The sequence below is a fragment of the Triticum urartu genome, chromosome 2A, assembly GCF_056163025.1.
Source record: "Triticum urartu cultivar PI428250 chromosome 2A, HENAU_Tu73, whole genome shotgun sequence".
NCBI lineage: Eukaryota > Viridiplantae > Streptophyta > Magnoliopsida > Poales > Poaceae > Triticum > Triticum urartu.
The window spans coordinates 696,499,030-696,571,118 of NC_141874.1; the positions used below are offsets into that span (position 1 = coordinate 696,499,030).

Genomic DNA, 72,089 nt, shown 5'->3' on the forward strand with positions numbered 1-72,089 from the left:
GCTTAATTTTATCATTAGTTACCTTGCTGTTTTTATATTTTCAGATTACAAAAACCTATATCTACCATCCATATTGCACTTGTATCATCATCTCTTCGCCGAACTAGTGCACCTATACAATTTACTATTGTATTGGGTGTGTTGGGGACACAAGAGGCTCTTTGCTATTTGGTTGCAGGGTTGTTTGAGAGAGACCATCTTCATCCTACGCCTCCTACGGATTGATAAACCTTAGGTCATTCACTTGAGGAAAATTTGCTACTGTCCTACTAACCTATGCACTTGGAGGCCCAACAACGTCTACAAGAAGAAGGTTGTGTAGTAGACATCAGACCTCTGACAAATACTTTGCCTACAAGATGGAGGAGAATAGCTCAGCTAGTGAGCATGTGCTCAGAATGTCTGAGTACTACAATCACTTGAATCAAGTGGGAGTTAATCTTCTAGATAAGATAGTGATTGACTGAGTTCTCCAGTCACTATCACCAAGTTACTAGAACTTCGTGATGAACTATAATATGCAAGGGATAACGGAAACGATTCCCAAGCTCTTCGCGATGCTGAAATTGGCGAAGGTAGAAATCAAGAAAAAGCATCAAGTGTTGATGGTTGACAAGACCACTAGTTTCAAGTAAAAGGGCAAGGGAAAGAAAGGGAACTTCAAGAAGAATGGCAAGCAAGTTGCCACTCCCGTGAAGAAGCCCAAAGCTAGAACTAAACCTGAAACTGAGTGCTTCTACTGCAAAGGGAATGGTCACTAGAAGCGGAACTACCCCAAATACTTGGCGGATAAAAAGGATGGCAAAGTGAACAAAAGTATATTTGATATACATGTTATTGATGTGTACTTTACTAGTGTTCATAGTAACCCCAGGGTATTTGATACCGTTTCAGTTGCTATGATTAGTAACTCGAAATAGGAGTTGCAAAATGAACAAAGACTAGTTAAGGGCAAGGTGTCAATGTGTTTTGGAAATGATTCCAAGGTTGATAAGATCACCATCGCACACTCCTTTTACCTTCGGGATTAGTGTTGAACCTAAAATAAATGTTATTTGGTGTTTGCGTTGAGCATAAATATGATTGGGTCATGTTTATTGCAATACGATTATGCATTTAAGACAAATAATTGTTGTTCTGTTTACATGAGTAAAACCTTCTATGGTCATACACTTAATATAAATGGTTTATTAAATCTCAATCGCAGTGATACACATATTTCATAATATTGATGCCAAAAGATGCAAAGTTGATAATGATAGTGCAACATACTTGTGGCACTACCGTTTAGGTCATATTGGTGTAAAGCGCATGAAGAAACTCCATGAAGATGGACTTTCGGAATCACTTGATTATGAATCATTTGATGCTTGCGAACCATGCCTCATGGGCAAGATGACTAAGACTCCGTTCTTCGGAACAATGGAGCGAGCCACTAACTTATTGGAAATAATACATACCGATGTATGTGGTCCGATGAGTGTTGAGGCTCGCGGCGGGTATCGTTATTTTCTGACCTTTATAGATGATTTGAGCAGATATGAGTATATCTACTTAATGAAACACAAGTCTGAAACATTTGAAAAGTTAAAGAATTTCAGAGTGAAGTGGAGAATCATCGTAACAAGAAAATAAAGTTTCTACGATCTGATCATGGAGACAAAATATTTGAGTTACGAGTTTGGCCTTCAGTTGAAACAATGTCGAATTGTTTCACAACTCACGCCACCTAGAACACCACCGCATAATGGTGTGTCTGAACATCATAACCGTACTTTATTAGATATGGTGCGATCTATGATGTCTCTTACCAATTTACCACTATCGTTTGGGATTATGCATTAGAGACAGCTGCATTCACGTTAAATAGGGCACCATCTAAAAATCCATTGAGATGACACCGTATGAACTGTGGTTTAGCAAGAAACCTAAGCTATCATTTCTTAAAGTTTGGGGTTGCGATGCTTATGTGAAAAAGTTTCAGCCTGATAAGCTAAAACCCAAATCGTAGAAGTGCGTCTTCATAGGGTGCCCAAAAGAAACTATTGGGTACACCTTCTATCACAGATCCGAAGGCAAGATCTTTGTTGCTAAGAGTAGATCTTTTCTAGAGAAGGAGTTTCTCTCGAAAGAAGTGAGTGGGAGGAAAGTAAAACTTGATGAGGTAATTGTACCTTCTCCCGAATTTGAAAGTAGTTCGTCACAGAAATCAGTTCCAATGATGCCTACACCAATTAGTGAGGAAGCTAATGATAATGATCATGAAATTTCAGATCAAGTTACTACCAAACCTAGTAGGTCAAGCAGAGTATGTTCCGCACCAGAGTGGTACGGTAATCCTGTTCTGGAAGTCATGTTACTAGACTATGACGAACCTACGAACTATGAGGAAGCGATGATGAGCCCAGATTCCGCGAAATGGCTTGAGGCCATGAAATCTGAGATGGGATCCACGTATGAGAACAAAGTATGGACTTTGATTGACTTGCCCGATGATCGGTGATCCATTCAGAATAAATGGATCTTCAAGAGGAAGACGGACGCTGATAGTAGTGTTACTATCTACAAAGCTCGAATTGTCGCAAAAGGTTTTCGACAAGTTCAAGGTGTTGACTACGATGAGATTTTCTCACTCGTATCGATACTTAAAAGTCTGTCCGAATCATGTTAGCAGTTGCCGCATTTTATGAAATCTGGCAAATGGATATCAAAACTACATTCTTGAATGGATTTATTAAAAAAGAGCTGTATATGATGCATCCAAAAGGTTTTGTCAATCCTAAAGGTGTTAACAAAGTGTGCAAGCTCCAGCGATCCATCTATGGACTGGTGCAAACATCTTGGAGTTGGAATATACGCTTTGATGGGTTGATCAAAGCATGTAGTTTTATATAGACTTGCGGCGAAGCCTGTATTTACAAGAAAGTGAGTGGGAGCACTACAGCCTTTCTGATAAGTATATGTGAATAACATATTGTTGATCGAAAATGATGTAGAATTTTCTGGAAAGCATAAAGGAGAATTTGAAAGGAGTTTTTTCAAAGAAAGAATTACCTGTAAAGCTACTTACATATTGGGCATCAAGATCTATAAAGATAGATCAAGACGCTTGATAAGATTTTCGATGAGTACATACCTTGATAAGATTTTGAAGGAGTTCAAAATGGATTAGTCAAAAGAAGGAGTTCTTGCCTGAGTTGTAAGGTGTGAAATTGAGTAAAGACTCAAAACCCGGCCACGGCAGAAAATAGAAGGATAATGAAAAGTCATTCCCTATGCTTAAGTCATAGGTTCTATAAAGTATGCTATGTTGTGTACCAGACCTATTGTATACCTTAGCATGATTTTGGCAAAGGAGTACAATAGTGATCTAGGAGTATATCACTGGACAACGGTCAAAATTATCCTTAGAGGACTAAGGAAATATTTCTCGGTTATGGAGATGACAAAAGAGTTCGTCGTAAAGAGTTACGTCAATGCAAGCTTTTTACACCGATCTAGATACATATTGAAAGTGGGAGCAATTAGTTAGAGTATCTCCGTGCAGAGTATTATGGACATAGAAATTTGCAAAATACATACGGATCTGAATGTTGCAGACCCGTAGACTAAACTTTTCTCACAAGCAAAACATGATCACTCTTTGGGTGTTAATCACATGGCGATGTGAACTAAATTATTAACTCTAGTAAACCCTTTGGGTATTAGTTACATGAAGATGTGAACTAATCACATAAAAGTGTGAACTATTGGTGTGAAATCACATGATGATGTGAACTAGATTATTGACTCTAGTGCAAGTGGGAGACTGAAGGAAATATGCCCTAGAGGCAATAATAAAGTTGTTATTTATGTTTCCTTATATCATGATAAATATTTATTATTCATGCTAGAATTGTATTAACCAGAAACTTAGTACATGTGTGAATACATAGACAAACAGAGTGTCACTAGTATGCCTCTACTTGACTAGCTCGTTAATCAAAGATGGTTAAGTTTCCTAACCATAGACATGAGTTGACATTTGATGAACGGGATCAAATCATTAGAGAATGATGTGATTGACTTCGCCCATCCGTTAGCATAGCACTATGATCGTTTAGTTTATTGTTATTGCTTTCTTCATGACTCATACATGTTACTATGACTATGAGATTATGCAACTCCCGAATACCGGAGGAACACTTAGTATGCTATCAAACGTCACAACGTAACTGATTGACTATAAAGATGCTCTACAGGTGTCTCCAATGGTGTTTGTTGAGTTGGCATAGATCGAGATTAGGATTTGTCACTCTATGTATCAGAGAGGTATCTCTGGGCCCTCTCGGTAATGCACATCACTATAAGCCTTGCAAGCAATGTGACTAATGAGTTAGTTGCCGGATGTTGCATTACGGAACGAGTAAAGAGACTTGCCGCTAATGAGATTGAACTAGGTATTGAGATACCGACGATCGAATCTCGGGCAAGTAACATACCGATGACAAAGGGAACAATGTATGTTGTTATGCGGTTTGACCGATAAAGATCTTCGTAGAATATGTAGGAACCAATATGAGCATCCAGGTTCAGCTATTGGTTATTAACCGGAGATGAGTCTCGGTCATGTCTACATAGTTCTCGAACCCATAGGGTCCGCATGCTTAACGTTCGATGACGATCGGTATTATGAGTTTATGTGTTTTGATGTACCGAAGGTAGTTCGGAGTCCCGGATGTGATCACGCACATGACGAGGATTCTCGAAATGATCAAGACATAAATATTGATATATTGGACGATGTTATTCGGACACCGGATGAGTTCCGGGGTCACCGATAAATATCGGAGTGCCGGGGGGTTATCGGAAACCCCAGGGGAACTAATGGGCCAACATGGGCCTTGTGTGTGTGAGAGAGAGGAGAGGGCCCTAGGGCTGGACGCCCCCCCCCCCCCTTGAGGAGTCCGAATTGGACTAGGAGGGGGCGGCGCCCCCTCCCTTTCCTTCTCCCTTTCTTCCTCTCCTTCCTTCCCCCTCTCTTCCCTTGTTGGAAACCTACTAGGAATAGGATTCCTATTCCTAGTAGGAATCCTACTCGGGGCGTGCCCCATGAGGGCCGGCCGGCCTCCCCCTTGCTTCTTTATATACAGGGGCAGGGGGCACCCTAGAACACAAAAGTTGACAGTTGTCTTAGCCGTGTGCGGTGCCTCCCTCCACAGATTTCCACCTCGGCCATATCGTTGTAGTGCTTAGGCGAAGCCCTGCGTCGGTAACTTCATCATCACCGTCATCACACCGTCGTGCTGACGAAACTCTCCCTCGGCCTCAACTGGATCAAGAGTACGAGGGACGTCACCGAGTTGAACGTGTGCAGATCGCGGAGGTGACATGCGTGCGGTACTTGATCAGTTGGATCGCGAAGACGTTCGACTACATCAACCGCGTTACTTAACGCTTCCGCTTTCGGTTTACGAGGGTATGTGGACACACTCTCTCCTCTCAGTTGCTTTGCATCTCCTAGATAGATCTTGCGTGATCGTAGGAATTTTTTTGAAATACTGCATTTCCCAACATCGATGGTCGTAAGCTCCCCGCCCTATGTTTCACGCGCATCGTTGTTATCCACAGTGACAAGGAGTGAAACATCAACAATGAGGGACGCCGCTGGATATGATAGCCTGGCTTATTAGGGATGATAGACTACTCATATCAATAAGAAATTCCTTTTTTTCCGGGAGTCCATTCAGACAGAACTCCAGACTTAAGCGTGCTCAAGTAGGAGTAGTTTCAGGATGGGTGACCGACCAGAAAGTTGCTCCCGGGTGCGCACGAGTAAGGACAAAGTGCGCAGAAAAGACTAGTATTGATCTGTGGGGACAATCTAGATCCCGCCAGGAGTAACGACCACCGGCGGGTGTGTCCGGAGCGTTACACTGGATAGCAAACATCGTCGGGTGGGAGGAGGACAAGTGCATAGCCATAGCCATAATGATGACCGGAGCTTCCACCGCCTTCTCCCTGACCTCCATCACCATTGTAGCCGCCTCCTCCAGCGCCAATGCCGGTGACAGCGACTAAGGCTAAGGCTCTTGCCACGGCAATGAGGAGGGTGCCAATGAGCAGGGCCAGGAGAGCCGTGAGAGTGGGGTGGTTGGTAAGTCAATATGACAGAAATCCACAACCAAATCCATTCATAATGAGCCCTCGCTGATGCCTTCTTTTGTCTATGTTGCTTTTGACAAATATACATACATACATTGCCTCCAACGGTCTCAACCATACACATGCACAACATTAATATATCAAGCAAACACACTTCCCTGGATTTCCCTTTTTTTTTACATTTTTTCTAGCAAGAGAGGAGGAAAGAAAGATGATTTATTGATTAGATGAGTTTTGTGGGAAGGCGGTCCCGACAAACTTGAGGAAACGCTCCGAGTAGAATTGAGGTTCAACTGCAGATATTGACAAGGGGTTATACTTATACTTGATGGACTTGTATGCATGCTCAATCTTCTTTGTCATGTTGTACTTCTGCAGAATATCAATGATCCCTATGTAGAGCACCACATCATACATGTGATGGAGTGATTTGCTGCCTTCTTCTTGTTTCTCTTCTTTCTCCGCTCTCGCCGGCATGTTGACCCCTAGCTGGATGGGGAGCCTATTCAATTTCACAACAAATTCAATCATCTCAGATCATACATTTAGCATTGGAAGAACATGAGGATGGAACAACAGAAATCAATTTGTAATGACCTTCCTGTGCCTGGAATCAGAAGATCTACTTCCTCGAAACAACCCGACGGCGCACGCAGGCGGCTCCCCCTTACGTGCGGGCCAACAGCATCTGAACCATTTTTGTCACTGCCTCGCTGCACCAAAATCAGCCCGCCTCGATAATTATAAGCGGAATCCTCCTCCGCGGCATCTGCGTTATTGATATCAGCAAGCAAAACATGCTATTGCGAAATGTGTTATTTGGAAAACATACTCAGAGAAATAAGATATAGATTGCATTCTTACCTGCTTCCGAAAGAATGGTTAGTTTATCTGGCAAAATGCTTTCAGGACATGATGATCCTATTTGTAGGTTTCGACGAGCCCGGTAATGGAAACCAAGAAGCAAACTGTAATCCATTATACTGTGGTTCCTTAGAAATTCGCTATCGATTTCAATCTGCCTACACAGAATAAGAACATAGCATGGTTGTTACAAAGATAAAATGGTCATGAGAATAAGCTGTTTTTTCTCAGTGAACATGCTTACTTAAGCAAAGCATCCCGCCAAGAAGGCTCGAGATAAAATGAATAGTTCAGATCCAAATCTTTCAGTGTCGTGTTCTCGTCAATTTTAATTTTCTCCGTAGAACGGCCCAAAGACGAACCTTTCAAATCAAATCTTCGATGAATTCTAAGTTCTGTGCAGAACATGTTGCCCATCACTACAAATCGAAACTGCATATACAACAAAAACAAAAATACACGATTAAGTTTTTACCATCATTTGAAAAGTAGCTAGAATATGAAATATCAGATCAGACAACTAATATCATTTTAAGATGAAGGAAATAAATATATGCCGTTAAAAAAAATATAAGAAGCTTTAGACAGTCTCTGCAACATTGACTATCAATTGCAACTGTGATATGTCATCGGAAGTCGTAAGATAATAATTATTCTATTTTTGAGTTGCCAAAATAATTATATTATTAAACCACTTCTCTTGAAAACCCAATAGTATTATTTTGACATGAACTAAATAAGAAGGTTTTGTAGGCAGTACAGTACTAGTCGAAGTTGTATTTTTTTGATGAATTCTAAGACTCTATTCTTTAAATGAGACAATAGGGAGTTCAAGCAAGAGTTAATAATGTCACTACCTTTTGACCGCTGGAAGGTCTCACCCTGTGGAGGCCAAAAAATTTAGTTACAAGTGTATTCTCATAGGTATGGACATGACGATAATAGTATGGAAGCATACGCAGAAGAACCTGCATGATGTCAAGTAAATATCAATGTTGTACATGTAAGAAAATGGGCAAAAAGGAAAAAATTGATTCAAGTGCAAATATGATTCATTAAGTGAACTAGGAAACTGGTTCAGATAAGCTAACAATTCTGGATCATTGAACATATCCGTTTTGGATCAAGTGTTGGGTGAGACATGCAAGCTCCAGATCATTTGAATCTTGCTATTGCTATTAAGAGCTGGAATTGGTAGAGAACCTGCACTTCTGATTTCCGAAGAGTCTTGATCATAAACTGGTCATCTTGTGATGAGAAAAAAATACTCCCGCTCTTTCCAGGAGAAGATAGCTCCCTAAGTGCATCACTTCCACTAATGGAAATCATGTAATCTGCTGTATCAATCTTGAACATCTCCCTCAAATTTCTATAATCAAATTCTACCAAGAAATTAGTCTTGTTATGTTCTGAAAAATAAAATACTGCAAGGGTGTCTCACTAGCTACTGAAACAAATAAATTTCAAATTGTGTGAGTTAATAAGCATTGAATATCGATCATTGCAGAACAATATTCAGATTGATTGCAACAGGGTAACACTTCAGCCATTGAACTACTCAAGTTACTCGATGACATCCTTATAATTTTTTTTCTTGTGTTAAGCTAAGTTATACGAATGTACTAGATCAACAGAAGAACATAATTTTTTAGATAATGAAAAGAACACATGCTGACCAACAATATACTCATGTTGAATGAAAAGTGAAGTACAAACCTGAAAACCATTGGGCAGTAGTCCTTCCACTTGAAATCTAGAGCACGATGTGAAGGAGTAAGCGGCGATCCGTTTTTGGGGAAGTTCATCCAGAAATTTGCTTTGGGGCCAAAATCAGAAGCTCGCACTTCACGCTCCTGAATCGGAGTAATCCTCCCAACTGTGTACCTGAGTAGTAGGACCAAGGTTTTTGATTCTGGATGCAGAAGAATATCTTATGGGGCACCAAGGTATCTGGTTACCGCGGTAAGCTAAAAATACCGGGCAGTTCCCAAACGATTTTTTAATGAATTTGAGTCTGAAAAAAATTCAGCCAAATTCATTCACATTTTAAAATTCGTTTTTTTCCTCGGTAAGGCAATTTCCCGTGGGGCAACGAGATGTGCGGTTACCGGGTGGTAACCGAATTTACCGCCCGGTAACCAAAACCTTGAGTACAGGCGTGCAGCCACATTCAACCTTAATTAGAGACAGTAACACTCTCATGTCGATAAAGGAAACTAAATTATCGGGTCATAGCTAGGCTTCATAGGTCACAGCAATGTATAGAAGGAAACTGTTGAAAATTTAGATTGGGATGCCTTGTACGGAGTATCAGTCTCAAAATAAGTGTCTCGAGCTTAGTACAACTACAGAATTAGTTGAGGGATAACTAATTCCGTACCGAGTTATGCATTACCTGATTCCAAGTTGCAGACAGAGCATCAGATCGTAGCTCCGGTGCCCTTTAATTATCGTCTCTCCAGGCCTTTTGGCATCCTTCACCTTCCTGCTCCGTCCAAGTCTCGGTTTCTTGGACGACGGCGAATCCGGGAGGCTCTTATCCAGCACGACCTCGCTGATCAGGACGCCCTGCGCGTACTCCCTCTCGAGTATCTGGGAGAGGGAACCAGCCGTGTCTTCACATTTCAGCGTTTTCCCAGGACCTGCAGGACCTCCGGTGACCACCCCGACGGCCACTCCGATGGCCGCGCCGATACTCCGGCGTCTCTGCAGGGACGGCCGCTTCTTCATCGGAGGCCGCCCGAGGCCTGAGTTCCTCCTGGACAAACTCGCATCCGCCTCCGCGGGCTCTGGGTCCGCGCCGGCGCCGAAGGAGACGTCGGGCAGCACGCCCCTCTTCCTCAGGTCGTCGAGGCGAGCGGCGGGAACCCTGCGGCGCTCAGGGTAGAAGGTGCCTTTCCCGTCCTTGAGCCCCCTGCTCCAGGTGCCGAGGTAGCACCCGCCGCCCTCCCAGGTGTACAGCCCGTAGCCGTGCGCCACGCCGGCGACCCAGTTCCCCTGGAACGAGTCCCCGGTGCTCCACGTGAGGACACCTTTGCCGGACATGAGGCCGTTCCTCATGGTGCCGACGTAGCTGTTGCCGTTGGCCCACGTGTACCTGCCCTGGCCTTCCATCTGGCCCTGGACCCAGGCGCCCTGGTACACGTCGCCATTGGCGTGCGCCTGGAGCCCGAGGCCGTGCTTGCGGTCCAGCTTCCACTGACCCTTGTAAGAGGACGAGGAGGAAGAGCCGGCGGCGACGTGTGTTCCTTCGCCGTCCATGAAGCCGCCGGAGTATTCGCCTTCGTAGACGGCCCCCGACGGCCACTCCGTCCTTCCAATGCCGTGTCTCATCCCCCGCCTCCACCCGCCCTCGTACACGCAGCCGCTGCCTGACCAGACGTACCGCCCCGTGCCCTCCGGTACTCCCCCCGACAGCGTGCCGGAGTAGAGGTCGCCGTTGGGTAGCGTGAGCTCCCCGGCAGAATTTGTCAACGAAGCAGCGGCATCGGGATGGCTTTGATGAGAGCGCGCTGGGGGGTTGCTGCTGGCCGCAGGGGCTGCTGTCCTGCGTTGCATGCTAATCAGGTTGTCCTGCAGAGGAATGCGAAGTTAAGAGAGAGACATATTCATACATGAATCGACAAAGAGTTAATTTGGTTTCAGGTTGAACATGCATGCAAGTTGACCTTCTTGTAGGAGGTGTAGCTATAGTGATGTTGTAACTTGTAGTGCTGGTTGATCTTGATATGTGTGCGTATGTATGAAATCAAGAGTGTTATTAATTGTCACATCATAGGGGCGTCGCGGTGGCTCTGATGAGTCCCGATTACTACGTAGAGTACCTACTACATGAGTTCCGATTACTACGTAGAGTACGTACTAGCTTAGCAGTGGATCTACATGTGAGTCGACTGGTTTTTCCTCGGCCCTTGGATTAAAATCCAACGGCTGGGCCCAACTCTTCTCCCATCCTTGCCTCACCTCCCGCCGCTCGCCACCGCTCACCGCCCCGTTCATGCTTCCGGCGAGGTTGCTACATAATCTGAGGGACAATCCAAAACTGAAAACCACCCCATCGCACCTAAGAACCCATGTCCCAGTGTGGCTACACGTGGTATAGGGTTGCTCATCCCGCCCGGTGTCGTAGAAGCTAAAATGAAACTCTCACATACACATGCTCTGCAAGGAGGCTAGCTCGCTAAATGATACTCTTTGTCCCATAACAGTAACATCTTATATTATGGGATGAAGGGAGTACATTCTTGGCTGATGAATCCACAAGTACTCAACATTCATCGGCTACCTGCTAACGTTATGGGCGTATTAGTGGTTCCTGGCCTACGCGGACGGTGCGCGGCAGGCGCATCGTCCCCGTCTCCGGGCAAGTTCACTATCTTCTAATCCGAGTCACGGTAAAAAAAAAGGCCCCACCCCGCACCTAGGAACCCCTCATCCTGGCCAACGTCGGCAACGCCGCTGCTAGCCATGTCGTCCCCGTCTCTGGCAAGGCCCTGACGAGGGCCTCGCTTCGCATGTGCCTCTGCCCTCATCTTCTTCTCTGCGAAATCGACTTAGCAAAAAAATTCAGGCAGCATGTAAATATCAAACGCGCAAATTTATGTACTCCCTTGGATCCAAATTAATTGAGGCAATATCTATACAAGTCTTTATATGATTTGTATAGAGGTTGCATCATTTAGGACCTCTTTGATTAACAGGATTTTAAAAACGCAGGAATAGATAAAAATATAGGATTGAAATGGCATGCCTATTTGAATTCGATAGGATTAGTAAGGATTGTTTGATGCCACAAGAAAACAAAGAAATTATAAAAAGAGGTATGAATGGATGTTAGATTCCTATGAATTGTAGTACAAAAGATTTGATAGAAAAAATTCCTATGGGATCCAATCCTATTAATCAAAAGACCAACATTGAAAAATATCCTAAGGATTTCAATCCTCCGAAAATTCTATAGAATTTCTTTGAATCAAATGAGCCCTTAATTCGGACGGAGTAGGAGGGATGCCCATGTAGAGCAGGCAGAACAAGGATCCATGATCCATCCGTGCAACGGTGCAAGGATATAAGGAATTGAAGAAACACGATGTGCTCTCAGCCAGGACAGGAGCGAGAGAGGATAAATCGAAGGGAATCAAGAGAAAACGTAGAGCTATGACTATGAACAGCAACGCGAGAGGAGGGAATGGATCAAGGCCCGGCGGCGAGAGATGGATGAGTGAGTTGGGTTGCTTTGCTTACCGATCGATGGATGCAGTTGCAATGCGGCGCCGCGCCACAAAGAGCAAGGAGAAGGAGAAGAAAACTCTCTGTACGCTTCTCGTCTCTTCTCTTCTCTCCTCCCCTCTCCTCTTTTTCTTGTGTGTGTATGGTATATACTGCTGCATGGGATGGGTTGCTTGGAAATGACAGTGCCTGTTCATGGCTGCCAGCTGCTGCTGCAGTTCCTGCATAGCAAACGTGACAAGACAATTCGATCTTACCAGTCTATTCACTGTAGAATTTGTTTATTTACTTACCGGTGAAGCAAGCAACTGGCCGAGCTGTTGCACATGGCGCCATGTGAGAAGATGTGACCGCTAGCCCTCTTCTCTGTCTCTCGACTTCTTCTTGCTCGCTACTGGTGAGTAGTATGAAAATGCAGTAGGTACGTACGCGCTGGCTGCTCCGTCACCTACGGCTGACAGCCTGCTCACAATTGATATACTACATCCTGCTACGTACGATCTTCACCCTTGCCGACGTGACGAAGTATTTCCATGATTGGTTTGCTGCCAATATTTGGCTAGCCTAATGTCGGTATTGTCAAAAGTTGCCAATACCAAGACTTATCAGATATTGGCATCTTTATGTGAGACAACTTGGTAACGAAGAGACTGATTGATTTGCTACTAACATTTGGCATTGCCAATATTTAGCAAAGTCAAAAAATTTGATAACCTTTTGTGAGATTGGCTTGGTATGCAATCAATCTCTAGCCAACATTTGGCAGTTGTTTTGGGACAAAATACTTCACCTCCCGCGTGTCTCCGTGCATGCAACCGTCTCCATCCACATCCCTCGAGTTGCATCGCTTGGTTCTAGCTCTAGAGAAATGATCGATCCGAGCGTTCCTTTAAGGCTAGGCCCAAAGGTGCTTTAAGATCGTGCAGGTCAAGATTACAGAGCAATTCAGGCAACCAAACAGGCCAAAACTGCATCAAACGCACTCGTTTACTTTACTTTTTACTCTTTTTTTCCTTTGAGAGTTTACTTTACTTCCCTGTATGCCACACCATGCATGTGAAAAGCAATTCTACCATGCATGGGACATCATGTGCATGAATTACCATTCGTGATTGCTTTGACTGTCATGCTATTTTCTTGCCTTTTTTTGAAATTTTCTTATTTCAAAGCATTACATTGAGTATTTCTTTCTGTTTTACTCCATCCCTTTCATAATAATTGAAGTTCTAGGGTTTTCCCAAGTTAAACATTTTCAAGTTTGACATAGTCTATAGAAAACCCGCAAAGCTCTATGGTATCAAATATATTTAATATAAATATTCATTTCATAATGACTAACGAAGTAAATTTGGTTTTACATGTGTTGATATATTTTTATATAGACTTTCTCAAACTTAATGAATTTTGGCTTGACAATCCTAAAACTTCAATTATTTTGAAACGGAAGGAGTATTGTGTACCATCATGTATCTGCAAGCCTGGTAAAAAAATATGTTTTTTATCCATATAAAATATGAAGATACATGTTGAAATAAGAAAAAATACAACCAGATATTTTGAAACGAGATAAATTTTGACAACAACCAAAAAAGTAGCATGAATCTCAAAGCAACCACGGACGATGGATCAATGCAAGGTATATCCCGTGAACGGTAGATAAACCACTCTCCGCCATGAATGACGTTCCCAAGTAAATATATATACGCCTCCTTATCAAGAAAAGAGATACCCTCTCTCCGAAAGTCCTCTTATGCTCCCGAGCTCAAATGAGCTTAGGATGAATAGTAAAATAAGAAGGAAAAAAATCAAAAAATTTCATGAAATTAAGAAGAAGAAAATGTGGCAAACTTTGAAAAATGTTTGAGTGCTTGAAAATTTTCATCAAGAAATGAAATTCATAGAAGTCAATGCTAAAACAAAATCTGTACTCCAAAACGCTTTCAAAAAATAGCATTTTTAGAGCAGCAATTTTGTTTTCCTTACCACGACTTTCACAAATATCATTTCATAATAAATTTTGCAAGCACCCAAAACATTTATCAAAGTTCGTCACAGAAAAAAATCACTTTTTTTTAATTTTACTGTTCATGAAAAGCATTTGAGCTCCGGAGCAGATAGTAGCATCCCTCTCCCTCTTTATTTATTTTTGGTTTGTATATTACTCTAGACCTGGGTTACTTGCATGGCTGGATGCATTGTTCTTGGACTGTGGGGCAACCTCCAATTAATATATCCTTGCCACACCATACGGTATGTGCGGTAAGCAACTTCATATTTGAAATTGAGCTATGATTTGATGCTTTTGGTCGTTAGATTAAAAAAAAGTATCCTTTCCAATATGCATTGGTGCGGATGGTAATACATACACCAGATAGAAAAAAACTTTTAAAATTATACATAGAGTACAAAGGAACCGAAAGGAGTATATATTGGGAGTACACGAATCAATCAATCAGAGCATACTGGGAGTTTTTATTTTATTCTCTTCCTCCTTATCAACAAGCTAGATAGGTGAATAGATCTACAGTGGTGTATCTTTTCGTGGCGGTATAAGCCCATAACTAGTCAAGTGGCTAGCTAGAAATAGAAGAAGAAACTAAACCTAAAATGCTAGTCCATACTTGTATATCTTTTCGAGGCGCCTTAAATTTAGGCTAGAAATAGTAGTAGAAGAAGAAAGCCAAAAGCTGCTACTACAATGTTTTCCCTGGTCTACAACAGCGAAAGGTAGGAGTATCGCCTGTGCACTACTTCTACTTTAATCAATCAGATTGTAGCGCCCTTTTCGACAATTAAGACTGTAAGCACAGCGCTAGATTGAGCATCAAAGGTCACATAGTACAAGGCATCTATCACATGACCGATTGAAATCATCTGTGATCTAATAGCAAGCTACTACTACTACGTGTCTAGCTAGCTAGCAGCCAGCCAGGTGCACTAATTGGGCATATTAAAACAAGGAGAAGAAGGTGTTGCCCATACGCTAAGCCTGATCAAAACCTATATATAGTATGATTGGGACTGATCGGAGAAGATTAATCAAAGTCCTTTCGTACGCCCACTAGGCGCGGCGTTCGCTCGCGCTGCCTCGAAAGTCGCGTGCATTGCCCGTGGCCACGGTCGATGTGACAACGATCTGCTACTGCGTAAGTAATAGATAGACTGATTAAACAAGGAGATGGATGATGCTGCATGCGTACACGCGTCCTGTGGGTGCGACCAAGAACATATTTTACTGTGTGCATGCATGCGTGTACGACTGAGTCAAATTACTGTTAATTTTGTCCTTGCATGTTTCGTCCCGGCTAAGTTACCCCCAGACTTGGGTTTTACCGGTTGCAAATTTGTCAGCCGCAACAGGTACGCAAAATGATACGGGATAATTTCAAATTTGTCAGGTCTGAAGGCCATCAATCTGCCGGACTATGAGAAAATGATGCAGAGAGGAGCGAGAAATTACTCACCGGACTTGGCTAAGCCTAGCGGTGGAGGAGATAAAACACGGCAGAGGGGATCAGGGAGGCTAACCCTATATGCCCCTAGTACCGCTCATATAGTGTGCGATGGGGTGCTTATCCGGTGCGTCCGATATGCAGTGGCTCTTTAGGCCAAAAAGAGGCCTAAAGTTGTATATCGGCCAGAATCTTTTGGGCCAGAGGTGTTTTAGGGAATCTGCTAAAAATGCTCTAAGATCGCCGTTGATTAACAACACGGGTGCAAACGGCGGTGTGGCCGCTAGGACTGGAGATGGGGAGCGGGGGACGGCTGGAGGCGCCTCATCTTAGCCGGTCGGTGAGGCGGTGCGTGACAGTGCCCACCCACTAGCCACGGGTAATGAGAGCCGGTAGTTCGGCTGGTGGTGTAGGGGGTAGGGGAGAAAGTGTATTTTGGGGAAGTACGGTGTTCTGGTGACCGGGCTCCATGGAGGCAGAAAAAATTGAAAAAATTAAAAAAATTTGGTTTCAAAAATATATCTAAAAAAGCATGTATATGGGGATGAGATGTATATATGTGTGTGTAAAAATTCAAGATAAAATAACTTGAATTGTGACCTGTACAAATACAAATTTATGGATTCTGAGGACGAACGTATTGCTGAAAAGCCATGGATTTGTTTTTTTTCTTCTGCACAACTCTCATTTCAGCGTATTGCATCATGAAAATTTACGCACATGTGCATTATGTCTTCATGTATATCTGTAGTTTTTTCAGATTTTTTTTTGAAACGTAAAAATATGAATTTTGACAAGTATTGATTTTTTTTAAGATGGCCTCCAAAAACAATTTTCGGCATGTGGGCAACTATTTCCTAGGTACTCACTAATTTGTCTGTTTGGTTTGGGATCCACTAGATTGATCGACTACACTAGACAGCTAAGCTTGTAGCCTTTCCCCTCCATTACCCCAATCTGTATCAGAAAGAAGGAAACAAAGAACTTTTATCAACCCGGCCATATAGCTAGGTAGTAGCTGGGCATATATTTCTTTTCCATCCAACTACACCGGCCCATACACTACACCACTTTACTTTATTGTACACTAGGTGCCAACTGAGCATACATGGAAAGTTGGAAACTACAAGGATGTGTATAGTCACATCATTGCCGAGATAAAGGATGCAGCTCGTGTGCAGGGACACATCATCTTTCGTCACGAGAGAGGGAGGCTGAGATAGGGAGGCTAACAGAGAACCTCCCAATCATTTGTTCAGGACTCCAAGGAGGCCCTTTGGCATATGATCATCATATTACTGAGATTATAACTTTAATGGTGGATAGGAAGTTTATTTCATAGAAAATTATTAGGGATCAAAATAGGGCTGGCGGCTCTGTGCTCCCAGAATTTTGATATAATTTTTATTACATTTGGGATTTTTTGTACTGTCGATGAATTTTTATAGTAGATCTGGTCCTTTTCGAAAAAAGAGAGCACACCACGGCGTTTTGGTTGCACCAAGACCACCATGTATTGATAATTTTTTACCACTCGACTGTATATCTATGATATCAAAATAAAACTCCTTTTACCCGACAAAAAATAGAGAAGATCATAATTTCGTCCGTGCTATGCGATAATGCCCTAACAAATTAACCAAATTAGATAGTCCATGTCCGACTTTCTTCTTCTTTCCACACTAGCAAACCGCATTAGCTATCTAGCTTAGAGCATATCTAGTAGATCCCCTAAAAAGTCCTCGACCCGAAAAATTTCGGCCGATATGCAGTTTTGAGAGTTTTTTTTCGCCTGAACAACCACCGCATATTAGCCGGACCCGGATAAAAATATCCGGTGCACCGGATAAGGATCCCCTCTTCCACTATATGAACGGTACCGAGGGGACATATAGGTTTAGCCTCCCTGATTCCCTCACCGCGTTTCATCTCCTTCGTCGCTTGCCTTAGCCAAGTCAGGCGAGCAATTTCTCGCTCCTCTCCGCACCATTTTGTCAAAGTCCGGCAGATCAATGGCCTTCGAATCTGGCCCTGACCGTGGGGGGGGGGGCACATCGGGGTGGGTGGGAGCCGTGGGGGTGTGCCTCCGAGCAAGCGTGCCTGGCACCCATTGCCGCCGCAGCCTCACGCGCACGATGCAGAGCCCAGAAGGTCGAGAAACACTGTGCCGTGGAGTGACGAGGACGACGAGTGCAAGGCGGCGTGGTCCAAGCAGGCACGGGACCGTGGCCGCCTCTCCTGGAGCAGTGGGAGGGGGTGCTCGGCGGCTGGGATGTGCTCGACAAGCACATTACGCCATATGTAGTGCGGACCCACGAGACCATGGCGGCCCTTTTGGAGGCCAAGAAGGCGGCGACAATCGGTGACCTAGATGCTATGCGCCTTTGGGAGGAAGCGTGGGAGGAGCACATGTTTGTGTGGGCGTAGCGCAACTCCGCTGTGCAGTTCTACCTCAACATCGAGAACACCCCGCATCGCAGCGAGTTCGATCCATGAAGCCTAGGGTTTAGGGTTTCATTTATCTAGGGTTTGGTTTGTAATTTGTATGAACTCTCTCTGTTGTTCGTCTCCGTTTGTGAACTATGTTTGATGAACTGTTGCGCGATCTCACTAAACAAATTCTCGTGAGTAGTTTTTTGAATTATCGAATACCATATTGTGTATTTGTTCCGCCTGATGAAATTGCAACCCGTAAAACCAGTTTCGCGTGATTTTAGGGGATTCGCTAAAGATGCTCTTGGGTATATTGCCCCTCCCTTCCATTCCTTCAGCATGCATGCGTCTACAAATTTTCCTTTTTCTACTATATATAACTAGCTAATCCATCAATCTTCTGCATGCATGCACCATGCACACAATGCATACGTATTAAGCCCGATCACATGCATCGATCACATGCGCGCGTGTGTTCTCTTGAAATCTAACAGTTCAGTTCAGTTCAGTTGCCCGCTAGCTATACCTAGGCTATAAGTTTCATATTGGCAATGAGCTCGCAAGATGTCCTGTTTGGACATCAAAATCCGCTATGCATATATCACTGCAACTACTACTTTTATTCACATGTCACCACATCAAAATGCTCCGTGGAAAGGGAAGCTTGTGGTGCATCGAGGCTAGGACACAACCTGCATTGGGCCCCGATTGCAAGTGGGTGGCCCATTTGTGAATGGTTGTCGGGCCCAAGTGTAGTTATGAGTGACGTGTCTATGTCCCTTTGCATCTCACGTGACGCTAGTACTACTTTGTTACCTGCTGGGAGCATAGTCATCTGCCTCTGTGGTCGACCTTGTGTGTTTGAATTTCCGGTAGCACACATGTCACATGTAACTAACACTGTATTTTCCGTCACATCTGAATTATGCCTCCAACAAAAGTGAAGGACAGCACCATTGCAAGAAACAACACCAAGCCCAGTAATAACTAAAGCCCACAGCCCAGTGGCTAGCCATGATAAGACCACCCAGAATGGTGCGGCAAAGCGCGTGATAACTTCTAGCGATTGATCGATATCAACTATAGCACTTAATACTTAAGCTACTCGTAGCTCATGTTGCCGACATGTGATTTTTTTCGAAAAGGGGGATTCCCCGGCCTCTATATCAGAACGATGCATACGGCCACATGTTGCTGACATGTGATAGGTAGAAAGATGTTAGGGCGGTGATTTTTGTGTTCTTAAATCGATCTCAAACATAGAGAGAGGAAGAAATGGAATTACTATATGAATGCCAGACATTTTGATCAATTCGTATTAAGTTGACTACTTTTCGTTCTCAAATTGTGGTTGTCTGTTAGAGATTTCTAAGACGGAAAAAAATGAGTTGGTTGTGGACTGAAGCTCCGGCAAGCTGGAGCGATCACTCCATTTCTTTTTGATAAATGATTCCATATATTAATATCGAGAAGATATCAATTACATCATGCCTCTGCATCAACATGACTCACGATCTAACATCGAGGATGCACACAACTAAATTCTTACAAAAGGGAGAGGAAAAAAGTCACCAACAAAACAGCTGCAACAAACAACAACAATAACCATCAATGATGACAACCTTAGATACTATGATAGGTGCTCCAACAATGACATCTCCAGGAATAGAACGACGCACAATTGTCTCTATCGCTGGACCGAACCACTAGCGCCTGATCAAGGATTTTAACCACGAGTGCCCGAGATCTATTGATAGATTTTCATTGGATTAGAATCCCATCAAAAAGTGAGTGGAAAAATCTACCCGGGGGACAGGATGATTAATGGAGTGCTTTTGGTGAAGAAAGTGCACTTTTGTTGCTGAATATAGAGTTGAGCCAACCTGGAAAGTAAATATCTGCAAGGGTACTAGGGCACACTTTTGTTGTGGAATAAAGAGTTGAGCAATCCCATGGCCGACGTGATCTCACGATCAGCTCAGGTGGTGCCTACTAGCTATCTAGCTAGCTGGGCCAGATGTTTGTTTCATGCTTGTTGGAAAGAAGCCATCCACTTCAAAGGTCGTAGCTTGATTGGTACGTGCTCTACTTAATTAACTACTGGTAATAAGCTACCTCCTGCTGCCGACATGTGGTACCTTCGCTTGATAGATGAGGAGTAGTGATTATTCTTTACCTTGTAGACAAACGTAGACAGAAGAAGATTTTTTTTTTCTTTTTTTCTTTTTTGAGAATCGACAGAAGAACATGTGGAGTTGCTGCACATATTGCGGCCGCAAAGCTGTCTGTCGGAGTTAGAAAAGAGAGAGCGGCTGAGCCAGCCCAGCCGAGCCCATATTCAAAGCGTGACAATACTACACCCCTCCTGAATATCACTGGGGGGCCTCTTCCTCACCCTGTTTCCAATCCCAATACTCCACATTAGCAAATACGTAAAATCCTTATAAGCTTTAGTAGGTCTAGCATTGCTCTTCAAAGCGGGTGAATGAATTCAATGCCGGGCACACCTTACTGACGGGTAGGTTCTATTTTAACCACGAATACTATATTTGACTTGTCGCGAGTATAGCTTCCGCTCGTTAAAGCGTTTTCTTCACTCATAGTAAACCGGGCCGGCCTGTTTCATGTTTTTTTTCAATCGCTGGCGACGTTCAATTTTTTGTGTTTGATGACTACTTTTTCATACACATTGTACATTTTTGGTATATACCAGGATCATTTTTATACACGTTTAGCATTTTGAAATATATAATTAACATTTTTTGATGCATTGTCAACATATTTTTAAATTTATGTCTTTATGTTCAATTTCTTTATGCAAGTTATACATTTTTCGTATACATCACACATATTTTTTTAATACATGATCAACGTTTTTTATACACATTGTATTTTTTGTATATATTACAAACATTTTTTCTATACACACTTAACACTTTTCAAATGCTTGATTAATATTTTGCAAAACTTGATTAATTTTTTTCGAATGCTAGATTAATATTTTTAGATTAGATACATGATCAAAATTTTCATACACATTTTATATATTTTTGTATACATCAGAGATATTTTCTCTATACAAATTTAACATGTTTCAAATCCTTGGTTAATATTTTTTAAATTTTATGTAATTTTTTAGAATATAAAAACAGAAATAAGAATACAAAAGGAAAAAATATCAAACAAAAATGAAAAAAATACAGAAAAATTATGCATGCCTCTCTCGCGTGCTGAAGTGGCCCAATTAGGGAGACGCCTGAAGCGAGCCAATGTTCTGTCTCGCTTGAAGTGTGGCATAGCCGCGCCCTTATTTAAGGCTAGTCATAGTGAGAGTAACTTAGGTAGTAACATAGCACACTTCGAGAAATTTTTGTTTATGTGGCATGTAGTTAATGAGAAGTGGTAACATAATATGTTATGCTTTCCAAGACAAGATGAGTCTACAAGCCATTAAATGAAGCTACATATGATACTAATAGTATGTTACTTTACACTATAAAGATAGTAACTTAGATTAGTGTTATATGCATGACACTAGTATAAGTTACTCCCCACTATGACCAGCCTAAGGCTCGTTTGCGTTGACCTTCCCGCTCAACATGAGCGAGCTGATCGGACAATTAATGCTAGGAACTGTAGCGGTTCAGTGGGGGAGCGGCTATGTATGGCCTGTTGGGCATTTCCTATACGACACTTGATGCGGCGGTTAAAGGCATCGGCGCAAACAGGTGCGCACTCTCTAACCTCTATCGATGTTGCATGGGTGGCCCATTTTTTCTGTCAAATTTTCAAATGGGGGGGGCACGGGATTCGCACCCGACACCTTTCTTCCAATGAGAACCCCACTAACCACAACGACGTCTGAACCCTTGTGCCCACTTAATTCATTTTGTCCTTTTAATCTTTCTTCAGTTCACAGCCGATTCTTCTTCTTCTTTTGATATGCTTTTTTACCAGTTTTATTTTGTTTTTTTCTTTATTTCCCTATTTATTTTATTTTTTGCATTTTATTTATTTATTTACTTTTCTTTAATTTCATTATTTTTACAAAATGCACGAACTTTTTAAAACATTAATTATTATTTTCAAATTTGAGAAAAAAAATCAAAATTGATGAACTTTTATGTAAAATCGATGAGTATTTTTTTAATTTTTGATGAACTTTTATAAAATCCATGAATTCTTTTCAAATTTGTGAATTTTTTCATAAACTATGATTTTTTTTAAAAAAATGAACTTTGTTTGAAATCCATGAAACTTAGTTTTCAATATCGATGAGCTTTGATCAAAATGTACAAACTTTGTTGAGACTCCGGATTTCTTTTCAAAATTGCGTTTTTTTTTAATTTGTGAACTTTTTTTTCCTAAAATTTTATTCAAAACTGTGAACTTTTTTGAATTTATGATTTGTTTTAGGATAGTTTTGTTTTTTCCTTGTTTTTATTCAAAACTGAATGGTTGACTGGTCAACCATCAAGCAGTTAACCGCTGCCCGATGAAGTGACTGCATCCCGAGCGAGGGATCGCGCGGAACCAGCCTCCGTTGGGCGAGGCCTAGGAACCTTCACGTGAGTGCCACAAAGCAGATCAGGCGCTAAAGGCGCCGTATAGGACCTCCCGGCGTGCTCACAGTGTCTAATTGTCGACACTTCGCACAAAGACAAGCGCATCGAGCGATTAAATGGACCAGCCCATTCTACAACTACGATAAGGTTTTGGGATTGTTCTGCAAGGTTCCTGAACTAGTTTTCCACTCCGGTTTTGGGATCCTTCTAAAAGGTTCCTGAACCGGTTTTAGTTGTTACGCTGTTTAGTGCTTAGTTTTTCTTTTATTTCTTTTTCTTTATGTTTTTTCTAATTCATTTTATTTTCAGGTTAACTTTTTAAAATGTTTGTGATTTAAAATATTTTTAATTATTTTTTCGAAAATGTTTGTTCGCTTTAAAAATGTTTGGAAATTTAAAACAATCCCATTTAAAAAAAGATGTTCAGAATTCAGTAAATTTTCCAGTTTTCAAATTTCCTTCATAAATTCAAAAGTTCTCATGCTTTTAAAAAATATTTGAGTATTTTCAGATTTCTTTTTAAAATGTTTCAGAATGTTAAGAAACATTCACATTTTCTTAAACTTGTTCAAAATTTTGAAAATGTTCTTGTTTTCAATTTTGTTCACGGATTCAAAAAAAATTGTGTTTTCAAATTACTTTCAAGAATTGATTTTTTTTTCAAAAACATCAATTCACTAAGGTAAAAAAAGATCTACAGCGCAAAAAAAAAGAACTTCTCCAAAGTGTTGCACGCTACACCTGCTAATGGGTTGGCCCGATCTGGCTTCCCTAGGAAGTCTCAACTGAAGTTTTGTTCGTATTTTGCAAGAAATATTATGAATAGCCCTTCCGAGCTCGGTCAAGCGTACCTAGCAGCAAGATTTTTTTCCATAGTTTAGTTTTCAAGAAGGTTTTTTGTTTTCAATTTAAAAACCAGAAATGTTTTAGGTGAAAACATGAACAATTTTGAAATGTTTGTAAATTTTATTTTTAAAAGCGATCTTATTTTTATTAGGAAAATAATAAATTTTAAATTTTAAATTTGTTTTAAAAAACATATTTTGAAAATTTCGAACATTTTAAAAGAAAAATAAAACTAAAAAAGAGAAAGGAAAAACATAAAGATAAACCTAAAAAACTCCTTCTAGAAGGTTCCCAAAGCAAATAAATAATGAGAGGAACCTTCCTAAAACTGCTATGCATATAGTAAGCCAGGATAGCTAAATGTGTTGGCGCAAATTGCATCAGTCCTTAGTTGCCAATGTGTTTGTGCCGCAACTTGCCATAACGAGCTTCAAATTGAGAACACTCAGCTCAGGCTTTGTCCGGTTGCATCCCCTCCTTACGGAATTGGAGGGGATTTAAGGGGTTTTGACTTGTAGGGGATTTACCCCCCCCCCCCCCCCCCCCCAATCGCTGCCAATCCCCTTCAATTCTGTGTCAATCGAACAGGCCATGGGCCATGAATGTTGCCACGAGAAGCCACCCAGTGGGTTGTCCTCATTGGAGCGGTAGCCATCATCCAAGTTTGACATGCTCATGACCCAAAGGAACCACTAGTCGCTTGCTTCCCAGTTCCAACCGGTTGGCGAGCTCACCATCTACTCTACGGTGAGTGCACTATCGTGTTTGAAGAAGATATACACCTCAGACGAATCAACAGAACAAGAAACGAAAGCAAGACAAAATGCGTGCACGGTTGTCACAATAGGTAAAACACGAAAGCCTTCAATTTGCAGCCAAGCATTTCTACAATGTAAGATAGAACCACATCCTCATGGCAAACTGGTTAGATATTATAATAGAGTTCATTACCGCTGGGCTTAGCACAAGTGACATGGACGATGATAGCATATTTTTCTCTCCTCGAGAAGGAGAGTTTACCCGGCCTCATGCACACAGTAAAAAACAACGATAACATCTAACTTAGAGATCATAATAAGACCGAAAGAAACACGTTGATCTAATTTTAAACTGCATCACCATAGATGTATGTGCAGAAATGCGCAAAATAAATCTCACGACAAGATGACGGCATGAGCCAAAGGTACCGAAGGTATACCTAAGCGTTGAGTGCTTCCTCAATCTCCAACTTGATTGTGTTAGTCGAACGTCTCAAGTGGTCAGGTTGAGGGAGGGGGTGTCAGTTGTAGTAACCAACAAAGATTTATAAGCCCGCATCTACAGGGCCGTGATCTTGTTTGGTTGGGCCTAGTATAGTCCAATCCATGCCCATCATTTTGATTATTTTTAATAAAACTAACTTTTTAACTCGGGGCAAACTAACTTGACTCAACCATTGTGGTCGTCTTCCCTCACTCCATTGCGCCCATCAAACGGAAAATAAGAAGATAACCTTCCATCCATCCATATCTCACCGACGATGATATTAAGAACGTCCTACCGACCACTTCCTCACCGTCTTCCCCCCTTCTAGTGGTGGGCGTTGCGTCTACAAGACGTAGGAAGTGTTGGGTACCACATCAAACCTCATGCACACTCCTGCTCTTGGCACCACCACCTCTTCGCCCCTCGTCCTCTTCCAAACTCCCCCCACTTACGTACATGTCTTACACAACTAATATCCACCCTTGGTCGCCTTTGCCAGACTCTTCGGCATCATGACATACATTGCTCGATTACAAGCCTTCTTGAACCGAATTAGTGATCCGCATGACGTGGTGTGTCAAAGAGATCATGCATTCCAAAGTAGGCCCTAACATTCTACCACAATTTGAGGAATAAAAATAAATCATTCTTTGAATATTGCATTGGCCATCTCCACTACCAAAACATCTTTTCATCACAGTCGCATGTTCTACTGTGCCGATGAGACTGTCGACACCTCTTCCTTGACCATGCGCTCACAATTTGGAGCCCCCCCCCCCCCCCCGGCGCGCAATTGTGCTTCGTATGTCTAGTACATCGATGCCGAGTTGTGGGCTTATCCGCTAATGGCATTACTCCCTCCTTGTCTTATGCAGAGAAGCTCAAGTCGATCGTCGCTTTCTTTTGGGAGATCTAGAAAAGCAGGAACACTAGGGTCTTCAGCAATGAGCACCCATTCGCGAGCTACGCCCGTCGCAACATTGTTGTGGACATCCTCCTCTAGCGTTGGTGTCGCTCATGCTCAATCTTCAAGTCCAATCTTGAAGCTTGGGTGCAAAGTTTCGTACCGTCGCTATAGCCGCCACACAAGTGTTATAAACCACTTCCTCCATTTTTACATGTTTGCGGTGCTTAGCGTTTCTTACCCTCGATTTGTTTCAAAACCTTTTGAGGATTTTAGAGAGGTTTTCAACCCTGGTGTAACCAGTGCAACTGAACTTTTGTTGTGGTTTTAATTTGTTTTTGAATTTTGTGACATGGTAAATCTATGTTGTGTATAACTCAGAATTTTTAAAAGGTCTTCGAGCTTTTGGTGTGCCGGCTGCCGCCTTAACCCAGCGAGTGGCCAGTGGGAGGGAGCGAGAGAACTTGTAAGACATGCCTAAAATGGGAAGGGAAAGAAATGAAACAAGTATTTTCTCCGGTCGGGATCGAATCGAAACGGGAAAGAATTGTCACGCGCGCTACCCCACCATATCCGCTCCACCCAGCTTCGGGAGGCCGACATCGTGAGAAAGCTGCACCAGTCAGCCGCGCCCACACCCGCGGCTAAACCACCGCCAAGCGAACCGGCAGCCGGCAGACGCCCCCACCCACCCAGCACGAGGCAGGCGAGAGCACCGAGCGACGTGCCGACGACATGGGCGACGTCGCCGTGGCAGCGGGCGTGCTCTCCTCCCCGCCGACCCCGCCGCCGCCGGAACTGGGCATGGTGGCGCGCGCCGTGGAGCGGCTCGTGGCGCGGAACGACGCGCTGCTGCTGCTGGACGCGCAGCAGGGCGGCGGCGAGGGGATCACCGGGATGGCGGCGTTCGAGGGCACGGGCCCGCCGCGGATCGGCGTGGCGCAGTACCTGGAGCGGGTGCACCGGTACGCGGCGCTGGAGCCCGAGTGCTACGTGGTGGCCTACGCGTACGTGGACCGGGCCGCGCACCGCCGCCCGGCCGCCGCCGTCGCGTCCAAGAACGTGCACCGGCTGCTCCTCGCATGCCTCCTCGTCGCCTCCAAGGTCCTGGACGACTTGTAAGTTTTCTTTCTCTTCTTCCTTCCATGCTACTCGACGACCGACGCAATAACAGAGTAGGAACTCTATCACCATTGCCGTCAAGCTAGACAAGAACAGCCAGAGAAGCATAACCATCACGTACTAATGATGTACTAGCTACTAAAACAGTGCCGTACGACCGAAGGGCAGAGCTAGGGATCCAGACCAACCATGACCACAACTAACTTTGGAAAAACATGGCCGCAGCAAATAGATCAAAATCCGGAGACGGCAAAGGAGAATACTAGTGGTACTTTGTATGGCAGTGAGGCACTTTCATTCAAGTGGAAGAAAGGGAAGGGGCGTGTACGATTTTGCCTGTGCTCGATCAGTTATTCCCTGTCACGTCAGTTGGTTCGGTGTTACCACACACTCAAGTATAACGACTGGTAGGTGTAGTACGTACACTGGCTATGTTTTTTACACTGGCTATGTATGTGGCGCTTCATGCATGATCCGTCCGTATTTAATTATGTCGTCGTCAAACAAAAGTTTAGACTCTTCAAAGTACAGTACATGACAGGTACCTCCATAAATAAACAACGTCTTGATCAGACAGATCACGGAGATATACTGCGTGATTGTTGCCTGACGTAGTGACGTTGATCAGGATGAATGCCCAAGTCACATTTTGCTCGATTGGCGCTTTTTCACACATTCACGCATGTTCCATGGTGAAAATTAATAAGTAAACTGATTAACTGAACCCTGTTGGATCTTGCCTGACATGCGGATACATGTGGGGTGCATGCAGCCACCACGACAACGCCTTCTTCGCGCGCGTGGGCGGAGTGAGCAACGCGGAGATGAACAAGCTGGAGCTGGAGCTCCTCGGCGTGCTCGACTTCGAGGTCATGCTCAGCCGCCGCCTCTACGACCTCTACCGCGCGCACCTCCACAAGCAGCAGGCCGACGACCACCACGACACGTACATCAAGCCGGATCAGGAGCCCTCGAGGGTCGACGGCGGCGAGGAGGACCACGACGATGACCGGATAACGCGGCTGCCGGAAGGCGTCTTGCGGTACGACTGGAGCCAGCAGGCGCCGGCGGCGAACGGCGGGCGGCGACACTCGTCGTCGCAGGCACCGTCGCGGTACTCCTAGGTAGCTTCTGCCTTCTGGGCTAGGCCACGTACAGCGATCGATGTGCACATTAACTAACTGTATACGTACTGCTCGGATTCGATGTGTATGGACGGTGAGTGGAATACAAACCTCCTCCCGTCGTTTTAATTCCAGGCAGGAATGAAGATGTCACCGGTAATCTAGACCTGTAAAATAAATATAGGTGTAAAAACTTATACCCATTCTAAAAGGGTGTTTGTTTCCAGGGACTTATTGGTTTAGGGACTTAAAAAAGTTCCTATAAGTCCCATCTAAACCAAACAAGAGGGACTTATAGGGACTTAAAGTGGGCATTTGAGATTTATGAAATAAGACTCCCAAGGAGGAACTTAAAGGGACTTATAGTTGTAATATGGTTTTTTAGTCAATGTTAAGTCCTAGAAACCAAACAGGTAGAAACTTTTTAGGGACTTGGGACTTATAAGTTGGGACAAAAAAAAGTCCTAAAACTTATAAACCAAACAGAGCCTAAGCAGGGCGTAAGATTGGAGTTAAATCTGCCGGTACTGTACCTGCTTAAACTTGAATGCCAAGAACCTTGCATGCAAGCATTGCCTCCTTTTTTGTTAAGTGCTGTCCTTTTTTCCTTTTGTATGTGTGTTTGTGTTAGTGTGTGACACATTCAGTTCAGTTCGCCCACCCTTAAAAAATTATCCAGAACACTCCAATTTTATATACATGGAACACATTACATTAGATTGTTAATTTCAAGTTTAAGTATTGTTTTGAAACAGTTTTTACTATTTGTGTATTAAATGGACTTATGGCTGGATATAATTTAGATTTGAACTACAATTATCTCAAATAAGATATTAAATTTTTTATTTGAATATGAATAATCCAAGTAAGCCTCATAAAATTTTGCAAATAATTTGAAGCAATTTTGAACAGGCAACAACTTAGATATTTTCTAAATTGAAAAAAAAGAAAGACAAAAAAGGGACGCATTTTTCGTATTTAAATTTCCATCCATAATAAAAGATACAAGAGATACATGGATGAAGGAGAATGAGGAAGGCTAATTTCCTTCCGGCAAGGGAGAACATATAGAGACACGACTAGAGGAGTGCATTCTATTAAGAGAATGATTTAAGTAGATGGCATAGATACAAGTCATCAATGTATACTCTTAGTGGAAATTTTTAAACAAATTATTTGAGAATAGATAGACATTAAGTGAATAAAAGAAAAATGCAAAAGGATGTTGGAGATAATCATGAAAGCCAAATGAATCTACAAGATGGGTTTGGGAACTCAATGCCACCGATTTTTAGTTATTACACACCAAAGTTTTTTTTATAAAACATTAGATACTTAATGCAAGGGATTCTACCAAAGTCTAAATCCTGTATTTTAGGACACATCAGTAGCTAGATTATTATCATGATATATTAAAGCTAACATAGCGACTCAAACAACAACTGGAAGCAGGAGTAAACATCTAGCCGCGCAAATGGGCGGATCACTCGGCTAGTTTTAATAAAAATAAATACAATATTAGAAATTTAACAACTTAGTTTTTCTAGTGGGGTTCTTTCTTGAATATATATGGGGCACTAGATCATTCTTCCCACACGACCAAAGTCAGAAGAAGGATAAGTCAACCTTGTCAACAAAATCGCCAGTTATACCCCACAAGTTGATCTATGTAGAACTAAAACATTTAGGAACTATGAAAATGGATACACTAGTCCTTGTGGTGGGATGAACAAAAGCATGATGCACGGTGGATTTACAAAATACTAAGGTGATTGAGAACTTACAAACTTCCACACACATAAAGTACCTACTTAAACATTATTGGGATTTACTAATTCTCATATAGATGGGAATTAGTTTTTTTTCTTGAGAATAAGATTGGAATTAGTTAAGTGTCATCTATCTAACTATAATATAGGGGAAATGATATGGTTCAGCCGGCGGATTAACAAGCTTGCGTCCACCGTCTTAGTTGCACGCCATGCGTCCCATGTGGCGTGGTGAACCAGCCCCCCATGATCTCTCCTTTCTTCAACAACGCATCTATTGAAGAAAAAAAGATTGCAACAAGACCCCTATTACAAAAACAATTAAATTGCAATAAGGCCTGTTAGACTGTATATGTATACGTAGACTTGTGTATACGTGTTGTACTTGTACTTGTACCCTTTGATACTTATATATAATGAGATAGCCGCACCTCTCAAGGATGTCGAGCAGTTGCCCCATTATCCTGGTTATAACATGGTATCAGACTAGGGTTTCCCGTCTTCCGCTGCAACCCTTGCGCCGCCGCCGATCGCTGCTGCACCGCCGCCGATCGCTGCCGCCGCCTTGCCCGATGGCCTCCGCGCACTCCGCCGCCGCCTCGGCTTCCTCCCCTGCTGGCGCGCCGGTCGCCCCCTCGTCGCCCTTCCTCGCGTCCCCCCCGCTCGCCACGGCTTGGCGGCCGCCGTCGCTGCCCGCCGAAGGCCATCTGCAGGGCGGGCAGGAGCAGGGCGGGCCGGGCCTTCCCCAGCCACCGATCGCTACTGGCGGCGCCTCGCCCTCGACCTTCGCCTTCGCGCCGCCACCTCTTCGCGGCGCCGCGCCGTCCGCCTACGGGGCGGCTCCCCAACCCTACGGAGCCCCTCCGCCCTACTATGGCGCGACCCCGACCTACGCTCCGTGGTACGGCGCCCCTGCACCAACCTACGGCGCCGCGCCACCGATGCCTTCCACCTGGCCGACGCCTCCGTCATCACAGACGGCATTGTCGCCCTATGGCGCGGCCTACGACACCGCACCCGCCGTGTCTCCGGTGGCCCCGCCTGGTCCGGTCGATGCCCCTTCCGGTCCTGGCTACGAGGCGTCCTTGGCCCTCGCTCCCCATGATGTGCAGAACATGGGTCCCCATGCGGGTTGTGCTCCGACGCCGTCGCCGTTCTACTTCTTGCATCTACTTCCGGTGAAGCTTACACCAGACAACTACCTGTCCTGGCGGGCGCAGGTGCTACCTCTCCTACGGAGTCGCTACTTGGAGGGCTATGTTGATGGCTCTATCCCGTGCCCGCCGCCGTATCACCCGGCTCATCATGTGTGGGTGGCTCAAGACCAGGCGATACTTTCGGCCATCCAGTCCTTGCTAACTCCGAGCGTGTCGTCGCTTGTCATCTTCGCCGCGACATCCCGGGAGGCTTGGTCTGCACTTCACAGCAGTTTTGCCTCTCAGTCTCAGGCGCGTGCTCACTCTATCCGCACTGAGTTGGGGGAGACCAAGCTTGGAGGCCTCACCATCACGGAGTACTTCAACAAGATGTCAGGTCTTGCAGACACGCTGGCCTCCATTGGCCAGCCCCTTGGAGATGAGGACTTCACCACTCATGTGCTCAATGGCCTCGATGATGACTATGACAATCTCATTGAGAACGTCCATGGGCGCGAGGCGCCTCTCCCGCCGCGGGAACTGTATGCGCGGCTCCTTGGTCGCGAACAGCGCATCAAAGCGCGTCGATCTACTCCGAGTTTTGCCTCTGCTAACGCCGCAACCCGTGGCAAATCGTAGAAGCCGTCGCTCCCTGCCAAGCCGGCGGGCGCATCTCAGCCCTCACGCGGCGCCGCGCCGTCCATCACAGGAGGATCACGGCCGGTGGCTTGCTGCCCCAGTTGTGGTGCTCAGCAGGCGTGCCAGCTGTGTGGGATTGAGCGCCACGTAGCTTCTCGCTGTCATCGCCGCTACAAACAAGATTTCCTTGGCCTTGGCAACAATGGCAAGGGGAATGAAAAACAGGCGGCCGCTGCGGTGGTGGGTCATGAGCACGGGCGTACTCCATCCTACTCGATTGATCCCTCGTGGTACATGGACACGGGAGCTACCAACCACCTCACCAACGACATGAGCAAGCTCTCGGTCCAGGAGCCATATCGCGGTCATGATCAGGTGCACACCGCCAACGGAGCAGGTATGTGCATCTCCCATGTTGGTCAGGCATCCCTTCTTGCACACAATTCACGAAAACTGCATTTGTCTAACATCCTTCGTATTCCCACTGCTTCGCGTAGCTTGTTGTCTGTTCCACAGCTTACTCGTGACAATAATGTCCTTGCTGAATTTCACCCTTTTCGTTTCTTTATCAAGGATCGGGACACGAGGGCCGTTCTGCTTAGCGGTCGTCTTTGCCGTGGCTTGTATGCGCTTGACGCGCCAACCGCACCTCCCATGCAGTTTTCTCCTCAGACGTTCAGTGGTGTTCGTGTCTCACCTACACATTGGCATGCGCGACTTGGTCATCCTGCCGCTCCCATAGTCCGTCATGTGTTACATCGTCATGAGCTACCAGTTGTGTCAAATAAAACTGCTGAAACTATTTGTGATGCCTGTCAGCAGGGCAAGAGTCACCAACTCCCGTTTTCAGAGTCTAGTCGTGTTGTGAAACATCCTCTTGAGCTTATTTTTTCCGATGTATGGGGTCATGCCCAAACGTCTGTTAGTGGCCATAATTATTATGTCAGTTTCATTGATGCTTACAGTCGGTTTACCTGGCTCTATCTTATTAAGAAAAAATCTGATGTGTTTGATGTGTTTATCCAGTTTCAAGCACATGTTGAGCGTCTCCTTCGCCAGAAAATTATTCATGTCCAAAGCGACTGGGGGGGGTGAATATCACAACCTCAACTCGTTCTTTAACAAGCTTGGGATTACACACCGTGTGTCTTGCCCCCATACGCATCAGCAGAGTGGGACTGCCGAACGTAAGCATCGTCACCTTGTAGAAACTGGCATCACCTTATTAGCTCATGCCTCCGTACCTTTTAGGTTCTGGAGTGATGCTTTCTCCACTGCCTGTTTTTTGATCAATAGGCTGCCTTCACGACTACTGAATATGAAAACCCCCCTTGAACTCTTGCTCAATGAAATCCCAGACTACACCTTTCTCAAAGTCTTCGGGTGTGCCTGTTGGCCTCATTTACGTCCATATAATAAACATAAGCTAGAGTTTCGGTCGAAAAAGTGCGTTTTTCTTGGGTATAGTTCCCTTCACAAAGGGTACAAATGCCTACATGTTCCCACCAATCGTGTTTACATTTCTCGTGACGTTGTTTTTGATGAGAATGTGTTTCCCTTTCGTGCACTTCTGAATACCTCTATCACTCTTATGCCAGACGCTTCTTCTACCACACCTGTGCCTGATCAATTTGTGGATGTTGCATATGCTCCTGTGTTGCTCCCTAACCATGCTGCAGGTGTTGGCCGTGGCGCTCGTCTCGAGCTCCTTGAGGAACAAGCACCGGCGCGTCCGGAGGACGATCGCGTGCATGGGGCATGCATACCGGGCGGTACTCCGCAACCCGCGAGAGCTGCGCCCGCGGCTGCCTCGCGGGCCTCGCCCGACGCCGCTCAGCGAGCGTCGCCCTCGCCCGCCTCGTGGGAGTCGCCCGAGCTGGCCTTGCATGAGGTCGCTCCTGGGCCAGCCACGCCATGCTCGCATGGGCCGGCTTCGGCTCCCGATGGGCCGGCCACCCGGCCGGCCACCCCAGGATCGCCTGCTCCTTCTGCGCCCAGCGGCTCCGGCGTGGACCTGGGTGACGTGGCCGTGTCGGGCGCCACACCGCCTGCCTCTCCGACGCCTGGTGGCTCTGGCGTGAGCCCTGGCGACTCGGGGTCGCCTCTTTCGTCGCCTGCATCATGCCCTGCGTCGCCACCACAACCTGCTGCTCCTCGACATCGCACGCGCAGTCAGACCGGTGTCTTTCAACCTAAGATTCGGACCGATGGGACTGTTGCGTGGCTCGCCGCGTGCATGGCTCATGCTGCTGCGGATACCACTGCTGAGCCTCGCCACTTTCAGGCTGCACTAGGCATTCCCCACTGGCGTGCCGCGATGGAACAGGAGTTTCAAGCATTGCTGAAGAATGACACCTGGCAGCTTGTTCCTCCAGTGTCTGGAGTCAATATCATTGACTCTAAGTGGGTGTTTAAAGTTAAACGGCATGCTGATGGCTCCATCGAGCGTTACAAGGCACGGCTAGTGGCTAAGGGCTTCAAACAGAGGTATGGTCTTGACTATGAAGACACGTTCAGTCCAGTTATCAAGCCCACTACCATTCGTCTACTACTATCCCTTGCTGTTACTCGAGGATGGTTTCTCCGTCAGCTTGATGTGCAGAACGCTTTTTTGCATGGAGTTCTGGAGGAGGAGGTTTATATGCGTCAGCCACCAGGGTTTGTGGATCCTGCACGTCCTAATCATCTCTGTCGTCTTTTTAAGGCGCTCTATGGTCTTAAGCAGGCTCCCCGTGCCTGGCATGCACGTCTTGGTTCGGTTTTGCGAGCACTTGGGTTCATTCCTTCTACTGCTGACACATCACTGTTTCTTCTTCAGCGCCCTGAGGTTACGATGTATTTACTGGTCTATGTTGATGATATTATTCTCATCAGTTCCTCAGATGCTGCGGCAGACCGTCTTGTGGCTGCATTGAGTGGTGATTTTGCTGTCAAGGATCTCGGTGCTCTGCACTTCTTTCTTGGTCTGGAGGTTTCACGGTCTTCTGCTGGAGTCACTCTTACTCAGAAGAAGTACGCTCTGGATTTGTTGCATCGTGCTGGTATGCTGCAGTGTAAACCTGTCACTACTCCTATGTCTGCCACTGATCGGTTGTCTGCTTTTGATGGAGACCCTCTCTCCTCTGATGATGCCACTGAGTACCGCAGTCTTGTTGGAGGCCTGCAGTATCTTACTATCACCAGACCAGACGTCTCTTATGCAGTCAATCGTGTCTGTCAGTTTCTTCATGCGCCCACATCATCCCATTGGTCAGCTGTGAAGCGCATTCTGTGTTATATATGTCTCACTGCATCTCATGGTTTGCTCCTCCAGCGTGCGCCGTCTTCTGAGATCTCAGCCTTCTCCGATGCAGACTGGGCTGGTAGTCCTGATGACCGGCGATACACGGGGGGGGGGGGGTATGCAGTGTTTCTTGGCCCCAACTTGATTGACTGGAATGCTCGCAAGCAGGCTACGGTGTCTCGCAGCAGCACAGAAGCCGAGTACAAAGCAGTTGCTGATGCGACAGCTGAGATCATTTGGGTTCAGTCCTTGCTGAGGGAGTTGCGAGTTCCTTCGGTTCATTCTCCAGTGCTTTGGTGTGATAACATTGGTGCTACATACTTATCATCTAACCCAGTGTTTCATGCTCGGAAAAAACATATCGAGGTTGACTATCACTTTGTTCGAGAGCGTGTTGCACAGAAGCTGCTTAGCATCAAGTTCATATCATCAAAGGATCAACTTGCTGACATCTTCACGAAGCCTCTTCCACAACCACAGTTTGTAGGCTGCAGGCGCAATCTTAACTTAGTTTGTACTTCAGGCCATAGTTAAGATTGAGGGAGGGTGTTAGACTGTATATGTATACATAGACTTGTGTATACGTGTTGTACTTGTACTTGTACCATTTGGTACTTATATATAATGAGATAGCCGCACCTCTCAAGGGTGTCGAGCAGTTGCCCCATTATCCTGGTTATAACAAGGCCTCTGTTGCAAAAAAATGTAACAAGATCTCTATTGCAAAACAAAATGTAACATGACCTCCGTTGCACAAAAAACTGTAACAAAACATATGTGGCAAAAATAAAACTGCAACCTGACCTATGTTTTGCGAAAAAATTGCAACATGACCCGTGTTGTAGAAAATTACCGTTACATGACCTTTCTTGCAGTGGTAGAAGGTGGCGCTCACCCCTCAATCCTCCAGATCCGACTCTCGCGAGGCGACAAACCTTTTAAAAAGATTCGTTAGCCGATGCGTAGAAGCACCCTTGTATTTTTGATTTTTTTTTTACATTTTAGAGTTGTTTTTTAAAAGATGGGTACATTGCTTTCACATGAGTGTGTTCACAATTCAAATGTGCGCAACTTATTTGTCCATCTTGGATCCGTAACTTGTTTGATTATGATTTAGTTTTATGCTCCAACATAGTTACATATCCATCCCAACACGAAACTTGCCCCAGTACTTACCTAGTTGCATATCTGTTCTTGATACGTAACTTGATCCTAACTAACCCAGTTATATGTTCACTTTTAATACATAACTGGTCTGACCTAGCTGCATGTTCAGACCAACACGTAATTTGCCCAACTACGACCTAGTTGCATGTTCACACTCGACATTCAACACTCAACTTGCTAATATGTCCACCTCGACACGCAACTTGTCCTCGACACCTAACCAGTTGCATGTGGACCCTTGACATGTAACTTGCTCAACTTTGATCCAGTTGCATGCCCACCCTTGACACACAACTGTTGGAAACATGTCCTGGAGGTAATAATATTGTTATCATTACTATCAAAATATCATATTATTGTGCTATTGATCACTTTGCTGTAGATATTTAGTCTCCATGTGTGGTTGAATTGACAACTCAATTGCTAATACTTACAAATATTTTTTGGCTCCCCTTGTGTCGAATCTATAAATTTGGGTTGAATACTCTACTCTCGAAAACAGTTGCGATCTCCTATACTTGTGGGTTATCAGCAGGTTTAAAGTTATATGGAGACTAAAAAGAAACAGAGGGTGTTGGGATGTCTCAATAGCACCCTAGTGTAGGAAGCACAAGTATGGACGTGGACTCCTGCATTTGCATGTCTGATGACCCACAAGTATAGGGGATCTGTCGTAGTCCTTTCGATAAGTAAGAGTGTCGAACCCAACGAGGAGAAGAAGGAAATGATAAGCGGTTTTCAGTAAGGTATTCTCTGCAAGCACTGAAATTATCGGCAATAGATAGTTCTGTGATAAGGTAATTGGTAACGAGTAGCAAGTAATAAAAGTAAATAAGGTGCAGCAAGATGGCCCAATCCTTTTTATAGCAAAGGACAAGCCTGGACAAACTCTTATATGATGTAAACGCTCCCGAGGACACATGGGAATTATTGTCAAGCTAGTTTTCATCACGATCATATGATTCGCGTTCGGTACTTTGATAATTTGATATGTGGGTGGACCGGTGCTTGGGTGCTGTCCTTACTTGGACAAGCATCCCACTTATGATTAACCCCTATTGCAAGCATCCGCAACTACAATAGAAGTATTAAGGTAAACCTAACCATAGTATGAAACATATGGATCCAAATCATTCCCTTACGAAGCAACGCATAAACTAGGGTTTAAGATTCTGTCACTCTAGCAACCCATCATCTACTTATTACTTCCCAATGCCTCCCTCTAGGCCCAACCAATGGTGAAGTGTCATGTAGTCGGTGTTCACATGACACCACTAGAGGGATGACAACATACATCTCATCAAAATATCGAACGAATACCAAATTCACATAACTGCTAATAGCAAGACTTCTCCCATGTCCTCAGGAACAAACGTAATGTAACACCCACGATGCGGCTATATCTCCCACGTGTCGGAGCACGACTTAGAGGCATAACCGCATTGTAGTCAATGTCGCAAGAGGGGTAATCTTTACACATCCCATTACTGAAAAAGAAAGAGGTACATAGTTGGCTTACAATCGCCACTTCACACAATACATAAATATAGCATTACAATCATCCAGATACAATCAAGGTCCGACTACGGAACCAAAATAAAGACAACCCCAAATGCATAAGATCCCCGATCGCCCCAACTGGGCTCCACTACTGATCGTTTGGAAAGGAAACGTAGTATCGTCCTGAGTCCTCATCGAACTCCCACTTGAGCTCAGTCGTATCTCCTGGAATGGTATCATCGGCACCTGCATCTGGTTTTGGAAGTAATCTGTGAGTCACGGGGACTCAGCAATCTCACACCCTCGCGATCAAGACTATTTAAACTTATGGGTAGGTAAAAGGTATGAGGTGGAGTTGCAACAAGCACTAGCATATATGGTGGCTAATCTTACGCAAATGAGAGCGAGAAGAGAAAAAGGCAAGGCATGGTCGAGAATCTATGATCAAGAAGTGATCCTAGACTACTTACGTTCAAGCATAACACGAGACCGTGTTCTCTTCCCAGACTCCGCCGAAAAGAGACCATCACGGCTACACACGCTGTTGATCCATTTTAATTAAGTTAAGTTTCAGGTTTTCTACAACCGGATATTAACAAATTCCCATCCGCCCATAACCGCGGGCACGGCCTTCGAAAGTTCAGTACCCAGCAGGGGTGTCCCAACTTAGCCCATCACAAGCTCTCACGGTCAACGAAGGTTATTCCTTCTCCCAGGACGGCCCGATCAGACTCGGAATCCCGGTTACAAGACATTTCAACAAAGGTAAAACAAGACCAGCAAAGCCACCCGAATGTGCCGACAAATCCCGATAGGAGCTGCACATATCTCGTTCTCAAGGCACACCGGATAGGTCAAGCTATGAGTAAAACCAACCCTCGAGTTCCCCCGAGGTGGCCCCGCAGGCTGCCCGTTTCGGACCAACACTCAGAGGAGCACTGGCCCGGGGGGGTTTAAAAATAAAGATGACCCTTGAGTCCGCGAAACCCAAGGGAAAAAGGCTAGGTGGCAAATGGTAAAACCAAGGTTGGGCCTTGCTGGAGGAGTTTTATTCAAGGCAAACTGTCAAGGGGTTCCCATTATAACCTAACCGCGTAAGGAACGCAAAATCAAGGAACATAACACCGGTATGACGGAAACTAGGGCGGCAAGAGTGGAACAAAACACCAGGCATAAGGCCAAGCCTTCCACCCTTTACCAAGTATATAGGTGCATTAAAGTAAACAAGATATAATAATGATATCCCAATAATAAACATGTTCCAACAAGGAACAAACTCCAATCTTCACCTGCAACTAGCAACGCTATAAGAGGGGCTGAGCAAAGCGGTAACATAGCCAATCAACGGTTTGCTAGGAGAAGGTGGGTTAGAGGTTTGACATGGCAATATGGGAGGCATGATATAACATGTGGTAGGTATCGCGGCATAGGCATAGCAAAAGAGCGAGCAACTAGCAAGCAAAGATAGAAGTGATTTCGAGGGTATGGTCATCTTGCCTGCAATGTTCTCCGAGTTGACGTAAGCTTGATCCTCGTAAGCGTACTCAATGGGTTCCTCGATCACGTACTCGTCTCCCGGCTCTACCAAAAGAAAGAACACAAGCAAAGGGAGACACAATCAACCACAGTGCAATGCGCAAGCAACATGATGCAAAACATGGCATGATATGCGGGATGTGATATGCAATGCATATGCATGCTCCGGAAGGAAAATATTGAACCATGCCTCAACTTGGCAAACCAAGAGTGTCGCTGGAAAGATGAGTTGATTTCGGTCGAAATCGATATAAAGATCACCAGAATCTGATGCAATGTTTGCAAATAGCAAGCAAAACAATAATGGCACTAAACTGCGATTAACAGCATGATGCCATCTAGAATGCATCAAGAAAATAAGCTACTGCACCCTAACATGGCAACAAAGCAGATGTCAGTGATCCACTCAAGAAGCTTGACAAAAGATGAACACTGAGCTACGGCTAATTCACATAATAGCAGGTTCAAACAAGCATGGAAAAAGTGCAAAAGATATCAGGTTCACAGACTTAGTAAAATTAACAACATGTCAGGAAATAACACCAGGAAGCAATGTTTAGAGAAAGATAACAACATGCTACAGGAACATATCATGGCAAAGCAAGGCATGGCATGAATCTACTCAAAGCATGTAACAAAAGTCCCTTACTGACCACAAGCCAAAAAGGATCAGAAGATACAATGGCAACCATGTGAACATAGCAAGTTTCATTAACAGATTCAGACTTAGCAGAAAACCGGACATGGAAAAAACAGAGTTATGTAGGCATGTTTGCGAGCTCGATGCACTCACCACAAGGCATTGCATGACAAACTAAGCATACACCCAGCAATAAGACATGTTCAAGTAGCTAACCATGGCAATAACCAACTCATAGCATGCATGGATCAACTACAACAACCGGCCACACCCCGTTATCTACGTTGGTCTGAACAGCCAATCATATGGAGCAGAGAGGATCACCCACTCCAGGTCGATAATCCGGGTCAGTTGGCTCTGGTGGTGGCGCCTCAGGTGGGAGGTTATAAGTTCACCAAGGTGCTCATGGATGGAGGGAGCAGCATTAACATCCTATACTATGAGACCTTCCGTTGTATGGGACTTACCTTTGGGGATGATCATGATTCTAGGTCGGAGACATTAATGTTTGAAGTGGTGAAAATCCAAAGTCCATATCATGCCCTGTTTGGGCGTCCGGCATATGCCAAGTTTATGGCTCGGCCCTGTTATGTGTATTTGCAGCTCAAGATGCCGGGTCACAAGGGGACAATAACGGTTCACGGAAGCCGCAAAATCGCTTTGGAATGCGAGGAAGGAGATGCGACTTATGCAGAGACGGTTTGTGCCGCCGAGGAGTTGAAGTACTATAAAGACAATGTTGACCCGGCGGACATGACTCTGTTGAAGAAGCCAACTACGGAGCATGATCCGGCCCCGAAGTTCAAATCGGCAGCAGAAACTAAGCTTGTTGACTTCGTACCTGGCGATTTGTCCAAGCAATTCAGCATTAGTGCCAACTTGGATCCGAAATAGGAAAGCGCGCTCATCGAGTTCATCCGTGAGAATCGGGACATTTTTGCATGGAAGCCCTCTGACATGCCAGGTGTACCGAGGCAACTCGCTGAGCACACACTTAATGTGGATCCTAAATACAAACCGGTGAAACAGTTCCTCCGCCGGTTTAACAAAGAAAGATGCAAGGCGATTGAAGAAGAGGTAGCCAGGCTCTTAGCAGCTGGTTTTATTGTTGAAGTTTTCCACCCTGAGTGGCTTGCCAATCTGGTGCTAGTCCTTAAGAAAAACGGCACCTGGCGTATGTGTGTGGATTACACAGATCTTAATAAAGCTTGTCCAGCGGATCCTTTTGCCCTCCCCCGTATTGATCAAATCATTGATGCTACGACGGGTTGTGAGAGTTTAAGTTTTTTGGATGCATATTCTGGCTATCATCAGATCAAAATGGCAGTTAAAGACCAGGAGAAGACGGCATTCATAACTCCCTTTGGAGCCTTCTGCTATATGTCTATGCCCTTTGGGCTCAAAAGTGCCCAGGCAACTTATCAACGGTGTGTACAAAATTGTCTTCACAAGCAGATTGGCCGTAATGTACATGCTTACGTGGATGATATCGTGGTTAAATCCAGGGAGAAGGAGACTCTGGTTGATGATTTGAAGGAAACCTTTGATAACCTAAGGACGTACAAGATGATGCTTAATCCGGACAAGTGTGTCTTTGGTGTACCGGCGGGCAAGTTATTGGGTTTTCTGGTGTCCAACAGGGGAATTGAGGCTAATCTGGAGAAGATCACATCCATCACTTCCCTGGCTAAACCGAAGTGTATCAATGATGTTCAACGCCTGGCAGGCCGGATTGCCGCGTTAAGCCGGTTTATCAGCCGCCTTGGTGAGAAGGCGATCCCTTTGTATCAGATGTTGAAGAAGACGGATCAATTCGTCTGGAGTTCTGCTGCTGATGAAGCATTTGAGGACTTAAAGCGGCAATTGGCCAAACCGCCTGTGCTCGCCGCTCCCATTGACAAGGAGCCGTTACTGCTATATGTTGCTGCTAATGCTCGTGCGGTCAGCGTGGCTATTGTGGTGGAACGAAAGGAGGCAAGTAAGGAGCATCCGGTTCAACGTCCGGTCTATTATATCAGCGAGGTACTCATTGAGTCCAAGCAAAGGTATCCGCATTGGCAGAAGCTGGTGTACGGAGTTTTTATGGCAAGCCGGAAGCTTAAGCAATACTTCCAAGGGCACCCAATTACGGTGGTTAGTTCTGCTCCTTTGGGAGATATCATCCAGAACCGGGAAGCAACTGGCCGGATTGCAAAGTGGGCTATAGAGCTGGGGCCGTACGGTTTGGAATATGTGCCTCGAACAGCGATTAAGTCTCAAGCACTTGTTGATTTCATCAATGATTGGACGGAAATGCAAGCACCTGAAGAAAAGCCGGATCATACGTATTGGACCATCCATTTTGACGGATCCAGGCAGTTGGAAGGCTCGGGGGCTGGAGTCGTATTAACTTCCCCACGAGGTGATAAGTTTTGTTATGTTCTCCGTTTAATGTTCCCTTGTACTAACAATGCAGCTGAGTATGAAGCCTTGCTCCATGGTCTTCGGATGGCTAAGGAGATGAATCTAAGTTGAGTTAAGTGCTTCGGTGATTCGGACCTTGTGGCTCAGCAAGTGTCTGGCACTTGGGACTCCAAGGACCCACTCATGGCAGCATATCGTCGTGAGGTGGATATTGTTGCAGGTTATTTCAGAGGCTATCAGGTGGACCACCTGGACCGGCGGAAAAATGAAGCGGCGGACGCTTTAAGCCGGCTGGGCTCTTAGCGCAAACCGGTCCCAACCAATGTTTTTCTGGATGTGCTGCACAACCCGTCGGTGAAGATCCCTGGTGAAGAGGATTTGGCCATTCCTGATCCGGAGGCTCAATTGGTGGCAGTTCTTCATGTTATTCCGGATTGGACGCTTCCTTATCTGGCGTACAAGAACCGGGGCGAGTTGCCAGAAGATGAGATTCTGGCCCGGCAGATAATCCGGCGATCCAAGTCCATGGCTGTCATCAACGGTGAGTTGCATCATTGCAGTGTATCAGGAGCTTTTCAACGTTGCGTGTCTCCTGAAGAAGGCCGTGAAATTTTGCGGGAGATCCACGAAGGAGATTGTGGTCACCACGCCGGTTCAAAGTCTCTGGTGGCTAAAGCGTTTCGCCATGGTTTCTATTGGTTAACTGCTCATGCTGATGTGAAGGATCTGGTCAGACGATGTGATGGTTGCCAAAGGTTTTCAAGACGTGCTCATGTACCGGCTCAAGAATTGAGGATGATTCCAATTACTTGGCCGTTTGTGACTTGGGGGCTGGATATGGTTGGGCCTTTCAAAAGGTCCAAAGATAAGAAGACCCACCTCCTGGTGGCGGTGGACAAGTTTACAAAGTGGGTGGAGGCAGAACCTGTTAGCAAGTGTGATTCGGCCACGGCGGTTCAGTTCATCAAAAAGGTGATTTTCCAGTTTGGCTTTCCGCACAGTATTATCACAGACAATGGTACCAATTTATCCAAAGGTGCTATGAAGGAGTTCTGCAAACGCGAGCACATCCAGCTTGACGTTTCATCAGTGGCACATCCACAGTCCAATGGTCAAGCAGAAAGAGCTAATCAAGAGATCTTGAGAGGCATCAAGCCCCGGCTCATGGTTCCTTTGCAGAGAACGCCGGGTTGTTGGGTAGAAGAATTACCATCTGTGTTATGGAGCATCAATACAACACCCAACAGATCAACAGGATACACACCGTTCTTCATGGTTTATGGAGCGGAAGCGGTTCTTCCCAGTGATATCCGTCATGATTCACCTCGTGTCACGGCTTATATTGAAGCGGACAACGAGACAGCACGGCAAGATGCTTTGGACCGGTTGGATGAGAGCGTGACATCGTAGCCACCCGATCGGCGATTTACCAGCAGGATCTTCGTCGTTATCACAGTCGCCGAGTCAGAACCAGAGCCTTCCAGGAAGGAGATTTGGTGCTTCGGCTCATCCAAGATCAGACTGATATGCATAAGCTATCCCCACCTTGGGAGGGGCCTTTCGTGGTCAGCAAGAATCTGCACAACGGGTCGTACTATCTGATCGATATTCGAGAGCATAAGGACTCACGTACATCAGAGGAAGAGACTAACAGGCCGTGGAATATAGCTCATCTTCGGCCTTACTATACCTGAGCCATTGTCTATGCTTATGTACATACAATGTATATATATTATGATTAAGTATAATAAACCGGAACCTCAGCTAAAGCGGGGTATCCGTTCTTTTACATCATGTGAGGTTACACGGAGTTGCTCTAAAGCGGCCTCCGGTTTACCCCTTGAGTTCGCTTTGCTAAAAGCATCGTGTTATATCACTTGGAGGATTGGTCATGTCCGAACCAATACCATGCCTCTTGATAGGCGAAAGCCACCAGATCACTTGGGGACTTGGTCATGTCTGAACCAGTCATGCCTCTTGATCGGCCTAAGGCCACAGAATCACTTGGGGGCTTGGTCGAACCCGAACCATGACCACGCAATTTGGTCGGCATAAATGCCACAAGAATCACTTGGGGACCTGGCTAACTAGAACCATAGTTACACGTAACGGGAGCTTGGTCGTGTTTGGCCATGGTTACGCCATTTGATCAGCTTAAATAAATCTTTTTTGGCAAACATTTTTTGTCATTGCTTTTGCTTCATACTTTTCTTTGAAGGTTTTTTTTGCTTTTTATTGTGTTCTTTAAAACCAACAAAGTTTTTTAAAACAATCAATTGACGGAACATAGTTCACGTCAATCCGGAGACTATTTGTCCGGTTTGATCCTTGTTGTTAACATCCTCTTATGGAGTAACACGGTGTTCATTATAACCCGGCACGGTTTACATGGTAACCAGTGTCATATACATATACAGGAGTTGTTATTTCCTCCAAACAGTGTGGGTTTGCAAAAGCTCCGCTTCAAGGTTGGCCAAGCCACCTTCACATTCACTGGTGGCAGGTATTATGTATCTCAATTTTTTTGATCATATACTTAAAATTTTGTTTTGGATGTTTTGACTTTATATATACAAACATCATATTCCGCCTGACGGTACAACCGCGGTGGCACTTAACGAATTTCTTATTTCAGAAAGTATTTTGAAAAGTTCATTACCATAGGAAGAACAAGTTATGCGCGAAGGCATATCAACATCAAAGGTATCAGCTAGCCTATTACAAGGCAACATGGTGCCCATAATAACATAATTGTTTTTCACAAAGGAGAGACAGTTTTAAAACCGGCTTCTGGTTTAAGCTTGGCCACCAGCCTGGCCTGATGGTTGTGGGTCATCCTGCGCCGCTTCAGCTTCCGTTTCTCTACCCAGTGGCTGAAAATCCACAGTTGTCCAGTCGATTCCCATCAATGCTTGAAAAACAGCTTCGTCATGGATTAGCGAAGACGGGTCAATATCGGGAGCGTAAGTATGCTTACGGATTGGAGGGATCAGGTTTTTCGATTCATGGATTGGTGCAGCTATTCGCTTTTTCTGGCTGTCATATTGGGCTTGATAATGAGACAAATCTGCTTCCTTAGCCAGTTGACAAGCTAGCGGACGTACCTCCCGGTTTATGGCTCGCAGATCCGCTTCACCAAATTCTGACCCGTCTTCCTTCAAACTGGGATAACCCTGAGCCGCTTCAATAGGATCAAAATCCAGCACCCAGGCTTTTGCCCAGATTAAAGCATTGATTGCACCAGTTCAAGCAGCAGATTTCTTCAGCTCTTCAACCCGGGCAGGAAGCACTGACAGTTTCATCAAAGTATCTTGAATCAGAGTGGGCGCCGGTTTGTTATGAGACGTGGTACAGATGATCCGCTGGGCACCAGTATACAATTGTTCAACCAAGGTATAGGCGGCTTTCAATTTCTTCCGCACATCTGACCCCAAGTGACCAATGCGTGTCCCTGAAATACCATAAAAGGTTAATAAACCAGTGACTCTGTAAGAAGGCATAACCAATTCAGAAGGCAAGCTGGCTTACCAAAGATAGCAGTGGTCATGGCATGAACATGCCGCTTTATGCTGGTCAGTTCATCCGTCACTGGTTTCAGTGCAGCCTCAGCATCCTCTGCTCGTTTGATCAAAGCGGACTTTTCAGTGGCCCAATCCCCCCGTTTCTTCTTGAAGTTCTCCTTAAGTTGTTCCATGGCGCTTAAGGCACTGGCCAATTCCTCTTTTGCCTTGGAGGTTTCAGCCTGTTGGGTTTTCAGGTTTTCTCGCAGATCGATGACTTGGCTTTCTTTCGCCTTCAGCTCCGCCTGCAGGCATACAGATATATGTTTCAACAAATCGGTAGAAGGATTCAAGTACCAACCACATAACAAGTTATGCGCTTGGCACTTGGGGGCTAATGCATATTCGATCTTCATCTTTCAATTGTTTACAAAGTCCCAAGCTCAATACAAGTATTCAACTTGGCACTTGGGGGCTAATGCATATTCGATTTTCATCTTTCAATTGTTTACAAAGTCCCAAGCTCAATACAAGTATTCAACTTGGCACTTGGAGGCTAATGGCTATTTGATCATATGTATTCTGATGCGGCAGTTTCAATTACTTAAAGTACCGGTTTAACTACGCTAAGTTGAACCGGCCCTTGGGGGCTACATCAGCAAATTTCAAAGCATCAAGATTTATATTATTAAGTCCCGGTTTGAAAGAATAGTTCAAACCGGCCCTTGGGGGCTAGGAGGTCAGCAAGAATAAAAGCATACAAGCAGGAAGGAGCATATGGAAGTTACCTCATATTTATCTTTCATCATATTAACCAGACCGGCTTCATAGTCACGGCTGGTATACAACCGGTTCAGATAGCCGGAATGGATATCTTGGGCGTTCAGAGCAGAGTAAGCCGTCAGATCAGTGTTCCACGTGCCTTTGCCAAAAGCAGCAAATTCTTCCTTGGCAGAATGTTTGGATAAAGCGACAGGATTGCTTGGTTCAGCATGACCAGTGCCAGTAATGACAACCTCATCATCCTTGGTACCGCCGGTTTGCACTGGAGCTGCTGGCTTCTCAGTAGATTTTGCTGGACCAGTGGAGCTTTCAATCCGGATGGAACCTGTGGGCTGTTGGATAGGGCCTGAGGTATCAACAGGTCTCTCTTCAGCAATAAGATCATCATCTGGCTGCGGTGGATTGTTGGGAATATCCTCAGAGATAGCCGCTTCAGGAATGACATCTTCTTCGGCCGCTTTGTCCAGGCGGGCCTTCTTGCTTGGCCTAGGTTTGGCCCTGAGAAGAATAACCAAATTAAATACAGCATGTGTTCTAAGGCAATGTACTGCAAACATCACAATAAATATGGCTTACCCAAGCACCGTTTTGAGCGGCGGGAGCTGAGTGGCCGATGACTCGCCAGAAGATGAGTGGGAAATAACCTGGTAATCGGAGTCAGACGGATTAAGAGGTTGACGAAAGCAGCCCGCTTTAGGACAAGCACTGATAGGCGAGTTAGAGACCTCGGAATGACGTTTCCGAACCGGACTGTTCGGTAAACCGGCGGAGGTAACTACCTGGCCGCTGTGCTGGGTGGTGCGGCGAGCCTCGTGTTGTTGAGTCTTCATAAGAAGTTTAGGATCCGAATAAGCAAGAGGATGAGAAAATTTAACTTTCCGGTTTGCCTGACGGATTTTTTGTGAAGGCAAAGTTTCTGAATCGGAAGAGAGAATAATTACCTCTGCAACATCCGTGTGGCTGGCTTCGGCATCATCCTGACAAATATCATCATCAATAAGACACATGAAAAATAAACCAAGTGAGTCAAGCTCTACCTCAAAGTCTGGATTATCCACCTCATCATCAGGGGCCGGATTAGAAGATGCGGTGGTTCTTTTCCTGTGGGCAGTCTTCTTCACAGCTTTAGTTTTTTGCCGGGTTGCTCTTTTCGGTTTGTCTGCCTTCTCTCGTTTCTCCCGCGACAGCTTTTTCCTCCAAAACGGATCATCGCCCTGATTATACAGACACTGATATTACAAACAATGACCAGACATGTCAATAACAGATTCAGAAAAGAGAAAAATCAAAGTCTTACAGCTGGCGGTTTGTTGGTGGCACAGAAGGGAAGCGGGCCGGTTCTAGCGCAGATGTGCTCCGGTTCATTCAGTATCTTACGCATAGCCTCTGTGATTTCTTCACCGGAGAGCTGGAGTCTTGAATGTCGCAGTGGGTCATCCACACTATCAGTATATTCGCACATCAAACCGGAGCGCTGACTAAGGGGCAGTATGCTCCATGATATCCAATAGCGAGCAAGGTCAACCCCTGTTAAACCGTTGGCCATAAAGGCTCTGAGCTTTGACAGCTGAGGAGCATATTTGCTTCTCTCCTGGGCAGTCAATCGTTGAGGAAAAGGATGGGTATTGCTGAGCCGCTCCGGACGAAAGCCAGGCAAGGGATTCTCACCAGCAGGGGAGGTGTCTTTGCAGTAGAACCATGTCTGATTCCACTCCTTGGGGTGACTGTGCAGCTTGGCGTGAGGGTATGTGACCTCTTTCCTTTTTTGAATCGCCATGCCACCCAACTCCGTATTAGAGCCATCAGTAAACTCGGTACGGCGGTTTAGATGGAAAAGATCTCTGAATAATTCCACTGTGGGCTCCTCTTGAAAGAACACCTCACAGAGCACTTGGAAGTGGCACATATTTGTAACAGAGTTGGGGCCAGTGTCTTGCGGATGGAGTTGGAAATCAGCTAGAACATCCCGGTAGAATTTAGAACCGGGCGGTTTAAAACCCCGGGCTAAGTGGTCTACGAAGACAACAACCTCTCCTTCTCGAGGTGTGGGGGGGCATTCTTTGCCAGGAGCCCTCCAATGGATGGTATCTTTGCTGCCCAAGGCGCCAATCAGGACTAAATCGTCCAGTTGATCCTTTGTGACGCGAGAAGGGACCCAATTGCACTCATACACTTGCTTGGCCATGATGGAATCTACAAGGTAGAAGATCCCGGTTCAAAAATGCATTTGATCAAGATACGTTGGTATGGACACTGTTAAACCGGAGACAAAACTATCTGAACCGGAGTTTCATGAAGCAACCAACATCTGGCGGTTCAACAAGGGGACTAATGGTATATACCGGTTCGTAAAATTTTTCTACAAAGTTAAACCGCCTGATCTAAGCATTGAACAGTCAAGACTGCGGATGAGTAAGTACACAAAAACAGATTTCACAAGATTATACTACAGCTTTGGATCTGGAACATGTTTATAAAGGAGATAAATATTCAAGGCCCTAAAGGAGCAGTGCCGAATCAATAAGCGAAGGTACGGATAAGATCTATGGTCTTAATATGCGAAAGTGAAAACGGAGGATAAAAACTACTGCTACACAGAGCGAAGATTCACAGACTTGTCTAAGGATCTATCATATGAACAAGAAGCAAGCCATGAACAGTCGAGAACATGGAAACCCTAGAACAGATCTATGATGAAAGGGATAGAAGACTTACTGGAGCTGAGGAAGAAGCGGAAGGTCGCCGCGGTGCTCTGGTACGCTCAGGGTGATGCAGCGGCCAAAGTTGGTGCAGAGCTCGATGACGGCGGCGGAGCTCCGAAGACTAGGCGACACGAGGAAGAAGAAGTAGAAGGGCAAGCAGGGGAAAAAGAAATGACCCTTTGGTCCTATTTATAAAGCAAGGGACATGGGTCAGGCGCGAAAATCAAGGAGCTACAAGTTTGGAAACAGAGCTGTCGCCTCGATTATCGCAGATCTATTAAACAAGAAGGTATCACGGATAGTTTCTTTATGATAGATGACGTCACGCTGATTTACAGCAATCAGAGAAGATGACATCATGGCGGTTCACCAAACTACAAGAAGACGTTGAAGATGAAGTTTTGCTAAGGATTGACATGAACCTGTTCAAATCAATCTGGGGCCTAATGTTGGGGATATTACTACTGGGCGTAAACCGGCCTATCTGGGCCGGATTAACTTCATTAGTAGTTAAGCATGTTAAAGCCCAGGAAGATAGATGAGGGCTCAAGACCCATAATCGGCTGAGAGCCTGTAGCCGTAAACCGGCGTCAATATGTAACTTGTATTGTAAGTAAGGAATAAGTAGAGACCAAACCGGACACATCTATGAGCCGGTGTTGGGACTCTGTAAACCGACGGGCATCACCCATGTATATAAGGGGATGACCCGGCGGCGGTTCAAGGACAAAAAAAACAACAACTTGAGACATAGGCGAAGCTTATTTGCTCCCTAGTCATCGAAACACCCATCAATTCCATCACAACTAGACGTAGGCTTTTACCTTCCTTGAAGGGGCCGAACTAGTATAAACTCTCTTGCGTCCTTGTGTCCGCTTTAACCCCTTCAAGCTAACCCGTAGCGATGGATCCACGACTAAGTCCTTTCTCCAGGACATCTGCCGTGACAAAACCATGACAGTCACCCTTAGGAACAACAATGGGTCCTCGAAGAATAGAGTATCTTTGTCATCAAGACGATAGCACTTGTACTTGGGTTGGCTCTTGGCAATCCCAATCTTCACCTTCTTCACCATAGCATCAAGAAGTTGAGCCTCACGAATCTGATCTTCCAAAGTAGGAGAGACTTGGATGTTGGCAAGGAATCCTTGAGGAACAACTTGGAGATTAAGTTTGCGGAAAGCTTCACAAAGATCCGGTTGAAAGGGCTTGAGAATCAAACTGTTGCAGTAAGCCTTCCTGCTCAATGCGTCGGCAATGACATTGGCCTTGCCTGGAGTATATTCAATACTTGGATTATACTCTTGAATCATTTCGACCCAACGAGTATGCCTGAGGTTGAGGTTGGGCTAAGTGAAGATGTACTTGAGACTCTTATGATCAGTGAAGATGTCCACTTTTCTTCCCAACAAGAGATGTCTCCATGTTAAAAGAGCATGGACAACTGCCGCCAACTCGAGGTCATGAGTGGGGTAGTTCTTTTCGTTGGGCTTCAACTGGCGAGAGGTATAGGCCACCACTTTCTTCTCTTGCATTAACACAGCACCGAGACCTTGCAGGGAAGCATCACAGAAAACCTCGAATGGTTTGGATTCATCAGGAGGAGTCAGAACTGGAGCTGTGACTAACTTCTCTTTGAGGGTGTTGAAAGCAATGTCACATTCAGGCGTCCAGACATACTTCACATGCTTCTGGAGGAGGTTGGAAAGAGGCTTCGCGATCTTAGAGAAATTCTCAACGAACCTTCGACAATAGCTTGCGAGCCCAAGGAAGCTGCGGAGTTGCTTCACATTCTGAGGCGGTTCCCAATTCACAATTGCAGACACCTTCTCAGGATTCATAGCTATGCCCTTGGCGGATATGATATGCCCAAGGTAGAGAACCTCATCGAGCCAAAACTCACACTTTGAAAACTTCGCATAGAACTAATGTTCTCTGAGTTTATCCAGCACCAATCTCAAGTGCTTGGCATGATCCTCCTTGTTCTTGGAAAAGACCAGAATGTCATCGAGATAGACCAAGACGAAGTCATTTGTGTAGTGGTTGAAGATGAAGTTCATCATGCGAGAGAATGTTGGAGGAGCGTTGACAAGGCCGAAAGACATGACAGTGTATTCATAGGAACCATAGCTTGTTCTGAATGCTGTCTTGGGGATATCTTGTTCACGAATGCAAATCTGATGATAACCCATACGGAGGTCAAGCTTGGAGAATACTTGAGCACCCTTGAGTTGTTCGAAAAGCTCATTGATGTTGGGAAGTGGGTACTTGTTCTTTATGGTCTTCTTGTTCAATGGACGGTAGTTGACACATAGTCGGTCCGTTCCATCCTTCTCCTTGACAAAAAGAACACCACAACCCCATGGAGAAGAACTTGGTCGGATTAGACCCATACGCTCTTGAATATCGAGTTGTTTCTTCAGCCCCTTCAACTCTTCATGTCCAAGCTTGTAAGGACGTTTGCAAACAGGTTCCGTGCCAGGCTCAAGATCGATGACGAATTCAACTGGCCGGTGAGGAGGCATTCCTGGAAGCTCTTCTGGAAAGACGTCTTGATATTCACAAATGACTGGAATCTGAGAGATGGCATCCAACTCGCCCTTCTCATTGAGAGAAAACAGTTAAATGGTATCATCACGAGCGGCAAAGACGATCACATCCTCAGACGAGTGTGTCAATTGAATCTGCCTGGCAGCACAATCAAGCTGAGCCTTGTGCTTAGAAAGCTAGTCCATGCCGAGAATAAGATCAATATCCGAGTTACCAAGGACCATTGGAGAAGACAGAAACTTATAGTCACCCATCTTGATAGAAACATCTGGAACCACCAAACAGGCACTCAAGCTTTACCCGGAGAAACGATATCCATTGATTTGCCCAAATGAGAAGAAGTGAATTCGTTCTTGGCAAAAAATGGTTTTTACATGAAACAATGCGATGCACCAGTGTCAAAAAGAACTTTTGCAGGAATATCATTAACAGGAAGGTTACCCATGATCACTTCTGAAGAGTCCTCTGCCTGAGCTGCATTCATCATGTTGACCTTGGCATGCTTGGGATTATGCTTGACCACTGCGGTGCTGGCAGATCTCACAGGAGGAGGAGGAGGAAGACGCCTCTGGTTGAAGCATTTGTTTGCATAGTGACCCTTCTGCTGACACTTGTTGCACGTGAGCTCTGAGAGCGGACGGTGATACCGAGCACTTGATCTTGGAGCATGAGACGAAGCCTTGTTCTAAAAGCCTAGGTTGGGTGGGTGGGAAGATCCATTGCCACCTTTGCTCTTCTGCTGATAAGGCTGACGGAACGGAGGAGGAGGAGGCAACCAATACTTTTGCTGCTTAGCTGCCACTTGAGTTGAAGAAGAAGGAGTTGCATCCCTAACTCTTTCTTGGAAGCATCGCACTTGAGCTGAGCAGCCTCTTGCTTTAGTGCCATGTTGTAGAATTCATCATACTTCTTCGGCTCAAAAAGCACAAGGGCTAGTTGCAGATCTTCTCTAAGGCCACCGCTGAACTGATAAATCATGCTCTTCTCGTCAGGGACATCTTGCTTGGCGAAGCGAGCGAGCTTCTGGAACATGATGTTGTATTGGTAAACAGACAAGCTGCCTTGCTTCAGATTGCGGAACTCCTCACGCTTGCTCTCAACAACACTCTGAGGAATGTGGTGAGCTCTGAAGTCTTGGCGGAAATCATCCCAGGTAATCACACGACCTCCTCTGGAATCTTTGTATTGTTGATACCACTCTGCAGCTTGGTCTTTGAGTTGGAACGAGGCAAACTTGACAAAGTCCTCAGGCCTGATGTTGCTGCACTCGAAATGTTTGCAGATATCCACAAGCCAATCATCAGCGTCTGTGGCCTCGACACAGTTACTAAAGGTCTTCGGCTGGTTTGCGAGGAACTGGTTGAGTGTAGCAAACTGATTTTGATTGTTGCCATTGCCTTGATTTCCTTGGCTGCGCTCTTGCAAGAGTTGCATAATCAGCTGCGTGTTGGCGTTGGTAGCGGCCATCATAGCTTGCCATGCCTCCGGAGGTGGAGGTGGTGGCGGCGGTTCCGGATTCTGATGCGTTGGAGGAGCCATGCTGAAGAGGGTGACATCCGTTAGCATCTTGACAGACATATATTCAAGCCGAATCAAATGGATCGAAATTGCAACATATAGCCTTAACATTCGAACAAGAATGAACGAATGAATTCCAAATTAAATGATCACACTTCCATAAATTGAGAAGCCACTTAGATAGAGGTAGATGAATAAAACAACAAGGTACAGACATGAACAAATACTTGGTAAGGATTACCCAATCACAAACCAAATATCCGCGGAAGAAATACTAGAGCTACAAGAATTCCCACCTATGAAACTCCCAAAACTTTCCGGTTATGCAATCAGGTGTTGGGGATACAGGGGAAGCATAATATCTCACCCAAAACTAGCAAATCCTACATCCAGCTGTATCCATCCTTCAACACATAACTAAGAAACCTTCGGAAATCATTTACCTCAACCTTCGAAAAGCATCCATTATACGAGTTATGGCAATACTCCCGAACTCCCGCCCCAGTACTGGGTGGCGTCGAGGTTATCTCACCAACAACTGCATAAAAGAGATTTTTGATGTCGGTGAAACTCAGGTATTCCAGAACTGCAACGATAAAATTGTGACGACAACACCTCGGAGCTCAACTCCTTGGGACACTGCCACAACCCCTAAATGTCAGGAGGCACCAAGAACAATGTTCTCGTCACAGAACCATCGAAACGATTCCAAGATACCAACATGATCCTAATTTTTTTAGTGAAACTTGAGAAGAGAAGAGTCAAAACTCTACGTCAGGATGCCTCACCAGAGCGACGAAGGGACTGAGGAGTAAAAAGAATCCTACTCTCCGATATATATATATATATATATAATCCTAAAAGACTCAAAACATTTTTCTAGACTCAACAACGCCAGCGATTCGATCAAGCAGGGGGCTCCTAAGTCGGGGAAGGCTCTGATACCAACTTGTAACACCCACGATGCGGCTATATCTCCCACATGTCGGAGCACGACTTAGATGCATAACCGCATTGTAGGCAATGTCGCAAGAGGGGTAATCTTTACACATCCCATGTACTGAAAAAGAAAGAGGTACATAGTTGGCTTACAATCGCCACTTCACACAATACATAATTATAGCATTACAATCATCCAGATACAATCAAGGTCCGACTACTGAACCAAAATAAAGACAACCCCAAATGCATAAGATCCCCGTTCACCCCAACTGGGCTCCACTACTGATCGTCTGGAAAGGAAACGTAGTATCGTCCTGAGTCCTCATCGAACTCCCACTTGAGCTCAGTCGTATCTCCTGGAATGGTATCATCGGCACCTGCATCTGGTTTTGGAAGTAATCTATGAGTCACGGGGACTCAGCAATCTCACACCCTCGTGATCAAGACTATTTAAGCTTATGGGTAGGTAAAAGGTATGAGGTGGAGCTGCAGCAAGCACTAGCATATATGGTGGCTAATCTTACGCAAATGAGAGCGATAAGAGAAAAAGGCAAGGCACGGTCGAGAATCTATGATAAAGAAATGACCCTAGACTACTTACGTTCAAGCATAACACGAGACCGTGTTCTCTTCCCGGACTCCGCCGAAAAGAGACCATCACAGCTACACACGTTGTTGATCCATTTTAATTAAGTTAAGTTTGAGGTTTTCTACAACCGGATATTAACAAATTCCCATCTGCCCATAACCGCGGGCACGACTTTCGAAAGTTCAAAACCCTGCAGGGGTGTCCCAACTTAGCCCATCACAAGCTCTCACGGTCAACGAAGGATATTCCTTCTCCCAAGACGGCCCGATCAGACTCGGAATCCCGGTTACAAGACATTTCGACAAAGGTAAAACAAGACCAGCAAAGCCACCCGAATGTGCCGACAAATCCCCATAGTAGCTGCACATATCTCGTTCTCAGGGCACACCGGATAGGTCAAGCTACGAGTAAAACCAACCCTCGAGTTGCCCCGAGGTGGCCCCGCAGGCTGCCCGTTTCGGACCAACACTCAGAGGAGCACTGGCCCGGGGGGGTTTAAAAATAAAGATGATCCTTGAGTCCGTGAAACCCAAGGGAAAAAGGCTAGGTGGCAAGTGTTAAAACAAAGGTTGGGCCTTGCTGGAGGAGTTTTATTCAAGGCGAACTGTCAAGGGGTTCCCATTATAACCCAACCGCGTAAGGAACGCAAAATCAAGGAACATAACACCGGTTTGACGGAAACTAGGGCGGCAAGAGTGGAACAAAACACCAGGCATAAGGCCAAGCCTTCCACCCTTTACCAAGTATATAGGTGCATTAAAGTAAACAAGATATAATAATGATATCCCAACAATAAACATGTTCCAAGAAGGAACAAACTCCAATCTTCACCTGCTACTAGCAACGCTATAAGAGGGGCTGAGCAAAGCGGTAACATAGCCAATCAACGGTTTGCTAGGACAAGGTGGGTTAGAGTTTTGCCATGGAAATATGGGAGGCATGATATAGCATGTGGTAGGTATCACGGCATAGGCATAGCAAAAGAGCGAGCAACTAGCAAGCAAAGATAGAAGTGATTTCGAGGGTATGGTCATCTTGCCTGCAAAGTTCTCTGAGTTGACGTAAGCTTGATCCTCGTAAGCGTACTCAACGGGTTCCTCGATCACGTACTCGTCTTCGAGCTCTACCCAAAGCAAGAACACAAGCAAAGGGAGACACAATCAACCACGGTGCAATGCGCAAGCAACATGATGCAAAACATGGCATGATATGCGGGATGTGATATGCAATGCATATGCATGCTCCGGAAGGAAAAGATTTAACCAGGCCTCAACTTGGCAAACCAAGAGTGCCGCTGTAAAGATGAGTTGATTTCGGTCGAAATCGATATAAAGATCACCGGAATCGGATGCACGGTTTGCAAATGGTAAGCAAAACAATAATGGCACTAAATTGCGATTAACAGCACGATGGCATCTAGAATGCATCAAGAAAATAAGCTAATGCACCCTAACATGGCAACAAAGCACATGGTAGTGATCCACTCAAGAAGCTTGACAAAATATGAACATTGAGATACGACTAATTCACATAATAGCAGGTTCAAACAAGCATGGCAAAAGTGCAAAAGATATCAGGTTCACAGACTTAGTGAAATTAACATGTCAGGAAATAACATCAGGAAGCAATGTTTAGAGCAAGATAACAACATGCTACAGGAACATATCATGGCAAAGCAAGGCATGGCATGAATCTACTCAAAGCATGTAACAAAAGTCCCTTACTGACCATAAGCCAAAAAACTAGACATGGCAAAAACAGAGTTACGTAGGCATGTTTGTGAGCTCGATGCACTCACTACAAGGCATTGCATGACAAACTAAGCATACATCCAGCAAGAAGACATTTTCAAGTAGCTAACCATGGCAATAACCAACTCATAGCATGCATGGATCAACTACAATAACCTCGGCAAAATTGATTAACACGTAAACAATCTGCCAGGAACATTTTATAGCAAAAGTAGAGCAAGATTGAGTCATGCTAGGGTACTCCGTAATTGCAACCAAAGACATGGATGGATAGAGCATAACAATATCTCAAAATCATCCTTACTGAACATGCTCAAAAGAGGCATGGATCACTCTATAGCAACATGAATACATGGCATAAAAATAACATCAGGGAAATGACTTAGAAGAATTCTAAGTCCCCGAAATCAGCAACATCACGAGAGCTACTTTGCATGCTTGTGCTAGTCACCACATTGATCACAAAAATACATGGCATACACCCCTGTAAAGATGGCATGGCATAGCCCAAAACACATGTAGGGCTCAAGTTCATAGGAGGCACACATTAATCATGGCAAAAATGACAAATGTCCATAATCTGGTAAGAATCAGGAACTAACATTACATAGCACTCTTGCAACAGCATTTAGGGCATCAAGATGGACACAAACAAACATGGTGCAATGGAATGAAATGAAGTGCACATCCAGACGAACAATTTGATATATTGCACGCACGAAACGGAGCTATAGATGCAAAGATATGACATGATGAAGATGCCTAAAAATACTGAAAACCGGGGACTTAGAGAAAAACGAAAGTCAACCCTAATCCTCTCAGATCCAGATCTGAGGCACGTTGCTCGAGGTTCGCCGGAGCTCTTAGCCGGACAGTGGCCGGGACTCACCGGGGAGGAAGGAGATGGCCGGAGACGGGCGCCGGGTCGCCGGCGACGGCGGGAAGCAGCGGAGGCGTCGGGGCGGCGCGACCGGAGACGACGGGGCGGCACGGTGGCTGCGAGGAGGCACGGCAGCTGGCGACGTCGGGCGGAGGCGGCGAGGAGGCGCGGCGGAGGCGGCGAGCTGGGCGGCTGGCTTCGGGCGTGGTCGGGCGGCGGGGAGGCGACCGGGCCTCGGGGGCCCGCGACGGGTCGAGCGGGCCGGCGGCGAAGTGGCCGCAGGCGCGCCACGTGTCGGCCTGCGATTGGACGCGGGCGGCGGCGTGGCGTGGCTGGCGGCGGACGTACACGTCCGGCGCGGAGAGGGGAAGTAGGTTAGGGTTTCATCCGCAAATTTCGGGGGGATGCACCTATTTATACATAGAAGGAGCTAGGAGACTCCAAATGAGGTGCGGTTTTCGGCCACACAATTGTGATCGAACGACCGAGAGGATGGAGGGGGTTTAGATGGGTTTTGGGCCACTTTGGAGGGGTGTTGGGCTGCAACACACACGAGGCCTTTACGGTTCCTCGGTTAACCATTGGAATATCAAACGAAGTCCAAATGGCACGAAACTTGACAGGCGGCCTACCGGTAGTATACCAAGGCCGCTTGGCAATTTTCGGTCCAATCTGAGAACGTTTAACACCCGCACACGAAAAGAGGCAAAAGGGGACGCCAGAGGACATAGGAGTGCCGGAATGCAAAACGGACAACGGGGAAAAAAAATGCTCGGATGCATGAGACGAACACGTATGCAAATGCGATGCACATGATGACATGATATGAGATGCATGACAAGGACAAAAGCAAAACGAAGACAAAACTCAACCACGAGGGAATATCATAACTTAGTGCCGGAAATGGCAAGAGTTGGAATACAAATATGGCAAGTTACATACGTGGCGTTACAAGTAACTACTCACAAAGCATATTCATGTTCATAATCAGAGGGGTATTAATATGCATAATGGATCTGAACATATGATCTTCCACCAAGTAAACCAACTAACATCAACTACAAGGAGTAATCAACACTACTAGCAACCCACAGGTACCAATCTGAGGTTTGGATACAAAGATTGGATACAAGAGATGAACTAGGGTTTGAGATGAGATGGTGCTGGTGAAGATGTTGATGGAGATTGACCCCCTCCCGATGAGAGGATCGTTGGTGATGACTGCTACCTCTTGAGCACCGCGTTGGTTTTCCCTTGAAGAGGAAAGGGTGATGCAGCAGAGCAGCGTAAGTATTTCCCTCAGTTTTTGAGAACCAAGGTATCAATCCAGTAGGAGGCCACACACGAGTCCCTCGCACCTACACAAACAAATAAACTCCTCGCAACCAACGCGATAAAGGGGTTGTCAATCCCTTCACGGTCACCTACGAGAGTGAGATCTGATAGATATGATAAGATAATATTTTTGGTATTTTTGTGATAAAGAGAAATAAAGATATAAGTAAAATAAATGGCAAAGGAAATAACTAAGTATCGGGAGATTAATATGATGGAAAATAGACTCGGGGCCATAGGTTTCACTAGTGGCTTCTCTCGAGAGCATAAGTATTACGATGGGTGAACAAATTACTGTTGAGCAATTGACAGAATTGAGCATAGTTATGAGAATATCTAGGTATGATCATGTATATAGGCATCACGTCCAAGACAAGTAGACCGACTCCTACCTGCATCTACTACTATTACTCCACACATCGACCGCTATCCAGCATGCATCTAGAGTATTAATTTGAAGAGAACAGAGTAACGCTTTAAGAAAGATGACATGATGTAGAGGGATAAACACATGCAATATGATATAAACCCCATCTTGTTATCCTCGATGGCAACAATACAATACGTGCCTTGCTGCCCCTACTGTCACTGGGAAAGGACACCACAAGATTGAACCCAAAGCTAAGCACTTCTCCCATTGCAAGAAAGATCAATCTAGTAGGCCAAACCAAACTGATAATTTGAAGAGACTTGTAAAGATAACCAATCATACATAAAAGAATTCAGAGAATATTCAAATATTGTTCATAGATAAACTTGATCATAAACCCACAATTCATCGGTATCAACAAACACACCGCAAAAGAAGATTACATCGAATATATCTCCACAAGAGAGGGGGAGAACTTTGTATTGAGATCCAAAAAGAGAGAAGAAGCCATCTAGATAATAACTATGGACCCGAAGGTCTGAAGTAAACTATTCACAATTCATCGGAGAGGCTATGGTGTTGATGTAGAAGCCCTCCATGATCGATACCCCCTCCGGTGGAGCTCCGAAAAAGGCCCCAAGATGGGATCTCGTGGATACAGAAAGTTACGGTGGTGGAATTAGGGTTTAGCTCCTTATCTGGTAGTGTGGGGTTACGTAGGTATATATAGGAGGAAGAAGTACGTCGGTGGAGCAACATGGGCCCCACGAGGGTGGAGGGCGTGCCTGGAGGGGGGTAGGCACGCCCCCTACCTCGTGCCTTCCTGGTTGATGTCTTGACGTAGGATCCAAGTCCTCTCGATCACGTTTGTTCCGAAAATCACGTCCCCGAAGGTTTCATTCCGTTTGGACTCCGTTTGATATTCTTTTTCTGCGAAACTCTGAAATAGGCAAAAAATAGCAATTTTGGGCTGGACCTCCGGTTAATAGGTTAGTACCAAAAATAATATAAAAGTGTATAATAAAGCCCAATAATGTCCAAAACAGGATATAATATAGCATGGAACAATAAAAAATTATAGATACGTTGGAGACGTATCAAGCATCCCCAAGCTTAATTCCTGCTTGTCCTCGAGTAGTTAAATGATAAAAACAAATTTTTTGATGTGGAATGCTACTTGGCATAATTTCAATGTAATTCTTCTTAATTGTGGTATGAATATTCAGATCCGAAAGATTCAAGACAAAAGTTCAATATTGACATAGAAATAATAATACTTCAAGCATACTAACTTAAGCAATTATGTCTCTTCAAACTAACACAGCCAAAGAAAGTTATCCCTACAAAATCATATAGTCTGGCTATGCTCCATCTTCACCACACAAAGTATTTAAATCATGCACAACCCCGATGACAAGCCAAGCAATTGTTTCATACTTTTGGTGTTCTCAAAATTTTTCAATCTTCACGCAATACATGAGCGTGAGCCATGGACATAGCACTATAGGTGGAATAGAATGGTGGTTGTGGAGAAGACAAAAAAGGGGAAGATAGTCTCACATCAACTAGGCGTATCAACAGGCTATTGAGATGCCCATTAATAGATATCAATGTGAGTGAGTAGGGATTGCCATGCAACGGATGCACTAGAGCTATAAGTATATGAAAGCTCAACAAAAAGAAGTAAGTGGGTGTGCATCCAACTCGCTTGCTCACGAAGACCTAGGGCATTTTAAGGAAGCCCATCATTGGAATATACAAGCCAAGTTCTATAATGAAAAATTCCCACTAGTATATGAAAGTGATAACATAGGAGACTCTCTATGAAGATCTTGGTGCTACTTTGAAGCACAAGTGTGGTAAAAGGATAGTAGAATTGTCCCTTCTCTCTTTTTCTCTCATTTTTTTATTTGGGCCTTTTCTCTTTTTTTATGGCCTCTTTTTTTAGTCCGGAGTCTCATCCCGACTTGTGGGGAATCATAGTCTCCATCATCCTTTCCTCACTTGGGACAATGCTCTAAAATGATGATCATCACACTTTTTTATTTACTCACAACTCAACAATTACAACTCAATACTTAGAACAAAATATGACTCTATGTGAATGCCTCCGGCGGTGTACTGGGATATGCAATGAATCAAGAGTGACATGTATGAAAGAATTATGAATGGTGGCTTTGCCACTAATACAATGTCAACTACATGATCACGCAAATCAATATGACAATGATGGAGCGTGTCATAGTAAATGGAACGGTGGTAAGTTGCATGGCAATATATCACGGAATGGCTATGGAAATGCCATGATAGGTAGGTATGGGGGCTGTTTTGAGGGAGGTATATAGTGGGTGTATGATACCGGCAAAAGGTGCGCGGTATTAGAGAGGCTAGCAATGGTGGAAGGGTGAGAGTGCGTATGATCCATGGACTCAACATTAGTCATAAAGAACTCATATACTTATTGCAAAAATCTACAAGTTATCAAAGCAAAGTATTACACGCATGCTCCTAGGGGGATAGATTGGTAGGAAAATACCATCGCTCGTCCCCGACCGCCACTCATAAGGAAGACAATTAGTAAATAAATCATGCTTCGACTTCATCACATAACGGTTCACCATATGTGCATGCTACGGGAATCACAAACTTTAACACAAGTATTTCTCAAATTCACAACTACTCAACTAGCATGACTCTAATATCACCATCTCCATATCTCAAAACAATTATCAAGTATCAAACTTCTCATAGTATTCAACACACTCATAAGAAAATTTTATTATTAATCTTGAATGCCTAACATAATTAAAGCAATTTACCACACTGTTTTGTAGGACTCTCAAAATAATCTAAGTGAAGCATGAGAGAACAATGGTTTCTATAAAACAAATCCACCAACGTGCTCTAAAAGATATAAGTGAAGCACTAGAGCAAAAACTATATAACTCAAAAGATATAAGTAAAGCACATAGAGTGTTCTAACAATTTCCGAATCATGTGTGTCTCTCTCAAAAGGTGTGTACAGTAAGGATGATTGTGGAAAACTAAAAAATAAAGACTCAAAGAATACAAGACGCTCCAAGTAAAACACATATCATGTGCTAAATAAAAATATAGCTCCAAGTAAAGTTACCGATGGAAGTAGACGAAAGAGGGGATGCCTTCCAGGGCATCCCCAAACTTTGGCTTTTAGGTGTCCTTAGATTATCTTGGGGGTGACATGGGCATCCCCAAGCTTATGCTCTTGCCATTAATTTTTCCACAATCCATCAAATCTTTACCCAAAACTTGAAAACTTCACAACACAAAACTTAAAGTAGAAAATCTCGTGAGCTCCTTTAGCGAAAGAAAACAAACCACCACTTCAAGGTACTGTAATGAACTTGTTCTTTATTTATATTGGTGTTAAACCTACTGTATTCCAACTTCTCTATGGTTTATAAACTATTTTACTAGCCATAGATTCATTAAAATAAGCAAACAACACACGAAAAACAGAATCTGTCAAAAACAGAACATTCTGTAGTAATCTGTAGCTAACTCAAGATCTGGAACCCCAAAAATTCTAAAATAAATTTCTGGGCGTGAGGAATTTATCTATTAATCATCTGCAAAAAGAATTAACTAAATAGAACTTTCCAAATAAAAATGACAGAAATTCTCGTGAGCGCTAAAGTTTCTGTTTTTTACAGCAAGATTAAAAAGACTTTCCCCAAGTCTTCCCAACGGTTCTACTTGGCACAAACACTAATTAAACACAAAAAACACAACAAAAACAGAGTCTAGATAAAATTTTTATTACTAAAAAGGAGCAAAAAGCAAGGAATAAAAATAAAATTGGGTTGCCTCCCAACAAGCGCTATCGTTTAACGCCCCTAGCTCGGCATAAAAGCGAAGATAGATCGAGGTATTGCCATAATAATAAGATAGATCATTAAAAATCATTTCATATTCTCTATGTTCGGCAGAAAGTTTTATTTGAGGCAAGCAAAAGTAATAAAAAGGTCTAAATTTAATGGGACAAAAGTCCCCAAGATCAACTTTGGGAGGTATAGGTTCCTCCTTTGGCCCTTCGTATTGCACAACCAATTCATCATTATAAGCATTTTTTTGACAGAACTTTGTGACCCTATACTCGAGAGAATATATTAGTTCATTATTTTGAATATCCAAATCATTATTAAGTTCAGAAATTCTATCAACTAGAACATTGGTAGGAACCCTTTTTCTAAGATTTTCATTGAAAGCAACATAGTCTAGAGATTGAAAACGCATTATTTCTTCTTGATCAAAAAGGATAGCCTCTATGGGAGGACGGCAAGCGTCCACCATATAATGCGCAAAGATTTGTTTGGCCTCTTTTATTATAAATCTAAACTCATGAGCCAAAAAGATAGCAGCGGCACGCTTAACAGAAGAATGCTCAATATTAGAAAATTCTAAGAAAGTCCTTTGTATGCAAGGATGCATGTGCATAAATTGTCTTTTAAGTTCAACTACAAGCATGGCGATAGCGTCCGCAAGACTACTAGTTCTATGAAGGATAGAACTACCCATAGAAGGCAAAGCACCGGCACAAGTAAAGAAATCTTGGATAACTCCTTTTCCAATAATATTACCACTACCAATTCGGATTTTTTTGTATGTAAGATAGGGGGTTCTTCAGCAGGAGCATCAGGATTTTCCATGATATTATTATTGTCCACATCGACAATAGTTTCCCTTATTTCAGACTTAACGGAAGAAAGTGCAAGGGGTAAAAAGAGGCAAACAGAGAAAGAGGAGGATGGAGAGAGAGAGGGCGAATAAAACGGCAAGGGTGAAGTGGGGGGAGAGGAAAACGAGAGGCAAATGGAAAATAATGTAATGCGGGAGATAAGGGTTTGTGATGGGTACTTGGTATGTTGACTTTTGCGCAGACTCCCCAGCAACGGCGCCAGAAATCCTTCTTGCACCTCTTGAGCACTGCGTTGGTTTTCCCTTGAAGAGGAAAGGGTGATGCAGCAGAGCAGCGTAAGTATTTCCCTCAGTTTTTGAGAACCAAGGTATCAATCCAGTAGGAGGCCACACACGAGTCCCTCGCACCTACACAAACAAATAAACTCCTCGCAACCAACACGATAAAGGGGTTGTCAATCCCTTCATGGTCACCTACGAGAGTGAGATCTGATAGATATGATAAGATAATATTTTTGGTATTTTTATGATAAAGAGAAATAAAGATACAAGTAAAATAAATGGCAAAGGAAATAACTAAGTATTGGGAGATTAATATGATGGAAAATAGACTCGGGGCCATAGGTTTGACTAGTGGCTTCTCTCAAGAGCATAAGTATTCTACGGTGGGTGAACAAATTACTGTTGAGCAATTGACAGAATTGAGAATAGTTATGAGAATATCTAGGCATGATCATGTATGTAGGCATCACATCCGTGACAAGTAGACCGAAACGATTCTGCATCTACTACTATTACTCCACTCATCGATCGCTATCCAGCATGCATCTAGAGTATTAAGTTAAAAACAGAGTAACAACTTAAGCAAGATGACATGATGTAGAGAGATAAATTCATGCAATATGAAATAAACCCCATCTTGTTATCCTCGATGGCAACGATACAATATGTGCCTTGCTGCCCCTTCTGTCACTGGGAAAGGACACCGCAAGATCGAACCCAAAGCTAAGCACTTCTCCCATGGCAAGAACTACCAATCTAGTTGGCCAAACCAAACGGATAATTCGAAGAGACTTGCAAAGATAACCAATCACACATAAAAGAATTCAGAGAAGATTCAAATATTATTCATAGATAGACTTGATCATAAACCCACAATTCATCGGTCTCAACAAACACACCGCAAAAAGAAGATTACATCGAATAGATCTCCACAAGAGAGGGGGAGAACTTTGTATTGAGATTCAAAGAGAGAGAAGAAGCCATCTAGCTACTAACTATGGACCCGAAGGTCTGAGGTAAACTACTCACACTTCATCGGAGAGGCTATGATGATGTAGAAGCCCTCCGTGATGACGGCCCTCTTTCGACGGAGCTCCGGAATAGGCCCCAAGTTGGGATCTCGTGGATACGGAAAGTTGCGGCGATGGAATTAGGTTTTTGGCTCCTGTTCTGATCGTTTGGGAGTACATGTGTATATATAGGAGGAAGGAGTACGCCGGAGGAGCACCGAGGGGCCCACGAGGCAGGGAGCGCACCCTATGAGGGCGCGCCCCCACCCTCGTGACCGCCTCTTTTGTTCCTTGGAGCAGGGTCCAAGTCTCCTGGATCACGTTCGGTGAGAAAATCACGTTCCTGAAGGTTTTATTCCGTTTGGACTCCGTTTGATATTCCGTTTCTTTGAAACACTGAAATAGGCAAAAACAGCAATTCTGGGCTAGGCCTCCGGTTAATAGGTTAGTCCCAAAAATAATATAAAAGTGGAAAATAAAGCCCAATATAGTCCAAAACAGTAGATAATATATCATGGAGCAATCAAAAATTATAGATACGTTGGAGACGTATCAGGCATCCCCAAGCTTAATTCCTGCTCGTCCTCGAGTAGGTAAATGATAAAAAGAGAATTTTTGATGCGGAGTGCTACTTGGCATAATTTCAATGCAAATCTTCTTAATTGTGGTATGAATATTCAGATTAGAAAGATTCAAGACAAAAGTTTATATTGACCTAAAAATAATAATACTTCAAGCATACTAACAAGGCAATTATGTCTTCTCAAAATAACATGGCCAAAGAAAGTTATCCCTACAAAATCATATAGTCTGGCTATGCTCCATCTTCACCACACAAAGTATTTAAATCATGCACAACCCCGATGACAAGCCAAGAAATTGTTTCATACTCTAACTTTTTCAAAACTTTTTCAATCTTCACGCAATACATGAGCATGAGCCATGGATATAGCACTATAGGTGGAATAGAATGGTGGTTGTGGAGAAGACAAAAAGGAGAAGATAGTCTCACATCAACTAGGCGTATCAATGGGCTATGAAGATGCCCATCAATAGATATCAATGTGAGTGAGTAGGGATTGCCATGCAACGGATGCACTAGAGCTATAAGTATATGAAAGCTCAAAAAGAAACTAAGTGTGTGTGCATCCAACTTGCTTGCTCATGAAGACCTAGGGCAATTTGAGGAAGCCCATCATTGGAATATACAAGCCAAGTTCTATAATGTAAAATTCCCACTAGTATATGAAAGTGATAACATGAGAGACTCTCTACTATGAAGATCATGGTGCTACTTGTTGGGGTACGTAGAAATAATTCAAAAAATTCTACGTGTCACCAAGATCAATCTAGGACATACTAGCAACGAGGGAGAGGGAGTGCATCTTCATACCCTTGAAGATCGCTAAGCGGAAGCGTTCAAGAGAACGGGGTTGATGGAGTCGTACTCGTCGTGATCCAAATCACCGATGATCCTAGCGCCGAACGGATGGCACCTCCGCGTTCAACACACGTACGGAACGGAGAGACGTCTCCTCCTTCTTGATCCAGCAAGGGGAGAGGAGAGGTTGATGGAGATCTAGGAGCACGGCGGCGTGGTGGTGGAACTAGCGGGATCTCGGCAGGGCTTCGCCAAGCACCAACGAGAGGGAGAGGTGTCACGGAGGGAGAGGGAGGCGCCAAGGACTTGGGTGCGGCTGCCCTCCCTCCCCCCACTATATATAGGACCCCTAGGGGGGGCGCCGACCCTAGGAGATCCAATCTCCAAGGGGGGCGGCGGCCAAGGGGGGGACTTGCCCCCCAAGTCAGGTGGGGTGCCCCCCGCCCCTAGGGTTTCCAACCCTAGGCGCAGTGGGAGGCCCATGGGGGGTGCACCAGCCCACCAGGGGCTAGTTCCCCTCCCACTTCAGCCCATGGGGCCCTCCGAGATAGCACTACAAGAAATATGTCAAGTTGTGACCACCACTATTGGTCACTGAAAGGTCATGGTTTTTCATTTGCGACCTTTTTGTGACCAAAAATAGAAGGTCAAAAGCTGGCGGTCATAAACTGACTATAGCGACCTTTCTTCTGGAATGGTCGAAGACGTTTATGACCAAAATACGTCTACTGTGGCGTTTTGGTCACTAGCAACCTCCCCAGGCCACGTAGGCATCCAGCGTGGCAATCTGATGTGGCACAAGATTCAGCCCGGTCCAATTCGATTTTCTACATGGGCCTAGCCCAACAATTCGGCATATTTGTGTTTTTTCTCATATTAGTTTTGGCTAGGTAGATGGGCCAAGCCCAACAATTAAGCCTTCTCATTTTGGGGCCGTGGCCTTTTCTGCTAGAAAGTTTTAGTTTTTTTCAAATGGGTCCCAGATGTCAGGTTCAAGTACGTGGGTCCCAGCTAGCAAGTTCATATTCTTCATATTTCAATTTAACAGTAAATAAATAACCAGTATTTAAATTGGCACAAACAAAAAACACACATAATACTCCAAATATTATCAGCCAGATTCAGTATAGAGCTCCTATTGTACAAATAACATATACTTTACAAGCTCTACACGTGATACTCCAAACATTCTCTAGAAGCTCCTTCGATAACAATCACAAACAGAACAGTGATAGGCCCTGTTCCTACTCCTGTCAGGACTGAGCCAACAGAACGGTGATAGGCCCTATTCCTACAACGCGCATGCTTCTCCTCCACGCGCCCAGGTCAGGTCCAGCAGCAGTAGCGATCCAGGGGTGTTTCCAGCTGTTGGGTTTCGTAGTAATTTCAAAAAATTTCCTACGCACACGCAAGATCATGGTGATGCATAGCAACGAGAGGGGGAGTATGATCTACATACCTAGTAGATCGACAACGGAAGCGTTTGGTTGATGTAGTCGTACGTCTTCACGATCCGACTGATCAAGCACCGAAACTACGGCACCTCCGAGTTCTAGCACACGTTCAGCTCGATGACGATCCCCGGACTCCGATCCAGCAAAGTGTCGGGGAAGAGTTCCGTCAGCACGATGGCGTGGTGACGATCTTGACGTACTACTGCTGCAGGGCTTCGCCTAAGCACCGCTACAATATTATTGAGGACTATGGTGGCTGGGGCGCTGCACACGGCTAAGGAATAGATCACGTGGATCAACTTGTGTGTTCTAGGGTGCCTCTGCCTCAGTATATAAAGGATCAAGGGGGGGGGGGGGGGAGGCTGGCCGGCCACATAGGGCGCGCCAGGAGAGTCCTACTCCCTCTGGGAGTAGGATTCCCCCCCCCCCCGCAATCCTAGTTGGAATAGGACTTGTGGAGGGGGAAAAGAGAGAGAGGGGCCGGCCCCCTCTCCTTGTCCAATTCGGACCAAGGGAGGGGAGGGGCGCGCGGCCCATGTAGGGCTGCCTCTTCTCTTTTCCACTAAGGCCCATCATGGCCCATTTAGCTTCCGGGGGGTTCCGGTAACCTCCCGGTACTCCGGTAAAATCCCGATTTCACCCGGAACACTTCCGATATCCAAACATAGGCTTCCAATATATCAATCTTTATGTCTCAACCATTTCGAGACTCCTCGTCATGTCCGTGATCACATCCGGGACTCCGAACAACCTTCGGTACATCAAAATGCATAAACTCATAATATAACTGTCATCGTAACCTTAAGCGTGCGGACCCTACGGGTTCGAGAACAATGTAGACATGACCGAGACATGTCTCCAGTCAATAACCAATAGCGGGACCTGGATGCCCATATTGGATCCTACATATTCTACGAAGATCTTTATCGGTCAGACCGCATAACAACATACGTCGTTCCCTTTGTCATCGGTATGTTACTTGCCCGAGATTCGATCGTCGGTATTCCAATACCTAGTTCAATCTCGTTGCCGGTAAGTCTCTTTACTTGTTCTGTAGTACATCATCCCGCAACTAACTCATTTTAGTTGCAATGCTTGCAAGGCTTAAGTGATGTGCATTACCGAGAGGGCCCAGAGATACCTCTCCGACAATCGGAGTGACAAAACCTAATCTCGAAATACGCCAACCCAACATGTACCTTTGGAGACACCTGTAGTCCTCCTTTATAATCACCTAGTTACGTTGTGACGTTTGGTAGTACCCAAAGTGTTCCTCTGGTAAACGGGATTTGCATAATCTCATAGTTATTGGAACATGTATAAGTCATGAAGAAAGCAATAGCAACATACTAAACGATCGGGTGCTAAGCTAATGGAATGGGTCATGTCAATCAGATCATTCTGTCAATGATGTGATCTCGTTAATCAAATAACAACTCATCGTTCATGGTTAGGAAACATAACCATCTTTGATTAACGAGCTAGTCAAGTAGAGGCATACTAGTGACACTTTGTTTGTCTATGTATTCACACATGTATTATGTTTCCGGTTAATACAATTCTAGCATGAATAATAAACATTTATCATGATTATAAGGAAATAAATAATAACTTTATTATTGCCTCTAGGGCATATTTCCTTCAGTCTCCCACTTGCACTAGAGTCAATAATCTAGATTACACAGTAATGATTCTAACACCCATGGAGCATTGGTGCTGATCATGTTTTGCCCGTGGAAGAGGCTTAGTCAACGGGTCTGCAATATTCAGATCTGTATGTATCTTGCAAATCTCTATGTCTCCCACCTGGACTAGATCCCGGATGGAATTGAAGCATCTCTTGATGTGCTTGGTTCTCTTGTGAAATCTGGATTCCTTTGCCAAGGCAATTGCACCAGTATTATCACAAAAGATTTTCATTGGACCCGATGCACTAGGTATTACACCTAGATCGGATATGAACTCCTTCATCCAGACTCCTTCATTTGCTGCTTCCGAAGCATCCATGTACTCCGCTTCACATGTAGATCCCGCTACAACGCTTTGTTTAGAACTGCACCAACTTACAGCCCCATCGTTTAATGTAAACACGTATCCGGTTTGCGATTTAGAATCGCCCGGATCAGTGTCAAAGCTTGCATCAACGTAACCTTTTACGATGAGCTCTTTGTCACCTCCATATATGAGAAGCATATCCTTAGTCCTTTTCAGGTATTTCAGGATGTTCTTGACCGCTGTCCAGTGATCCACTCCTGGATTACTTTGGTACCTCCCTGCTAGACTTATAGCAAGGCACACATCAGGTCTGGTACACAGCATTGCATACATGATAGATCCTATGGCTGATGCATAGGGAAAATCTTTCATATTCTCTCTATCTTCTGAAGTGGTCGGACATTGAGTCTTACTCAACTTCACACCTTGTAACACAGGCAAGAACCCTTTCTTTGCCTGATCCATTTTGAACTTCTTCAAAACTTTGTCAAGGTATGTGCTTTGTGAAAGTCCAATTAAGCGTCTTGATCTATCTCTATAGATCTTAATGCCTAATGTATAAGCAGCTTCACCTAGGTCTTTCACTGAAAAACTCTTATTCAAATATCCCTTTATGCTATCCAGAAATTCTATATCATTTCCAATCAATAATATGTCATCCACATATAATATCAGAAATGCTACAGAGCTCCCACTCACTTTCTTGTAAATACAGGCTTCTCCAAAAGTCTGTATAAAACCAAATGCTTTGATCACACTATCAAAGCGTTCATTCCAACTCCGAGAGGCTTGCACCAGTCCATAAATGGATCGCTGGAGCTTGCACACTTTGTTAGCTCCCTTTGGATCAACAAAACCTTCTGGTTGCATCATATACAACTCTTCTTCCAGAAATCCATTCAGGAATGCAGTTTTGACATCCATCTGCCAAATTTCATAATCATAAAATGCGGCAATTGCTAACATGATTCGGACAGACTTAAGCATCGCTACGGGTGAGAAGGTCTCATCGTAGTCAATCGCTTGAACTTGCCGAAAACCTTTTGCGACAAGTCGAGCTTTGTAGACAGTAATATTACCGCCAGCGTCAGTCTTCTTCTTGAAGATCCATTTATTCTCAATTGCTTGCCGATCATCGGGCAAGTCAACCAAAGTCCATACTTTGTTCTCATACATGGATCCCATCTCAGATTTCATGGCTTCAAGCCACTTTGCGGAATCTGGGCTCACCATTGCTTCTTCATAGTTCGTAGGTTCATCATGATCTAGTAGCATGACTTCCAGAACAGGATTACCGTACCACTCTGGTGCGGATCTTACTCTGGTTGATCTACGAGGTTCAGTAGTATCTTGTTCTGAAGTTTCATGATCATTATCATTAGCTTCCTCACTAATCAGTGTAGGTGTCGCAGAAACAGGTTTCTGTGATGTACTACTTTCCAATAAGGGAGCAGGTACAGTTACCTCGTCAAGTTCTACTTTCCTCCCACTCACTTCTTTCGAGAGAAACTCCTTCTCCAGAAAGTTTCCGAATTTAGCAACAAAAGTCTTGCCTTTGGATCTGTGATAGAAGGTGTATCCAATAGTTTCCTTTGGATATCCTATGAAGACACATTTCTCCGATTTGGGTTCGAGCTTATCAGGTTGAAGCTTTTTCACATAAGCATCGCAGCCCCAAATTTTCAGAAACGACAACTTTGGTTTCTTGCCAAACCATAGTTCATAAGGCGTCGTCTCAACGGATTTTGATGGTGCCCTATTTAACGTGAATGCGGCCGTCTCTAGAGCGTATCCCCAAAACGATAGCGGTAAATCAGTAAGAGACATCATAGATCGCACCATATCCAGTAAAGTACGATTACGACGTTCGGACACACCATTACACTGAGGTGTTCCGGGTGGCGTGAGTTGCGAAACTATTCCGCAATTTTTCAAATGTACACCAAACTCATAACTCAAATATTCTCCTCCACGATTAGATCGTAGAAACTTTATTTTCTTGTTACGATGATTTTCAACTTCACTCTGAAATTCCTTGAACTTTTCAAATGTTTCAGACTTATGTTTCATTAAGTAGATATACCCATATCTGCTTAAATCATCTGTGAAGGTGAGAAAATAACGATATCCGCCACGAGCCTCAATATTCATCGGACCACATACATCTGTATGTATGATTCCCAACAAATCTGTTGCTCTCTCCATACTACCGGAGAACGGCGTTTTAGTCATCTTGCCCATGAGGCACGGTTCGCAAGTACCAAGTGATTCATAATCAAGTGGTTCCAAAAGTCCATCAGTATGGAGTTTCTTCATGCGCTTTACACCGATATGACCTAAACGGCAGTGCCACAAATAAGTTGCACTCT

At 44.6% G+C, this 72,089-nt stretch overlaps 3 protein-coding genes across 3 annotated transcripts; 2 read left to right on the top strand and 1 right to left on the bottom strand.

Annotated features, from left to right (window-relative positions):
• Positions 1-6,172: 6,172 nt before the first annotated feature.
• On the bottom strand, positions 6,173-12,676 carry LOC125539812 (phosphatidylinositol 4-phosphate 5-kinase 9). Its single transcript, XM_048703330.2, has 10 exons — positions 12,531-12,676; positions 12,253-12,458; positions 9,404-10,581; positions 8,725-8,892; positions 8,212-8,377; positions 7,866-7,976; positions 7,253-7,440; positions 7,009-7,166; positions 6,742-6,913; positions 6,173-6,646 (listed from the first exon to the last, which is right to left on the bottom strand). The coding sequence occupies exons 1-10, from the start codon at positions 12,571-12,573 to the stop codon at positions 6,361-6,363; spliced, it is 2,676 nt and encodes an 891-aa protein (XP_048559287.1). The 5' UTR covers positions 12,574-12,676; the 3' UTR covers positions 6,173-6,360.
• Positions 12,677-26,293: 13,617 nt separating this feature from the next.
• On the top strand, positions 26,294-28,154 carry CYCP2;1 (cyclin p2;1). Its single transcript, XM_048703331.2, has 2 exons — positions 26,294-26,800; positions 27,577-28,154. Exons 1-2 carry the CDS (start codon positions 26,418-26,420, stop codon positions 27,926-27,928), a joined length of 735 nt encoding a protein of 244 aa, XP_048559288.2. The 5' UTR covers positions 26,294-26,417; the 3' UTR covers positions 27,929-28,154.
• Positions 28,155-30,269: 2,115 nt separating this feature from the next.
• LOC147986876 (uncharacterized) lies at positions 30,270-35,289 on the top strand. The gene is made up of 3 exons (XM_087542183.1): positions 30,270-31,412; positions 31,473-31,869; positions 33,071-35,289. The coding sequence occupies exons 1-3, from the start codon at positions 30,270-30,272 to the stop codon at positions 35,287-35,289; spliced, it is 3,759 nt and encodes a 1,252-aa protein (XP_087398309.1).
• The last annotated feature ends 36,800 nt before the right edge of the window (positions 35,290-72,089 follow it).

What these genes read in the sequence shown, in the direction of transcription:
- LOC125539812 (XM_048703330.2), bottom strand. Translation starts at nt 12,573, where the DNA reads ATGGCGCCATGTGCAACAGCTCGGCCAGTTGCTTGCTTCACCG. An exon ending in GACCTTCCAGCGGTCAAAAG is followed by an intron (nt 7,441 to 7,865) that starts GTAGTGACATTA and finishes TTGTATATGCAG; the next exon opens with TTTCGATTTGTAGTGATGGG. An exon ending in AACCATTCTTTCGGAAGCAG is followed by an intron (nt 6,914 to 7,008) that starts GTAAGAATGCAA and finishes TCAATAACGCAG; the next exon opens with ATGCCGCGGAGGAGGATTCC.
- LOC147986876 (XM_087542183.1), top strand. Translation starts at nt 30,270, where the DNA reads ATGGCCTCCGCGCACTCCGCCGCCGCCTCGGCTTCCTCCCCTGCTGGC. An exon ending in GTCGCGAACAGCGCATCAAA is followed by an intron (nt 31,413 to 31,472) that starts GCGCGTCGATCT and finishes GGCAAATCGTAG; the next exon opens with AAGCCGTCGCTCCCTGCCAA. An exon ending in GCACACCGCCAACGGAGCAG is followed by an intron (nt 31,870 to 33,070) that starts GTATGTGCATCT and finishes CTCTTATGCCAG; the next exon opens with ACGCTTCTTCTACCACACCT.